General features: G+C 34.2%; 2 protein-coding genes across 3 annotated transcripts; both read right to left on the reverse strand.

The window, feature by feature from the left end:
• Window positions 1-16391: 16391 nt before the first annotated feature.
• On the reverse strand, window positions 16392-39339 carry LOC123563718 (uncharacterized). 2 transcript variants are annotated; one of them, XM_053520219.1, is made up of 5 exons: window positions 39215-39339; window positions 21623-22248; window positions 20140-20294; window positions 18524-18767; window positions 16392-17865 (listed from the first exon to the last, which is right to left on the reverse strand). In XM_053520219.1, exons 3-5 carry the CDS (start codon window positions 20155-20157, stop codon window positions 16397-16399), a joined length of 1731 nt encoding a protein of 576 aa, XP_053376194.1. In that variant the 5' UTR covers window positions 20158-20294; window positions 21623-22248; window positions 39215-39339; the 3' UTR covers window positions 16392-16396. The 2 variants fall into 2 exon arrangements, with proteins under 2 accessions (XP_053376194.1, XP_053376189.1); XM_053520214.1 differs by lacking the exon at window positions 39215-39339 and adding an exon at window positions 31887-32885.
• LOC128550137 (uncharacterized protein CXorf38 homolog) lies at window positions 20913-22174 on the reverse strand. The gene is made up of 2 exons (XM_053528567.1): window positions 21623-22174; window positions 20913-20948 (listed from the first exon to the last, which is right to left on the reverse strand). The coding sequence occupies exons 1-2, from the start codon at window positions 22172-22174 to the stop codon at window positions 20913-20915; spliced, it is 588 nt and encodes a 195-aa protein (XP_053384542.1).
• Window positions 39340-72089: the final 32750 nt, after the last annotated feature.

A 72089-nucleotide genomic window follows, 5' to 3' on the forward strand; every position in this document is an offset into this window, starting at 1 on the left:
CTAATATGATAATTATTACACGCCGTTCACGTCGTCAACGTTTGTTCAAATGGGTGCACTTGGCCCCTTTTAGGGGCCACTAGAGCTAAAAATAGAACTACCTTTAAACGGCTTCTTCTCTTCTTCTCATGAACCACTTGATGGATCTTCATCAAATTTGGTCTGTAGCATTGTTATATGGTCCTCTCCCAAGTTTGTTCGAATGGGAGCACTTGGCCCCTTTTAGAGGCCGCTAGAGCTAAAAATACCAAAACCTTTAAACGACTTCTTCTCATGAACCGTTTAATGGATCTTCATCAAACTTGGTCTGTAGCATTACTATAAGGTTTTCTCACAATTTTGTTCAAATGGGGGCACTTGGCCCCTTTTAGTGGCCGCTAGAGCTAAAAATAGAAATACGTTTAAACGACTTCTTATCATGAACCGCTTGACTGATATTCGTAAAATGTGGTCTGCAGCATCATTATATAGTTCTCTCCAAAACTTGTTCAAATGGGACATTCGGCATCTCTCAGGGGCCGCTAGAGCTAAAAATAGAAATACCTTTAAACAACTTTTTTTTTCATGAACCGTTCGATGGATTTTCATCATCAAACTTGGTCTGTAGCACCATTATAAGGTCCTATCTCAAGTTTGTTCAAATGGGGGCACTTGATCCCTTTTATTTATTTTTTGTTTGTTTTTGTTTTGGGTTTAATGCCGTTTTTCAACAGTATTTCAGTCATGTAACGGCGGGCAGTTAACCTAACCAGTGTTCCTGGATTATGTACCAGCTAGTACAAACCTGTTCTCCGCAAGTAACTGCCAACTTCCCCACATGAATCAGAAGTGGAGGACGAATGATTTCAGACACAATGTCTTTTATCAAATTGTCACGGAGAACATATGCCCCGCCCGAGGATCGAACTCACGACCCCGCGATCCGTAGACCGACGCTCTACCTATTGAGCTAAGCGGGCGGGTTTTGTCCCCTTTTAGGTGAGGAAAAGTTAGGTGTTAGGGCTAAAGCTAGAAATACCTTGAACCGACTTCTTTTCATGAACCGCTCGATGGATCTTCATCAAACGTGGTCTGAACCATTATTATATGGTCCTCTCCAAATTTTGTTCAGATAGGGGCACATGGTCCCTTTAAGGGGCAATCGAAAGCGACGGTTTACAGTAATGACGCCTAGTGTGAGGTAAAATTAGCGCTATAAATTGTGGTAAATTAAAAGGCAAAATCCATACGTAACGAGAGACAGATAAGATACCATTCCAATATCGGTGCTACCTAATAGACTTAAAAGGAAAACGTACATGCATACCACGGAGAAATGATAACTGTATTACATTGTTTAAATCATTTGACTGGAGAAAAGGCTGTTTCTACAAACAGTCACGAGACCCGGCGTGTTGCGGATTTTTTTTTTGTATTTACTTATTTTAATTTTCCATGATTAAACAAAAACCAAAAAAAAATGCCTGTGTCGATCATATTTGGGGCTTTCATTAGCAAAAAGAAAAAATGAACAAGAATAAAAACATCGTTAGGGATGGATTTACAACATTCGAAATATTCTATATGGAATCACCGGGTGTTGTATTCAACAGTTAATAGTAAAAATTACCGTGCAGTACCTGTCAGCTACATTTTCATATTAAAATGTATATACATATATTTCAAATATTTTGCTTACTTTTGTCGCAAGATTTACCGTTTTCATGTTTCAAGAAAATAGAACGGAATGATTCTGTGGCTGGTAAATAAGAGTTATCGCCAACAGGTGAATTCCATATAAGTATTGGTATCTAAAGACACGATACGTAAATACACCAATGCTCGCGTAAAATATAAAAAAAGAAAGCCTAAAGAAACAAAAACGCATATACTCTAATAAGGACCCGACGAAACAAGACCAAACAAAGTATCATAGCAGCTAACTCTCAATGGGCTTTAAGAACTGCCTCAGGAAGTTTTCCACCTGTTCCATCAGACACAATAAAAAAGAAAGCGTTGCGTCCAACTGCAAAAGTGCTAAATACCAACTACGCAGTGAATGTCAAATTACATATGTCATAAAAACTAGTAAGGATTACAGGGGCATACTATATCTAACAGATTATATTCTCGAAACATAGGTAATGTGTTCAATTAATGTAAAGTGATAAGTAGATAAGATTAAAAAAAAACATAATTACTACAATTAATCAATATATATGCCTTCTGTAATAAATCGTTATCCACCCATTAATTGTACAACAACAACTTCTACATAGATTATTGAATGGTTTACGTTACTGCAACATATTTTAAAGCGTTGATTATATCGACGTTGAATGGAATGCATAGTTTAAACGTTTAAGATAAGTTATAATACTTCTGAATACTCTATTATTTATATTTCGGAAGCTTTTTTTAGTTTGACATCAGTTAGGGTATGTCCCTTTAAGTGTGTATGGTAAAATAAGGCATTTTTCGCCATATGTTATTCTTAAAAATTCTATTTGTTTAACATTGCACGTTCATTGAATGCATCTGTTCCGAGAATATAATCTGTAAGATATAGGGTATGCCCCTTTAAATAAACAAAACAAGGACAAACTTGAATAGCCGATTTCTAAATATACTTTCAAGCACAGAATCAGGCTATTTCTCCTATTTTCCAGTTTGAAACATGCTTACATTGTTACCATCAAACGCGGTGTTTCTTTATAAAATAAGTTAGATGTTACTAAATACGTCTAATGATGATTTTGTTCTTGCTTATCGTTTTTTGTAGCACCGACGCAGACATTGGTGTTAAAATTTATTATTAACAGTCACAAAGAGAACACACAAAAATCCTCAAAGGGGACATTAGTCAAAACCGGTTTTAACAATGTTTGTTGTGTGTTGCGTATTTCATTGCATCTCATGAATAGACACAGTAAAACTTAGCCTGCTAGTATTTTGTTTGTTTGTATTCTATGTTTCTAATTCCAAAGGATCTTCTTAAAGATTTTATATTTTGATATGAACGGTCGTCTCATTTCTATAAAAGGTGAGCACATTTTGTTTGGCGCATATAAGCCAGAAAACCCAGAAAAGCGAAAAAGAAAACGCGATAAAACACCTAATAAGCAAAGAAAATCTTTGGTGCAAGGGAAGAGGTTTTCTTGATTTTGAAGCACGTTCTGAATACTCAATGGTATCCCTTTGTATTTAATCAGTTAAATAATAGATGCATTTCTACTATATTTTGTAATATGGGAGTAATGTGTGCCTCAAACTGACAGTATTAATTAACAACTTGTTGAACCCCTCTAGAATAAATAGGCATTTAAGTCTCACAACCCCTATTAAAATCAAAGAACGTTCGACACATTTTCCATATTTCCAACACATGTCACATACATTGTTTCTGTATTCAAATATAATTTAAGTACGTTTTCGAATTAATCAACCCTACGGTAGCAAAATAATGCAAAACAATGTCTGCCATCCATGAAGTTTTAGGAGAAAAACAGCTCAAAGGCACTTACTATCGTGTATCCTTTATTTGATCATTGAGTCTTTGATGCTCGACAAATATGATATAATACTAAAACAGAATCATTGATAAATCATTATTGCTTCAATTCTAGTGCCTCTAAATAAATCGCTTTCCTCGTCCAAAGTTTAATTGAAATTATTATAGCCGGTTTTACAAAGCACATTTATTCCGACATAATTAATATAATACATAATAAAATACTACCACAACAAACATAATCTATCGAGACATAACCGAAAATTGAATAAAAAATATCTCAAAGTCGCAGAAAAGGTTACATCCGGCATATATAGCAAAGAAGTAAAAGCAAGAAAATATTATGATTTTTTTCTGATCTAAGACATAGACAAAGATAGTTTGTGAATATAAAGTTTAGTAAATTTCTTCACTTAAACAGATTAGAATTATCAAAAATGAATTTACAAACATTATAAGTCTTCCTTATATACACGTACATCAGCTTTATTGACATAGGGACTACAATGGAGGAACTTACCTTACAGTGGAACGTTTATGTTATTTAATGTAAGCTTAACGTTAAGGTAGTTCTGACGTTTGAGTCATTTTTGTAGAATTTGATTAAACCCTGATTTTTCAAAACTTCATGATACATTCGGAAAATTCAGCAAATAAAAAAGATATAGAGTCGTGTGCTTGATTTTTTCCTAGACTGATTTGAAAAATTTGGACCTTACGCCATTTTTCATAATGGGGGTCTATGGGAAAATCACAACTTTCATATCATTTTCGGGAATAGAAATTTTTCTACAATGTAGATTTTAATAAAACAAAACTTCTCACAGTTGTAAATAAACATATGTTCTATAATATGGTTAAATAAAATGTATAGGTATATTTGCTTGTTTTTGAGATATTTGACCATGATTAAAGTAAATCGCACGTTTCAAACTAATTTTAAGACATTATTTTGACTTATTTAACGTGTTAGATGTTTTAATATCACAGTTTAACTTTAGAAAGATAGTATTAGTGCCATTGTAAAAAAATACGTACAGGTTTCCATTAATTCATAAAATGATTTTCATTTCCGTACGCCGAATCCAGGCTTTATTCTACGTTTTCCGGATAAAGGACGTTACAACATCACATTCGGTTTATCAAACGTGCAGAACTACCTTAATGTAATCATTTCATAAAGTTACGAAAAATTACCTTTGTACTAAGCATAAATCATTAAAGGCAGACATGGCAATAGAACAGCTGCATCGAAGTACCTTTTATTCAAGTTCTACTGAAATCTGATTAACTATAACGTTTTCACGATTCTAAAATATAGTAATAGAGAATATTTAGCTAACTGTTTGTACCAAACGCTTCACAGCTAGATTGCATTTTTGAAATTTAATAAATACTGATTTCTAATTAAGATTCTATAAATGGCGTGCTGTTGATATAGAAGCTGATCCAGATTGCTGGAACCTGTACCCTTTTATATGAGAGGCAATGCTAGGAGGGATGCTTTAATGCTGAGGACTAATCTAATTCTGTGACGCAAAGTACACGCTGTCTGTGTTATGAGGCTCACTTAATAAACCTGAATTAACTACAGCTGTTCTGCTATTCGAACTTTTAAATGGTAAAGGCAGATGCAAAGTATTGATTCATCTCCGGAAAACCAAATTATGTCTCGGACAAATAGCGTTCCATGCGAGTTCAATGCAATTAAATTGATTGATGAGGGCGCAACAGAATAATCGTAAACTTTGCTATTTTCGAATGAAATTTACTTAAGAATCAATCAGTTAACAAATTAAAAATTCAAGGAAACTGGATCATATATGATGAGTTCAGGTTCATAAAATGAATGGTATCTGGATACCAGGTAGTTCAAACATTAAATTTCCAGCTACTAGACAAGCGATTTGATTTTACATTATCGGACGTAATACGATGTTGCTAGTATACATATAAACAACAGTACAACGCGATTGCAAACGTTCATTTATCATATAATCGTGGTCTGTATGTTTACATTTCGCTCGCATGCTTTGAACATTTTAACCAATTTTCAGCCATCCATTACTATATCAGCACAGAAAGGTGTCCACAGAAATACGACGAGGCCATTTAAACCGTCTCATTTGATAGAATGTTCTAAATCTATACAGGCACTCAACCTGAATTCTTACAATTCTACCATTTTGAATATTCGATCTAGCATTCCCTAGTGTATTTGACAGTTGACTTTATCCAATTAAATTGACAAATCTTCAGCACGTTGACATGATTCACATTGCACTGACAGCTTTACTGCTGTTTTCTGCACAGAAACCATGGGCTTGAAAAATACTGTGAATACAGTTATTGAGCATCGGATAAAAAACTGGATTTGAATCCCATTTGCTGGACTTCAGTGACAAGAAGCATTTATACTTACAAACAAAATATTATAAATCGAAATTATGTATTTATTTTATTAAACTTAATACTGTATATAACTATTATGGCATAAGTGACAGTGCTATGCATTAAAAATTTCAAAAGGACGGTTTCTCATTCGGCCTTTATGTATAAAGATCATGGACGTTGAATAGGCTCTTTGCATACAAAAGTTTTTTTTTTCGTTTCCTTCGCCTCATGGCTTGGGTTGTAGGCTCTTTATTGCTAAGGATCTATAAAAGAACAAGTGAATGAAGTACTGCCATGCAATAAAACGACTCTACTTGAAAATGCACTTATTTTCACTATTGCCGTATAACATGATGATCTGATATCTGTCAATGATGTATATACAATATTGTACTATAAAAATCAAACACAACACTTGGATTAAAATTTGCAAATACAAAAAACTACAGATGTTGATTGTTTCATAACATCTATAAATATAAAAAAGAACTTAATTTCAATTTTGATAACATCTTATTTTGAAATTGATGGAATACTATGAGAAAAATGTAAGAAATCAATATAAAAGGGAAGTTATTCAGACGAAAATATACTAACATTTTTTAATTGGGTCAATATGACACATGAGCTTAAAATATTTTACAGACTGGACAGGAAAGGATCAACGTTGAGTTTTGACCTTCGGGTGTGCACTAGGGGGTCTGGATATTGCACACGACACTGTCTCATTATGTGGAACATATGTGTCTGGTTATATCAAAATCCCTTAAGTGATGACAGAGTTATGGACCAGAAAGGAAACAAACTATTGACCTTTGACCTCTGACAGTGACATTGACATTTGAGTTAAGGAGTAAAGGGTTGCGTTTGTGCTAAGTAATATTAAAATTACTATCGACCTTCGACCTCCAAGTGTGATCTTGACCTTTTAGTTAGAGCATTGGGTTTGCGCATGAGACATCGACTTAACATGGGAAACATTTATGCCAAGTACTATTGTAATCCCTTGATCGATGATAGAGTTCTTGACCAGACATGAAACAGACTCTGATCATGCCATGTTAACATTTGACTGCCAAGTATGACATTGACCTTTGCGCTAGGGGTCTGAAATTTGTGCAAAACATATCGCCTTATTAGGAGTACATTTGTGCCAAGTAATATTAAAATCTCTTCATGGATGGCAGAGTTTTGGACCGAACAGAAAAAATCCCTGTTGACATTTGACCTCCAAGATTGACCTTGACCTGTAAGCTAGTGGTCTGGGTCTTGTGCATTACACGTCATCTCATCTTGGGTAGCATTTGTGCTAAGTAATATTAAAATCCCTTGATGTATGACAGAGTTATGGACCGGACATGAAATTGCGGACGAACGGAATGACGGACAGACGGACGGAAAAGCGCAATCCTAAAGTCCACGGAACTGATTTTCAACCAGTAGGGGACTAATGAAAATCTTGTTAGCTCCCAGAATTATTCATCTACGTGCGAAGCCAGAGTTTTTTTATGACATATATAGATATCTATATAACATTCATACAAATCACATAAACAACACGTCGAATATATGTTCGTTAAATGATCAGTAAACTAAACAAGAGGGCCATGATGGCCCTATATCGCTCACCTGTTATCATTGCACTTGAGGACAAGAAGGTCCTCAGAAAAAATATCTAAGTCCAAAGGACAGGAACAACAAAGGGAAGAAATTTAACCAAAAAGAAAAAAAATCTTACAAGGTATAGATATGTTAAAATACATCTAAAATTGGAGGTCCCATCCTACCATCCATGTTGTACCACAGAAAACTGGTCTCGTGTTTTCCCTACGGCCAATAATAAAAAAGTTACTAAAAATAAGCTATTTATAGTAACGTAAAAGGGAAGTAATTAAAAAAAAATATTGTAAGTGGACAAAAGAAGGATCTACCAAATAAATCTGTTGACATAAATGAAATTTCAGATCAGTATCTTCATTAGTTATGGAGATATAACAATTTTAATTTGAAATAAAGGGAGGTAATTTGAAATAAAATCAGTCCATAGTTATCTACCCTGATTGTCTCAGTCCAACTAATAACAATAATGAAATTTCAAATAAGTCCTGTAAGTACTTACTGATATAAATCCATTTTGATTACAATCAGGGGAGGTAATCAGATATAAAATAACTCTGGAACCTATGATTGGATCTGATTTGTCATGGAATCCCAGATTTATTGTTGTTGAAGATATTTTGGAAGTTTGTATCAAATAAAACCATAAATGAAGTCTCTATATGGCTGCAAAAGCCAAAATAGCCAAATTTGGACTTTTAAGGGGCTATAACTCTGGAACCCATGATGGAATCTGGCCAGTTGAAGAAAGGAAGCAAGATCTTGTGGTGATACAAGTTGTGTGCAAGTTTGGTTAAAATCAAATCATAAATGAAGCTGCTATTGTGCAGACAAGGTCAAAATAGCTAATTTTGGCCCTTTCAGGGGCCATAACTCTGGAACCCATTATGGGATCTGGCGGGTTCAAGAAAGACACCAAGATCTTATGGTGACACAAGTTTTGTGCAAGTTTGATTCAATTCAAATCATAAATGAAGCTGCTATTGTGCAGACAAGGTCAAAATAGCTAATTCTGGCCCTTTCAGGGGCCATCACTCTGGAACCCATAAAGGAATCTGGCCAGTTCAAAAAAGAAACCAAGATCTTATGGTGATACAAGTTATGTGCAAATTTGGTTAAAATCAAATCATAAATGAAGCTGCTATTGTGCAGACAAGGTCAAAATAGCTAATTTTGGCCCTTTCAGGGGCCATAACTCTGGAACCCATAATGGGATCTGGCTGGTTCAAGAAAGGAACAAAGATCTTATGGTGACACAAGTTTTGTGTAAGTTTGATTAAATTCAAATCATAAATGAAGCTGCTATTGTGCAGACAAGGTCAAAATAGCTAATTTTGGCCCTTTCAGGGGCCATAACTCTGGAACCCATAATGGGATCTAGCCAGTTCAAGAAAGGAACCAAGATCTCATGGTGATACAAGTTGTGTGCAAGTTTGGTTAAAATAAAATCATAAATGAAACCACTATCGCGCAGTCACGAAATTGTTGACGCACGCACGGACGCACGGACTGACGACGGACGAAGGGTGATCACAAAAGCTCACCTTGTCACTATGTGACAGGTGAGCTAAAAACGAAAAATGATAATTCACAAAGCCTATAGACTAACGCATTAATGAGCCTCTAAGTCCCTTAACAAATAGTTTTGATATAAACAAACATAAATCATACAACATATTGTCTATTTTAGCTTTTTCTTGAATGCTTTGAAATACCTAAAAAGTTATATTTTCAGTTTGTTTCAGTTTTTTAATTCCGAAATACATCTGAATTTGTTTTCCTATGAATTGTACTCAAGGCCTAGAATATTCATGTTGAAATGGACTGGAAGACATACATTTAATAACAAGATCTAAATGAAAGTACGCATTAAGTGATTAGGGGATGCGCTTTCTTGTTGGACGTATTTATGCTAATTTACTTTAAAATACTTAAGAGTACTCGACATGTTTCTTTCCTCTAGGTGAACAATAAACAGTTCAAACAGACTTAACGCTAAGACATAATTTCCGTAAATAAACAGTTGCAAGAATCTACTAAATTACACTCATGAACAAAAATACTAAGTAGTTTTCTGAAAGCTGAATAGATACAAAACTGAACAAATCAATTATACATGTGTCTAGCATTAAGATATGATCTCTGTAAATGAACGTTATAAAAATGTTCTAGATTTTACCAAAGTGCAAAAATACAGAGTACAAAATCAAAGGAAGTTGTCTTGAGTTTGTATTGGTTGATTGTGGGAAGATTGATGTAAATAGTTTTGTGAAATATTGTGAAATACTTGCATTTTGTTGGTATTTTTTCAATTTATTTGTGCATTTTTTTTTCAGAATAACGTTGAAATTTTCAACTGATTTCTCTTCACACACAATGATTGGCCAATTATCACTTGTAGCTTTTCATGTCAAACACCAATACAATAGACGTGAACTACTTGATATTGGAAAGTATGCCCGGGGGAAATTTCGGCCAGATATTCCTCTTTTAACAACAATAAAACAGTTAGGTATTTTAAAATACAGAGGTTCAAGAGGAGGTAAACATAAAGTTAAATCAATATGGGATGTCAATAAAGGGGTCCATTTGTATAATTTACAAGTACTGCCTGAAGAAATCATAATTATAGTTCGACCACGAAATGAAATCTGTATAAACAGTTCAAATTGTATGGATAGCCAAAACCTTGAAATTCAGCAGCAAAATACCAAAAATGTTACCAAAATTAGATGTGAATCCATTACAACAGGAAGAAGTGAGAAGAAAATTCGTGTATGCAGTTTCAATCCAAGATCTGTCAAAAATAAGACAGTTTCTCTGTGTGATCACATAGTTTCAAATGATTTTGATTTGGTAGCACTCACTGAGACTTGGCTCGGAACTACCATGGATAAAACGTGTATTGGCGAACTTGTACCGAATGGATATTCAATTAAAAGTGTGGCACGGTGCAGCGGCAGCCGTGGAGGGGGTGTGGCTCTCATACATAAGTCTGCATTTACTCTTCGTGTTGTTGCATCTAGTCGTGACAAAGATTTTAAACAATTTGAATACATGGATTGTAATTTGAGCATCAATGGATTTTCTGCACGAGTGGCAGTGATATATAGACCACCACCAACAAAACAAAACGGTTTAAAGACTAGTGTGTTTCTAGAGGAAGAATGGCTTACTTTCCTAGGCAGGTATGCTACAATTGATAAATACATCATCATTGTGGGAGACATGAATTTCCATCTTGATATTCCGTCAGACCGAGATGCTGTCAGATTTAAAAGTGTACTTCAGTCATGTGGTATGCATCAACATGTGAACGGACCAACCCATGCCCGCGGTCATACATTAGATGTTGTAATAACCAGGAACGACAGCAAAATAATATCATATGTCGAGGTCATCGATCCAGGTCTTTGTGACAATACTGGTAATATGTCACAGGATCACCATGCAATTTCACTTCAACGCCAGTGCCGCAAAACCAGCTCCGATACGGAAGCAAGTTTCTTTCGGAAACTACGCTCTATTGACGTAAGTTCTTTCAAACAAGACATCTCAGCGTCCCTTGCACTAAATACGCTTCCAGAAGGCGCAGACGTGGATCAGCTAGTAAATGCATATTCAAAAGGATTATCCTTACTGATAGATAAACACGCTCCTTTACGCACAAAAACTATCGTTCTTCGACCTAGCTGTCCGTGGTTTACAGACGAACTTCATGAGGCTAAACACTTAAAACGCAAGCTTGAGCGGAAGTGGCGTAAATCCAAACTAACATCGACCATCAACTTTATAGGGACCAATGTGCTACCATGAATAAACTCCTAATTCAGGCCCGAACCGACTACTTCTCTGATAAGGTGAAGTCGTGTGGCACTGACCACAAAAGTTTGGCCAAGATAACCAAAAATCTACTAGGAGACAGCCAAGATGCTTCCCGTCCCTCTAACACATCACCAAAGGAACTTGCGCAGAAGTTTAGTGACTTTTTCATCGAGAAAATTGAGAACATTAGGAATGATATTATTTCGCATAGCCAAACTGATCGTGATTCAGTAGACTTGCATTGTCCAGAACACCAAGAAGTAGCAAACTGTCTTATTGATTTGGCTCCTACAACGATAGAAGAGGTAGAACAAATTATACAAAAATCTCCAAACAAATCCTGCGAACTTGACCCTTTACCAACATGGCTTCTGAAGAAATGTCTCGATGAGCTCTTGCCGCTGATAACAAACATCATAAATACATCAATGGAATTAGGTTATGTACCAAAAGAGTTTAAAAGTGCTAGGATAAGACCCTGCTTAAGAAACCAGGTCTTGAACCAAACATTCTCAAAAACTACAGGCCTGTATCTAACCTCCCTTTCATTTCAAAAATCTTAGAAAAGGTAGTAGATGCGCGTCTTGAGCGGCACTTGAGTGAAAATGAGCTACATGAGGGACTGCAGTCTGCTTACAGAAAGTTTCATTCAACTGAGTCGGCTTTGATAAAGGTACAGAATGACATCCTCACATCTCTCGATCAAAATTCTGTAACAGTCCTCGTGCTACTCGATCTTTCTGCGGCTTTCGACACGATTGATCACCAACACTGTTACACCGGCTCGAACATCATTTTGGAGTCACACACAAAGCACTTGCATGGATGTCATCATATCTTAGTGACCGCTATCAAACTGTATGCGTTGATGGTGAGTTGTCGACGCCTACGTTGATGAAATACAGTGTGCCCCAGGGATCAGTGCTTGGTCCAAAGAACTATATCATGTACACTAAACCCGTGGGTGCCATATGCAGACGTCATGGACTTCTTCATCATTTCTACGCTGATGACTCTCAATTATACCTATCTTTTAAGCCGATAGAGGCTGTGGCCAGAAGTGAAGCTTTGCGCCGCATTGAGAGCTGTCTGACTGAAATTGTCTCGTGGATGAATTCCAACATGCTGAAGCTCAATGCTGACAAAACATGAGGTAATGCTATTGACATCAAAGCGTAACTCCAAGTACATTGATGACGTTTCTGTGAAGGTCGGTGATTCTGTGATAAAATCCACGAAATGTGTTAGGAATCTTGGAGCAGTATTTGACAGCGGTATGGATATGGAACAACAAGTCAACTCGGTGTGCCGGGCTGGATATGCACAACTTCGCAGAAATAGGTCACATCAGACGGTATCTTACCAGTGATGCCACAAAACCCTTATAAACAGCCTGGTTACTTCACGGTTAGACTACTGTAATGCCTTGTTAAGTGGTATACCAAACAGCACACTTAACAAGTTGCAACATGTCCAGAACACTGCAGCTCGCGTAATCACTAAGACGCCCCGTCGCAATCATATAACACCGGTTCTGAAGGAGCTTCACTGGTTGCCAGTGAAATACAGGGTGCAGTACAAGGTTCTGACCCACACCTTTAAGGCGTTACACAATCAGTCCCCTGCCTATATTAGGGATATGCTAGAAGTGTATAAACCGGTCAGGACCCTAAGATCGCAAGACACGCTGTCACTGGTTATGCCAAAATCTAATACCATGATGTATGGCAATCGCAGCTTTTCGTGCACTGCTCCAAAGCTTTGGAACTCTCTTCCTGTCAAAATCAGGGAAGCTGACACGCTAGCTGCTTTCAAAAGCCTGCTCAAAACCCACTTTTTTGTACAATATTTTGTTAACTGACCGATACATTTATTTTTTTTATCTTGTTTTTTTTTAAATTATACTTGTTTTCATTCATGATTTTTGTTAATGTGGAATGCATTATCTTTGTATACGTATTTGTTTGTATTTTTGCAATTTATTCTGTAAAGCACTTTTGAACGTGTACAAGTGCATGAAAAGAGTGCTATATAAATGTGGTATAATAATAATAATAATAATAAAAGATACAAAATTTGACTTGCCTACGAAAGAATAACAAAATCTTGCCAGCTCCCATTATTATTTTGTTTACGAACGATACCAGAGTTTTTTTGGCTTTTTCGGGGTAGCTGATGTGCTTATAAAGGATTCGGAAATGGTTTATTTCTGTGAAATTATCCAATGAACAAGAGTGCCAGACTGTCACAGAATACGCCCGTCAAAATATTCAGTTACGTATCATAAAGGTAAAAATGTTGATGCTGTATGCTAAAATCGCAGTTTTTCAAGTAATCCAAGAGTGCCTGAGGCGATTTGGCTGGTTTTATAATTTGACCGAGATATTATGCCCACAAATATTGTCAGCAAGTTTGGTGAAGATCGAATAAAAACTGTTCGACTTAGAGAGCGGACATGCTTTTGGACGCCGACCCACCCGCCCGCCACGGGTGTTCACATAATACGCCCCGCTCATTCAGAGACTGGAGTAAAAAAATCTTTTTACAACTTCAACTGACCAATGAAAAATACAGACACAAAAATCAGTTCGTCCCGGACACTAAGACAGGATTTGACATGTTAGCAAATCAACCAGTTATACACGGAAAATGGTGTCTAACTACATCTTTGATGACACAGTCTTATCCCTATTAGTCATGTAAATATTATGCTGTCAAATGTGTTTGACGTCTAAGTAAGATATTTCTGGTCAACGGTTCTTATAAGTAATTTGGAAGTAATGTATCATGAAAGTTACATAGCGCTAGACATATTGAGACAAGAGATTTTCAATGTGCAAATACCGTTATTCCATTATATATCTATTTAAATCAACATTAAAATGTCACATGTCTTGACATGTCAAATTGCTTCAACTCGACTGTTCCCAAATAGTTGTTAAAAATCAGAAAAAATAAAGAATTACATAAAAATATACTAAAAATGTACAGAACAGAAGCATTGGATTTACGTACATTGCAATATAATTCTTCGAAATTCGCCCTGCAGTTTCTGGGGAAAAGTCGTTTATAAAATGTGGTTAGACGGACCTACAAACAGACGAAGGTAGAAAGGCGATCGATATGGCGCTTCCTGGAGGTACAAAATATGTGTATTGTATTCAATTATTTTAGCACAACTTCGTAAAAATGAATGCAGCATCCAATGTTGGATAATTATGAAGAAAATATAGCAGTACTGGATCCTTCACTACTTAAGAAATCAAAACAGAAACATGGACTTAGTTCAAGCGGTGTAAACAAATTAACTTATCATTCATGTACTGGTTTGGAATCAATTTCCGGTCATGTATAATTACTGCTACGGTACTTTTCGGCATTGTCCGTGCAATAATTCAGTCATGCTCATTAAGATGTGTGATGTTCACAGCATATACCGTTTAGGCTTATGACATGAATTAGTTTGAATTTCTGTGAACAAGTTATTAACAACAATACAGGGCTGTCAAAATTTGTATGAATTTACTCTCAATATGCATTGTTTTAAAAACTAAAGACTGGAAAAGCGTAAAAAATATTAATCGTTTTATTTCAATATCCCACCGATACATCCTCAAAAACTTAAATTTTGTCCGGCCACTAGTTTACCGCCTGGAGAATATAAACGTTTTTCATGGCCCAATATGAGCCCCCAGGAAAGCCTTATTCTGTGTGAAAAGGTAGTAGTGGTAGTATTTTCATTATAAGAGGAGCTGGATTTTCAAGTTTGGGAAACATAAAAAAGCAATTAACAAAAATATATTTTTCGGAAACTGATTCCTAACCAGAATATGCTATACCCATGATTAGCCTCTTTAAGTTCTTTTAAACATTATATGTCTAACTTTTAGAGTTGAAAGCTAGCCTGCCGCTGCCAGTGAACGTAACTTCAAATGTTTCTTTTGCTCGAACATATTCTGCAGCGTCTTCCATATGTATTTCTGTCGTACAGTCATCTACTACATGTGTGATTTTGCATGCCTGTATATGGACAATCGCCTCTTTATTCGGTAAGCTGTCCACAAACCTACAGAATGACTGGAATGTCAATGTGGCCTGATAAATATTAACCATTTTCAAGGGTTGTTTATTTTCAGTATTCATTTGCAAAATACGATCTCCGAAGTCAACATCAACAAAAGTGATTCTTTCCAAACAATGAAGCGTCGGCAGTGTATCTAAAATGATGTCAATCGAAATGGGTGTCCTGAATTCCAGTATATTTATTTCTGTCAGTTTTGGAGCATTTCGGATATCTTCGATTACAGACTTTACAATTTGCCCTTTAGTATTGTCTTGAATCACCAATAGTTGCAAGCTTTCATTATTCAACTTTGTTTCATGAGACCCATGTTCATACAATTTCTGCAACCTTAAATACTTGAGATTTGAATGGTTAGATAAATTCAGAACGCCGCCACTGCATTCATTTCCATGCTCACAGCATTTGATTTCACACAGAAAAAGCTGAGTTAAAGCTACTGTGTTCGATATAAAACTAAACACTTCAACAATGTTTTCATGCTCTAGAATTACATCAGACAATGCTAAGGAGGTAAGATTTGTAAACCGCCCGGTGGAGACATTAAATCTACCTTTACAATTTGCTAGAGATAAGCTGACAAAAGTAGAACTTGATGTAGGTATGTAATTTTCGTATTGCTCTATGTCAACTCTGCAAGTCTCTAAATATGTATCTTCATTAACGACCAGTTTTTCCAGCATGTCTAACGATGTCAACTCACTGATATATACATCTGTACTGATAGATTTGATACAACGCTTGTTGTTCTCTAGAAGCCTTTTCAATTCTGTGGTGTATTCATCTCCGATAAAAACATCCGATAGTGGCAATGCAGGTTTGTACCCTTGACAATCGCCTTCCTCCAGACACTGCATCAAAAGCGTTTGTAAACATCTAAGAGCACCTTCGCCATTCCAACCCTGTTCCAACATTTCACCAGCAAGAGTATTATATGGTTTTCTAATAACTAGAAACTGAAACTGGTAGTGTGCTGATTGTCTGTATGATTAATTTCCATCTTTATCGGCAGACACCATGTTACAAACATCATCCGAAATGGCCTCCATTACTTTAACATTCATACCCGAAAGGAAAACAAACATCTGTTCATATCTAAGGAATTCAGCTAGTGAATTACATTTAGAAAATATACATTTTTCGATACGTTCAATGTCTTTGTTCATTGATATATACAGTGCCGCAAAGAACTCCTGGTAGCTCTTGTGGAGAAACGTCAGCTTAATCAATCGGTCGTGTTGCGGTCCAATGACTTTGTTCTTCGACAAGATTCCTACAAACAGTAAAAAGTCAATTTCGATATCGGACAGGTTATAGTTCTTGCCAAAGTTTCTTTTAAAGACAAGTGATGATTCCCCATCAGGTGTACTAAAGAGCATGTCAAAAGCCAGATGACCAATCTTATAAAGAAGGTCGCAAAACTCTGTTAACAAAGTTAACCTTGAAATAGTATTCGGTGCTTCCTGTTCAAACGTTTTTGTATTTATTTGCTTGACTGATTCACTATTTCGGCTAGCTACTGCTTGGCTTCCTTCTCTTTCAATAGCTCTTGACAAAAGCATCTCTACAGTATCAGCATATATCTCACATCTGGAAAAATGTGTACTTAGATCAGTCTTCTGAAACCACAGACTTATTAACTGTATCTTTATGACTGGTATTTCTGAAACACCTGTAACCTGTTTCTTCTTCTCGATAGCCTCTTGAAACTCCCTTGGTGTTCTATCTTTCAAGTACTTTTTGTTAAGATGATCAACAACAAATGCAATCAATTTATCTGACGCTCTCTTGTCTAGTCCTTTCAATTCAATTTGTTGATCTATTTGTCTTGTAATCAATCTGTTCGACTCTAGCTTCCATGGTCTAGATGTGGTTAAATAAATGCAGCTGTCACGTGTTTTTCTGTGTGGAATTTTCTTATCAATTGGACAAAATGTGGCTGATTTTGGATGAGACCATTCATCTAAGCCATCGAGAATAATCAGACATTTTTCGTCTTCGAGGATCTGGTCAATTAACTCTGCTTTATCAGTAGACAGGAGCTGTTGCTGTATCATAGTTTCTACATGACACATTTCTGTATCTCTAAGGGATACAAAGAAAACATAATTAAACAACTTCATTGTATTAATATCCTCCTCTGAGAAATTTTCATCTGTTTTTCCTGCCGATTGTGCATGGCACCAACAGAGAACCATCTTTTGACAAATGGCTGTTTTTCCAGTACCAGCATTTCCGGTGATGTAGATCTTTTTGCAAAGTTGGCCATCTTTGTGAAATATATCATTATACGATTTTACAGTCTTATATTGCTTTCGAACTTTATGGTATTCTACTTGCTGCATCATAGGCTGCACATAAAAGTGCAGCAGAGGGGCATCCTCTTCTTCGAACAGAGCAGAGATCGGCAGCGTTGAACATTCAAGCTGATATGACTTTATGAGTCTTCTACATATATCTGCCAAAGGAAACGACACTACAAATTAGAGAACTATAAAACAATAACTTATTATAGCAGCAACATATCTTATTGTTTAAGCAACTCTGTATGATAAAGGATGTTTAACTTACTATTATTTAGCTTTCTGGATCATGCCGGTGTGACAGATGTATAAAGAATTATTATTGAAGTAGCATCAGGAATGAGGTAGCGATAGTAATTAATCTAAGTTGAAATAACATGTTTCACAATGGACCTAAAATAAATTAGAATAAATCAAATACAAAGCTAGGCGAAAAAGGTGGAAAATGTCAGTGATTCCACCGAATGTCAGACGTTTCTTAAGTACATGATTTATGCTCCCCACTGATCTTCACCTTTCACCTACTTACACCAAATTGGATCTATCTAAGAACAAGAAGCCCATGAAGTTTGAAGATGATGAGTTGAACAGTTCTCTAATTACGGAATGCCGAACTTATCAAGACCAGTGACTTAATTATTAAACTCATTTATGCTATCAGAAAGACTGATCCTGAGCTCTTTTTTTATCAAAGATGGTTGCGGCCTTATGGGGGCCAATATAGGTTTTGAAAGCCAGCTTTCGATTAGTCACTCTCACAAATTACCAGTTGATGAAATTGAGAATACCATTTTGATAATATATCGTAAATACCTTTTCGTTTCCTTTTTTGTTTCTGATCTTCATATTTGTCAAAAGAGCTCTGCAGCTGCCAAATTACTGACTGTACATCTGAACTCGTATTTGCTTCTATGACTTTAATTGCAATCTTTAACATTTCCACTTTTTCTTTCTCTTGCTCTGTCTGTGGTGTCACCTTTTCAGAAGTAAATGCAGTTTTTATAACTGCAAATTTATCATCCTTTGAAGTGAAGATTGACCATTTGGCTGTCCTCAGCTGTAGAAAATACATTTTTTTCATATTCATTCTAGATATTTTTGTATATTATAAAAAGAGAGACCGATGTTTTCCCTAAATCGTTCTGTAACCCTATGCATTTGAACTATGGTCCGTGGACATGATTGTTTGATAAGTAAACTCTAGTTATAGCGGTTATAGCGAACTCCCCTGGACAAACAAATATTTTCGTAATAGCCGTTATGAACATAGAGCGACCAATATCGAACATTATTTGTAAAACAGACTAATTCTTATGATTAGCTGATTTAACGTGCATTAAAATTTACCAATCTTTTTTGTATCTACATAACAAAGTAAAATTTTTGCAATTTATTTCATTCCTCCTATTTGATTGTTTATTTTATCATTATCCTGAATATTTGAAATATTAAAATCATACGCCGCCTGAGCTTAGCCTACATTCCGATTTTAAACAGGCAAATTTCTATAACAATATTATAATACCACGTCAAAAATTGGTGAAATATAATAATATCTAATTGTACTTAAATGTATCAAATTATTCATTAAGTTGTAGCGAATAAAATCCTAAAGAGATCAAATAATTACACCAAATTAAATCCTGCGAGTATGACACCGGTACAAAGTCATACGCTATACAAGTATTTAATATAACAACCAATTCACATTGAGACGTGGTCTTTCTGTATAATTAACATATTTTTCAACGGCCTAATAGGTAACTAAATTACATGTCTTAACTTTCAAATGACCTTCAACAACATTCTTAAACATGATCAAATTAATATTTAAGAATGTACTGGGCTTTTTGTGACGTTGAGATATATCAACAGTCACGCTATGTTTTTACACAGTGTATTATGATTCAAAGATTTCTGATACAATGTCTACCCAGTCTTTATGTAAAAGCCCTGTATAAAACTTCTGAAAATGAATTTATGGAGTTCGCTACAGCCCATGTTATTCCAATATACTTTTAATATTGGGACATGCAAATGTATGGTATGATAATAGGAAAAAAGGCATTATTCATAGTAAAACAATGTGCATACAGCGGCGGTGTCGGTAAAATGAAAAGGTGATTTCGAATATGTGACGTGTGATTGTTATTTATTTTTTATTTAGTATATAAAAATGTTTGATTTGATTAATGACACCCACTTAGCACTTACTCGTATACCGTAGTAAAGACATGTGGTCTTTTATTTAGAAAAAGAAAACATGAAATGACCAAGACGGCTGTGTCCATTTTTTTCTTCGAAAAAAAAGAAGAAAAAAAGACTCCCCATGAAAGAACCAAAGTGATGTGCGTTTGTTATTTGTTTAATTCATACTCTCCGCACACTTTATCAGCATTTAGATGCAAAGCTGTTTTATTAAGATTTACCTCTGACAACTTTTGCATTGCATCTTGGGCGTCTTGGTACTGTGCAATCTCTTTTTCTTGAAGAACTTTTGTCAACACGTCGAGACTGGTTTGAAATTCATCGTCGTCGCTTCAAACAATGCTGAATGTCTGACAAATTTAGAAACAGCTCGAGCCTATAGAAAGATACAAATGAAACTGACTATCGTGCGTAGAAATTATGTTTGCCATTAATGAAAGTGTCAGATTTCAATTACCTATATTTATTATTCTAACGTCATCAATAACCTGCTAACTAGAAAACCTATGAAAAGATTATTAATAAACTGATGAAAATGACATTTAACCTTTGGTAATATGTGTGTGTGTGTGCGTGTGTGTGTGTGTGTGTGTGTGTGGTGGGGGAGGGGCGGGGGGCAAAAATATACGTTTCATTTGCGTCTATTTGAGTCTATTGCAAGGGACAGTATTTACGTTTTAACTAACTGGGGAGGGGTGAGGGAATTAAGTAAAAAACGTATACTGTTAAGTACTTAAATTAAGACTAACCGAAGATTTGTGATACAGAATGTGATACGTTTATCATCAAGAGTGAAAATGCATTCGTGTACTAAAATATTATAAAAAGTTATTTCTAAACTTGTCTGGTTGAGTAAATAGAATCCTGACAAGGCCGTTTTTTTCAGGCTAATTAGTGTCCGGTGCTTGAAAATATAGTATATGTACACGATATTCCGAAAACAATTTTTCGTAACTAATTTGCTCAAGCTGTACAAAGATCTTTTGTTTGTTAACTAAGACTTTCCATTTACATACATCATATTCAATGGCTGGAATGTCAATAATTATTTTATTATATCAATGCTCCTTTTTAGGCGAAATAGTAGAAATATTTGATAGACAAAAAAGCATTTAATTAAAAATGTAACTTAATATATTTGATAAATATATTAAGAAAACGGTCATAAGTAGATCTAATTCTTTTTCGTATCTGAATCCTGCCTTTCATTGAGGATGCTTTTCATATAGAGACAAATCTCATTGTTCTTTTGTTATTGTCGTCTGTTTTGATATTTTTTAATAACATACGTCAGTGCACGTTATCAAGAAGCACTAAACATTATTACAGCAAACATTGAACGTCAACTGAAAATAAGTTGGCGAACAGTAAAAATTCGGATGGTAAAAAGGAAGTGATTGTTTTTTCTTTAACTAATATTTTACACAGTTATACCGAACCAAGCAATGTTCTATATTTATGAACCCCACTGTGCTATTCTTAGACATTATATTTCGTCGGGGAAACCTGTTGACTAATCCGGTTTTCCCTATTACACTTAACTACAGTGAAAGAAGCAGAATAACAGAGTCCCATGCCAATCACACTTAAGGACATTCTACAGTAATATAAAGGGTGAAATAAAATAAGAAAAGTACTGCTTTCTTAAATATGAATGTACTAAAACATGAAAAACGAACTAAATCATCTTAGATATATCATTACCTTACGGAATATATTTTCACTATCTGTAAGCTTTGCAGAAAGTTTCTGCGCGAAGTTTTCGTTATTCAATATGATGTTAACAATTCCATTAAAGTCGGTTTCATCTGCTGACATCTGTGTGCTATATCCTTCCCTCGGCATGTAGCACTTGGCAATTTGCCAAGGATCACTGCACCATAGCTTAGCGTCAGTATTCATCCATGAGGTTCCATGATATCTGTGTGCTTTGATTATTTTCTCCTTCACTTTCGTACATAGTCCTCTTTCTGGACATTCTCTATGAAACGAGGTGCACGATCTACGCCTGCACTTTTCGAATACCTTATCACAGATGATAGCGTTTGTAGTACATGCTGAACATTTGGAGTCTGTGTCTATACCTAATAATGTCAAAATGCCGCTGTACATTGTCTGTTGGAAAGCAGTGATTTCATCAATTACAAACGGTTGAATTCCATTTCTTGTGTGCATGAGAGCTAGGCCAGATTTTATCCAGTTGTGAAATTTTGTTTCCGAGATTTTTGACTCACTACTGTCTTTACGTTCTGCCATTATTTTGGAAGTGTGTGATTAATCCATGCCGTAAAATCTCTTAGCTTTTTAGCCATCCGTAGTACAGCCCACGTCTACAAAGTAAAGAAATGAAGATTTTTTTTTAATAAAGATTTACAACAATATTAAACATACATTTACGCCCTATGTTTACTAAGGGAAAACGATAAAAGAGGTCATGTAACTCCAATGGAATTTTACTACTGGAAATTTTGAAAAATTATATTTTTATATTCTTTTACAAAGGACAAGTACACTTATCCAAAAAAACAAATCTCACAACGAAAGAATGTTATTGCCAATGTTTCTTTTCTATTTAATTTACAATCCGCACAGCACTTGGGAAGTGTGAGTGTGGAAACCTTCTGTGATCGAAATGCCGTTGAGATGCTGCTTTCCTGTGCTAATAGGGTAAAAATTGCGAAAACGAGGGTTATTCAAAATAATTATACGTAACTTTCTGTCATAAAATCAAAATTAGAAATATTAAATTTGTATCAGTTTGAAAAATAATGTATCTGTTTAAAATGCACCATTTCTTAAAATTTAGTGAGCTTTGTTCACGATATTTCTCATAACCAATTTAATCATGATTACACTAAACAAATATACTTCATACTCCAACTTATTAAAAACGGGTACTATTAATATTTTATATTCAGTTAGGTTGAGTTGCTTTTTTGTAATCGACCGAAACTAATTTTATATGAACTAAACCTACACGTCCAGTTAGTGTTACCCAGATATCTTTTTCGTTGTTTTGCACTTTATCGACCAGTATCCCTAATATTTTGACATACTGTGGTAAACTTGACTAGTTTATAGTATTTCATATTTTTCAGTACGAGATATCAGCGCAACTATGAATGTCTATTTTATTTAAAATGCATTAAACTGATGCATGTAAATAGTAAGCATCTTTAGCTAAACTGATACATAATGCTACCAAACTACATGTATATAATTTTAAAATCTTCAAATTCTCCAGCCGAATTCAATAATTCAGAAGTTCGAGATGTCATTTTGCCTAGTCATGCAATATCCATATTGTAAAATGATCATTCAATGGAGTAAAACTTATATTAGTACGTGGTCGTATTGTAGTACATGGTAAGAGGGAGACAAGAGACTTATACTATATAAATATCGTATGACAGCGTATGTGACATTGATATTATCAAATTGATATTATCAATCCGAGGGCAGAATGTCACCCAAAGCGAAAGCCGAGTGGTGACATTCTGTTTCGAGGGTTGACAATATCAATGTCACACACGCTGCCATATGGTATTTATTTTATTATACCGAACAAAACTAAGTACATAATTTTAAAAAGTTTAAAAATGTTTTTAATTCATTTAATTCAACAGTTTCACATTTTCAACATCTTCATCAACACGTTTAACAAGTTGAACAAAATATCACATTGAATAGTGACGTCACAAATATGTGTACAACGGAGGCAATCATTTCATGATTTGGCTAGAAAACTGAAGCAAGTTTTTTGCCCTTATATGACATTCAAAATATCAGCGCGGTCACATGACCTGACAGTCAATTTCGCTTGGTCACGTGTGAAAAAGGTTTAAAATGTTTTTGATAGTCGAAAATATCTCTTTCTCGGGTATTGGGATTTTATCATTGTAGACAAAAGTAAGGTATAATAATGATAAATATTCATTTTATTCATATTATTTATAAGAGTAATATTCAGACTGTTGATAAAAGTCATATTCTTACATGGCTAGATATGGTAGCTTTATATATTCTGCGGTAAACAACGGTTGACGCGCGGACAGGTAAGACAGCAATATAATGTCAATTACAGATATTTCATCATCGGATGTATTCTGACTTTGAATTTATCAATAATTTATGTTAATGACCACAACAACCTATTGACCTACCATGGCACCGCCCCTCGTCTCCGCACTATGAATTTAATAAAATTCTTTCATACAATACAGTTATAATATTACAGTGACAATTTGGCCTTATTTGACATAGTGTTTTTTCACAATTATATCTGATTTTTTAAAGTTGTTAGAATTATTTTCTGTATATTTCATTTTGTAAAAGACAGTTAAATTAGATAATCTAGTATTTTACACTGTTGAAACAAAGCGAGGTCTAAACTTAACTCACAGTAGGCTACATAGTGCTCAAAGCAGAAATAACAAATACCTTGTCTAACCCTCATACATGACACTATAAATTGGGAAAGACAATGCTATATGGGTAGGAGATCATGAAGCGAGGAAAGACAAGGATATTCCGGTAGTAAAAACCAGCTACACGCTCACATTGTGACGTCCTAACGTCATAATTATGATGTCATTAACTACATGCGCGATTTTATTATTTACTATATCTTGGAAATGTTTGCAATGGAAGACAATGAAAATAATCTTACATGCCTGCCTGGGTCAGACAGGTGTTTTCTCAACCCCCAGGACAGCATGACTAAGAAACCTAGCTAGCGCTCAGTTTCCATTTCCCAATGTACCTCGCGTTGGGAATCTCCTGTCCGGTAAGATCCTTATGAAAAGCCAGATAGCTCGCATGCTGTTATTGATGACTAAGACTCGTGCATTGATTATATCTATATAGTTTTGTTAAATTCAACAAAAATCAAATGCTGTATGACAGTTCGATACCTCAGTGCAAAAAGTAGATAACTCCATTTGACTTAAAGAAGGACATTGACTTTTTGCGCAATGGTGATGAGTTGCTCTTGTTCCTTATAACGGTACGCTACAAATGATAAAAGTACACCTAAACTTACCTGACTTAATTCCTCTTTAGGGACGTTCATTTCCCGCGCTTTTTTAAAATACGCTTTTATAAGAATGCTACAAAAATGTATTTCGTTTCGCTTTATTTATTTCATAATGTGTTAAAAAAGGAAGCTCTATGCAAGCAAAATAATCTACCACTCGCAAATCCAGATGGGAATATCCGGCTCTCGGGTAACTATTTTCGGGGTAACTAAGCAAGTTACCATCGAAAAGGATATTCCCATCTGCATCTTCAACCAGTAACATTTTATTGTAATCTGTAATTGTAATGTAGCCGTGTTCCATCATGAATTTTATTATGCTGCTAATGTTTCCCAATATTGTGGGATTTATTCATTTGTTGAAATAAATATTGAAGTTACTCTGCCCGCCCGCATAGCTCAGTAGGTAGAGCGTTGGTCTACGGATCGCGGGGTCGTGAGTTTGATCCTCGGGCGGGGCGTATGTTCTCAGTGACTATTAAACGACATTGTGTCTGAAATTATTAGTCTTCCATCTGATTCATGTGGGGAAGTTGGCAGTTACTTGCGGAGAACAGGTTTGTACTGGTACAGAATCCAGGAACACTGAGTATAGTAAAGGCCATTTATGAAAAAAGGGGAAAAAACTGGCAAAGAATTTATTTTTGGTGAAAGCATTATACAATATGTATGTAACAGCATACTAAAAGTATAGAATGTTATCATGGTGCAAAATGCATTTTTTGGGGTAAAAAGTTTAAAAATATAATTGAAATTGTGAATTTCTGGAATCGGCCCACAATGATGTCAATATTTTTATTAAGAAAGCAAAATTTTGCATGGTAGTAGACAATCATAACAGAAAAATATTAAGCTCATGACTATTTTAAAAAAATCCAATATGGCCGCCAAAATCCAAGATGGCCGCCATTAAAATCTCATTTCACAAGAAAACCGTTTAAGTATGTCACAAAGTTCAGATAGTGTGAAAAATGACCAGCATCATAGAAGATACACACATTTTATTTCAAAACACACAAACTTCAGTCTTAAACAAATTCAAGATGGCTTCTCAATTCCAAGATGGCCGCCACAGGGTCATTTAGACAATACAGACCCCGAATAAGAAAATGCCCCTAAAAATGGTTTGACTGAAAATATTTTTCTTGCATCAAACAAGACCCCCATTTTTCTGATTTTTATTCAGCACTGACAATATTCATCAAGAGAATGTAACATAAAGACACTTAAAGTAGGTCCTAATGTGAGCTACAGCCATTGGAAATATGACAATTTTATATAGAATAACGAAGAACAGCTATTTAATGTGCTGTAACATACAAGGGTACATTGGTAAAAATTGAAATCTTGCAAGATCAGGATGGGAAAGGTCTACTTTGATTAGAAATTGATAGAAGATGGCAAATTTATTGAGTTTTGCATAAAATATTGATAAACACAAAAAGACCACATTTTCAATGTATTTGTGTGTATGCACAGTACTTTTTCTCAAAACTGCATTTTGGTATCCTAACGATTGCTAATTTGTAGTTGTTAGAGGTACAGTTGGACATATTTTACAGTTTAAATGTGTAATTTGCCCTGATATTGTAGCAGATCACAGTAGAAAATGACAAAACAGGGCAAAAGTAGGCTAGAGTTATAACTGAATTGCCATAAAACCTTAGAAATTGTTGGTATAAACTAAAACCTTGTATTTAGGTTGTTTGTACATTTCAAATGAAACTGGCACAATCTTAGAGAAAAAAGTTTTTCTTATAGGCATACAGACACTTAATAGGAAAATGGTCAATAAATCGTAGTCGCACAATGGCGGATTCACATAGTCCTCATTTTTTTTGCTCTTTAGAGCTATTTTCCTTATGTTCTTTGCAATATTTGCTGAAATCAAATGATAGATCTATGCCTGACATGTAGGTAGCATTTTCATAATAAAATAATAACACTACAGAATGTGTCATGTTGACAGATCATACACTACCACTATAGGGATCTCATTGTTTAGCTAATTTTGCAGTTTGTGTGTTTGACTAAAAATATTTTTTCTGCATCAAGCCTGACCCCTGCTTTCCTTTTCATTTTATTCAGTACTGACAATATTCTGCAAGAAAATATAAGTTACAGACATTTAGAATAGGTCCTGATGTGCGCTACAGTCATTGGGAATATGTGAATTTTATAAAGAATAAAAAAAGAAAAGCTATTAAGTGTGTCATAACCTTTAACAAAAACATTAATTGAATACATTTTACTAAAGTATGATTCGCAATAGCATAGAAATCTAGATCATAACAACACTTCCACATAGCATATGTAAATATCAGGATACGAGTTATATGACACAGGAAAATGCTTACGCCTTTAGTATCTAGAACAGTGTAATGTGTCCAATCGCTATGGTGACTGTCCTATGTTAAAACGTAGAGCTGGTGAGACCATATACAGTACCGTATAAATATTTTTTTCTCTGGCTACCTCGCCTAAATGATTCATGAAGGTAATGGCTTCAGGGATCAGGCGAATCACTCAATGTTTCAAACTAACAACCTTCAACTAATGATAATCAGCTCAAACGCCTATAGGCTGGGAATACTGTGTTTGACTTTTTTGACGTTCCTGTCAGCCAATGTCTTTGAATCGACAACATACAAGTGTCCTTTCGCATAGATGTTCAGCCGGTGTTCTCTTACACGAAGCTGCAACTCAATATGATTGCCCTAACTCCTGGATGCTCAGCCCTTATATGCTATAAAATACAGCATTAAAATGACCCCCAATGTCTTGACTGTACTCCGCCGATAACGTTGAACCTCGTTCTCTTACTGATTCAGAAGATTACCAAACCAAACGTCTCTGTCTCAGATTTCTGATGACCAGCCTGTATTTGCTATTGTCTGTCCCGTAAAGGTTTAATTTCTATGTGCTGGTCTTTACACTCAAAACCCAGTTACAATACTGCAACTCTTTTTTAGTCTCAAATGTCCTTTTTTATATAATTTATCTGCCCTAACAGTATAGCTGCAACAGCTCTTTTTCAAGGTACTAGGATAAATTATAAGTTGAATCATTGATGTGGGGATACAGAATGACTTCAATTACATTGTAATTCATCTACTTATCTATACCCTAGCAGAGGTGTGCTTTGACTGGTGCTATTAATGGAACTTGTTTCTGACTGGTCCAAATTTGAACATATTTTACATTGAATACACGAGTACTTGATCTAACAAATAGTTGGTTCTCGTTTACTATACGATTGTATTTAACATATTGTGTGATGCTGAGATCCAGCTATGACTGTTATTAACCCAAGTCGTTCATAAGGTTATAATACATTAAATAGCTGTTCATCTTTATACTATATATAATTGACATATTTCCAATGGCTGTAGCACACATCAGGATCAATTTAGAATGTCTGTAACTTAATTACATTTTCTTGATGAATATTATCAGTGCTGAAAAAAAAATCAAAAGAAAAGCGGGGGTTATGTTTGATGCAAGAAATAAATTTTCGGTCAAACATAAAACACAAAATCAGCTGAAAATGAGACCTCAGATTGTAGTGGTGGTGTATGATATAAGTTTCCATGACAAATTCTGTCATGTTATTATTTCATTGTGAAAATGCTACCTACATGTAAAGCATAGATCTTTCATGTCATTTCAGAAAAATATTTGCAAAATATAAGGAAAATAGCTCTACAGAACAAAAAAAAACAGGAAGAAAAAGGCTGAGGACTATTTGAATCTACCATATTTTTCGTGCCATTTTCCTGTTTAATGAAAACGAAAATTAACTGTAAACACCTTTTAATGTAATTTTGCCTCAAAACCATGATTATCATATGGGAAATGATATTACTAAGAAAGAAAAGTACCCATACTCATATATTTTGTTAATAAATAGGGAAGTTATCGCTGCTTTACGACAACTTCTACTGCCGAATGACTTGGCAATTTTATCTGTATACTTCACTGTTTCCTCGTATTGAATCTGCCGGCAGTATGTTTTCCATCTTAGGTAAACTACATACTGTTACTAACAATAACCAGCTTATTATATGTATAAGCAATGATATGAGACAAGTTGACATAAAATCGGCGACAACATGGCTGTCAAGGCTCCACAAAGGCCACGAGTGTGATCGGAGTTCGAAGGAAAGGTTTCCCTCGTGAGGGTCTGGAGGGCGATGATCCTTAAAAGCCGGAAACGCCCTCACATAGAAAATTTAGACTTTTAACACACAATAGATCTGGTTTTGAATAGTCTCCCTCCATGTTTACTTTTTGTGATGTTTATTCATGCGGTAGAAATAACATGTTGCACCGGTGAATGTAAAAGCTGTATTATACGGTATAAAAACACTGTGTCAACGTCACCTTGCATGTTTGATTCAATAATTTTCTACGAAAAAAACAATTGATTGCTTTATTTCTTTAACATGCGTGTGACCTTGAATAGTAGGTGTGTGAGCTTGATCTAAGGCCGAAATGTGTGTGGCACACGCGCAATGCGTGTGTCTTGACAGGTATGCTACAATTCTGGTTTAAATGTCGTTTTTATGGCGGCCATATTGGATTTAGGACGCCATTTTGTTTTCTTCTAAATTTCTAATTAGTTTACATTTTGCACAATACAGTAATCTAATGTAGTGCCAAAGTTGTACCTCGTAAGATGCATAAATCAGTTGTTATTAGCCGATTCCAGAAATCCGCAGTTTCATTAACATTTTAAACATTTTAAGCCCAAAAATAGACATTTTGCATCATGATACTTTTCCATACTTTTTATATGTTGTTGCATACATCTTGTATAATACTTACACAAAAAATCAATTCTTTGCGAGTTTTTTCCTTTATTTGGCATTTTGGCCATAAATGGCCTTTACTAGTAGGTTAATCTCGCCGTTACATGACTGAAATACCATTGAAAAACGGCGTTAAACTCTACAAGGAATGAAAAAATTATTAAAATATTATTTCCTGAAAAAGAGTTATTTGAGCTGAAAAAAATGATCCCGGATGAAATATTTGGAAAAAATGGAGACAACTGCGCAAAGACTTTATGACAGGCTTAGGTGACTATTGACCTAGAACCTCATGCAAACTATGCACTTTTTACCTCTAATCATGAAAAAAGCATGCATACTTGCCACATGGATTAGCAACCACAAAACCATTACCAACTTTTAGTAACATCTCTGAACCGATAAAGCGGGACAGGTCTACCTATCATAAAAATCAATAAAACCAATAATCCAATATCAGCGCTACCGGACGGATTCGTTGATTTCCGTACTAATTGTTGTTGTTGTAGTAACACGGGGTGGGTGGGGGCGGGAAGGGGGAATCGATAATTAACAGTTTTGGTCATTAACTGATGCATTTACAGGGGGGTGGTTTGCTAAACGATATACTTGAATCATGTTTTAATAATATTAAAGTGAAATCGGAACAAGTCGAAAATTTATATAATACTTTATTAATTGTCAAATAAAAGTAATATTTAAGAATATGAATATGTTACCTAAAATATTTAGAAACCGTTAAACTTAAATTTACTTTCTTTTTAATACATGAAACATCATGCTAACATATATCTATGTACAGAAAAGAAATATTTACGCACATGAAACTGTCTGTAAATAAAATAAATATTCAAAAATATGAATATGTTATCTAAAATATTTAGAAAGCGTATATACTTCCTCTATACGCGCTTTCTTTCACATATTATGAACATTAGAATATGAGCTTTTGTTTCTAAAATATTTTCAAAATTCTAAATCACTAACGCTTTTCGATTTTCATCGTAAAAGGTAGTAAAAACAGCAAATTCTCATGTATTTCCGTAACATAAAGTATGTCAGTAATTAAGTATTGAAGCCTTCATAAGAAATATAGCTTTTTTTTTCAAGTGTCTAAAAAGTATATTTTTGTTGTCGAACGATCTGGAGGCCAGTCGCTTTAAAGAAAAAGAAGTATAGAAATAAGACTTATACTTTTAAAAGAAAATACTTAACCATTACCATGCTGGACACGATTGGTTCTTCCTTTGCGATCAGTGTAGATTATGATCAGCCTGCACATCCGTGCAGACTGATCATGATATGCACTGTCTGCCATTCAGCCAGTAACTTTTTGGTATGCACCCCGTTTCATAATTAATAGTACTCTCCAAATTGAAAGATAGACAAGTTAATTATTATAATTTAGCATGGTAAGGATTAAGTTTCTTATATCGTGCTTAAATAGAAATATCATATTTGCGTGACTTGAATAAGTGCTGCTGACAAATACTAATACCATAGTAAACTTTAACTATAAATATATTGTTAAAGGAAAACATTAAATAACAATAACTTCAGCAAAATCTCAATTTTAGAAAAGCAGACTTAACTAAGTAATAACTGAAGTTTTTTCGTGAAATTTGGGCCAGGATCTTTACTCAGTAAATATTTACGGAACAACTCTATTAATGATGTGAATTCTAAATTTGTACTGATTTTTGCTACTGTCATACGATTCATGAAATAAGGGTAAAAATCATAAAAAAGATCCTGAAAGGGAAAAGACTATATAAAGACAGAAGAAAGTGAAATATATATAATATTACAAAGCAAAAACCATAAAACCATAAAAATACCTATCACTTGTAGTAAGTGGGGTAAGACTTATTTTTTATGACCCGGTTTGAAAAAAACACTGACCGGATATTGTTTACCCCTAGGCAATATTGTAATACACAATAAAAGTCAAAGGGTAATTTTAAAATATTTGTTACAATTAAATTATTTTATGCTTAATGTGATTGTGTGCAATCTTGGGACTAAAACAAATAATTATAGATAACGCAATTTTTTAAACGAATGATTAGAGAATGTACCAAAAATATGCATTAATTTAAGAATACAGAATATTATTACATACTCGTTTCTATTCCCCGTTAAGTTACACTGTAACCGGAAACGTCAATATTTTTCCATACACTGACGCCTGAATTTCATATCGGGTGCGTGACGTAATTCAGTGTTTGTTCTTGCACTATTTTTTTTCTATTAAGTCCAGTATTGTCAATCCTATTCAGGCTATTGAACAAATGTATGATATTTGCATTATATTTATACGTGTAGATGTGTATGTAATAAAAAGGTTATTATCTTTGCATCAGGAAATATGCACTCGTTCTTCAGCGGAAGAATATTGCGCTCCTTCCGCTGAGAACTCGTGCATATTTCCCGATACAAAGCTAGTAACCTATAAATATATACAAAGGAGGTTCGGAAAGAAGCAGAATTATCAGTTCATCAAGGCTATCTTTCAAATTAAAGTTTGGTCATATTATGAATAATAGAAAATGATTTTTTTTGTTTCAAAATTATTACAAAATCCCATATGAAGAAAAAAAGATGACCGCGTCGGGTATCGGACCCGGACCGCCGCGGCAATAAAAAAGTTTCCAGATCGTTCGGCAAAAAAATAATATAGGTATCTGGAAATTAATCATCGCTATATTCCTTAAGGATGCTTTGAAACTCAATTACTGACAGACTATATTTTACGGAAACACACGAAAATTAGCTGTTTTAAGTATTTTTTTGCAATGAAAATTAAAAGCATTTGTATATTTAATGCGAACTGAACACTAAATCCTCCATAGCGTTATTTTAAACGACATACAAACTAAGAATTTGTTGAATAAACTAACTTGGAAACTTGGATCTAGGTTTCGGCGTTTCTGAGTTCAACAATAAATTTGTTTTAATTTGTCGAATTACAATCTCAGTTCTTTTTTTGTCAATGTGAAGTTGCCTACAATTCATAGGCTTTGAGCTATAACAATTTATACCGACAAAGTCAGGCTAACAGACGACAATATTTTCCGTAACAGCTTCCGAATACTTACGGATAACGGCGGAAAAAGCCGGAATTTTGAAGAAATGTTCACTGTACACACTAAAATGCAAAAAGGATCAAACAAACCATTATTAAATTTAAAACAAATTACACATAACGAAAACTGAATAATTTTTCTACATTTTTAGGGGTATCGATTTTTTGATTATTTGCGGAAAATATCTCATTTTAGGTTATAACACACTAAATAGCCACCACTATATATTCTATATAAAATGACAAGTTTTCACAATGCTGCAATACACACCTAGACCCATTTTAAATTTCTTTAACTTACATTTTTTTGTAGAGCAACATTTATACTGTAAAAATATCCAAAGAAAAGTAGGGGTCATGTTTGATGCAAGAAAAATATTTCTGGTCAAACGGACACACCGTAATTTTTACACTGAAATGACAATCACAATTTAGGGTAGGGGTGTATGAATAAATTTCACATGTTAAATCAGATTGGAGTCTTTTTTCAACATGCAAATGCTACCAGTATGTCAAGTATAGGCATGCAATATGATTTCAACCAATATATAGCAATGATTTCAAGGAAAAATCCTTCTTACAGCAAAAAAAACTGAGAACTATTTGAATCCGCCATTATGCGACTACCATTTTTTCATAGGTGCTCAGGCTATTTAGTGTCTGTATGCCTATAGGTTATAACACACTAAATAGCCACCACTATATATTCTATATAAAATGACAAGTTTTCACAATGCTGCAATACACACCTAGACCCATTTTAAATTTCTTTAACTTACATTTTTTTGTAGAGCAACATTTATACTGTAAAAATATCCAAAGAAAAGTAGGGGTCATGTTTGATGCAAGAAAAATATTTCTGGTCAAACGGACACACCGTAATTTTTACACTGAAATGACAATCACAATTTAGGGTAGGGGTGTATGAATAAATTTCACATGTTAAATCAGTTTGGAGTCTTTTTTCAACATGCAAATGCTACCAGTATGTCAAGTATAGGCATGCAATATGATTTCAACCAATATATAGCAATGATTTCAAGGAAAAATCCTTCTTACAGCAAAAAAAACTGAGAACTATTTGAATCCGCCATTATGCGACTACCATTTTTTCATAGGTGCTCAGGCTATTTAGTGTCTGTATGCCTTTATCTGTTATATTTGAAAAAGTCAGTTGTTTTACCCGTTTCCTACAGAGTCTATATGAACTGAGGTGGGTCTATTTAAAATCAAAAAGGACCAACCAAATATTAAAAATTTTTTTTTTAAAAAAATATTCATAATATCCGGAATAAATTAAACTTTAATTTGTGGGGTATCGAATTTTTGATTTCCAAATAGAACTTTTTCTATTGAAGTTTAAGTAATTTTTTCCTTTTTTGTTTATATAGGCAAATTTATCGATTTCCCGATAGATCGATGTTACTAAAAGTTGGTAATGCTGGGGAAAGTAGGACATTTTTCATGGTGAAATTTGTCAACAAACAGACGATTTTTTTTAAAAAGTCAAAACCCACAGAATTTCACAAGGTGAAATATGTTGAAAAGGCTACTGCTGGAAAGAGAACAATCTCAACTACCCATACATATGCGTCAAAGTATGGGAAAAATATCTAAGAATCGAAAATATTCAATGTAGATGAAATGTAAAATACATATTATCAAGATAGGTTACTTCTTGCACTGCTTTAACTGGCAGATAATTAAAACGGCATCAATTACATATAGATGGTTAACTTAGTAGTTCTTTGTACTGCATATACAATTGTGCATTAAGATTAAAGGAACGGTAAGTACACTTCTATGTAACATTATATTCACTATATAGAACGGATTGTGTTCCCAGTTGTAAAGAAGCTTAAGTGGAAGCTCTCTACAGTATTATGTTTTACCACTTCACCGTAACTATTTAATTGTGGATTTAATATATCCGCTTATTTGAAAAGTGAACTTTGTTATGTATTTAAAGTGACAACTGCTTTTTTTTTAATGTAAACATTTATAATTTCCAACGTCAGTATAGTGAATGCGTGGTGAAATTATATCCGCGAATATCATACGTGAAATTTACGACCAGGTGACTGATTCAGTGATGCTTAGAAGTGAGGACACCTCAGCATAAATTGAGGTCTATAGTTTAAAGTTTTTCATTGCATTACAATACGAAAAGAAAAATAATATGTTAGCGCACGAGTCCTGACTATTGGGGGATTTATCATTTTACATAAACCGACGAAAAGAAAATATTCTCAAGTATGCAAGCAAAGGAAACTTTGGCGTACTACTGATTATTACATTATAGTGCAACTCAAACCTCATTTTTTACTTTATAATTCTTTTGAAAAAACATTATATACATAATCAGCTATTCTTTAACAACGTTACTTTGTCACCGCCCCATGATGAATAGGTCGGAAGATGCGAACGGTTGGGTAGAAGATTAGATGTAATGTACACTCTCATTAGCGAGCGAATATGCATACTTTGGGCAAAATTTGGGATAACTAATGCGTGAGTCATTCAGCGTTCCATACAGCATAAGCTTTAAGCAATGGTTTGATTATGTTTGCATCCATCACAGCAACTTGACAGTCTAATGTATCCCTGCATTCGTCCTTACTGTTTTAAAAGTGTTTGTCAGTTGCCATGTACAGTTTTCATAACGAAAAAGAAGTACAATAACAATTCGTGTTATCGCGTGTCTCTACGAGTCTACGCTTGCAACTGATTCGGGGTGCTCGATTTCTATTACAGACAACCAATCAGGGATTTTTATAACAAACGGCAAACGAAAGTGACTCGAAAAATTTTCAGTATATGACAAAAGCAAGGACGCTGAATTAATTCTTTATAACCGTAATTTTACCGATCATGAGAGTTTTCATCCCCCTAATACATTAGAAATAAATCGTACTACGAGACAAAGCCTACAAATCGTTTCAAAAATTCGTGATTTATTTTTCTAAAAATATAAGCAACATTTTTTGCAAAAAAATCACTATTTCATTCAGTCCACGACATCCTGAGAGAACGCCTATTCCAACTTGAAAAATCTACATGTGTATTTCTACCAATTGTCTGATGAAACACTGAATATATCTTAGTGTCTAAAATTTTTGGTGAGCCGGTCGTTATCCGAGTGACGTCATTAAACCGCCGTTAGTTTTTCATTATTGGCGTTTAAGGTAGCAAGGTACACTTAGATGCGAAAATGTTGGGCACGGACGGTCTTACATGTAGCGAGTCGCAATATTGCACTTCCCCTATGAGCAAAATTTGGGTGGCTATTTTATAAATTGCGTGCATGTTTTGTGCTTTTAATTAATGGCAAGATCAGGATTCTCATACAAGAATAAAGAAAGTTATCAAAGCGAAAGGTTGACATCATCCATGAAAAATAGCATGCCAAAATCATCAATTTTGCACCTTTTGAACAGTCTAAAATGATCCCGCTGCAAGATTACTGTCCAATTTTATTGCATTTCTTAATTTAATAGTCCTTACTGAACGTCAGGACATAAACGGAATGGGGGCCCATCCAGCTCGTTTTTTCGGAAAATAACGAAAATGTTCCTGAGTATCAATCAACCAGCACAGAACCCTTCCGTGAATTGAATTTTTCCGCGAAATGGTGTCTCATTGATCATACAAAGCTACCAGCAGTTAGTTTTCCAACTGACATCAGAATTTTACATGTATCGGCTGTATAAATTTTCTAAAGAATTAATAATCATTATCTCTCACCTTAATTTACAGACATCCAAAATCATGATGTTCTCTTTATAACAAATATTGACGGGGGCCAAAATTCGAAAGTGTACCCTGCTACCTTAATGATTTTTTCATTTTGGCCAGAGTGTCTTTTAATGATCTGAACTTTTTTACATGTCTCTTTCGCCATTCATAGTGATAATAATTTTGATTCAATGATTGCATGGAAAGAAGATCTGTAATGCTAGGTGACTTTTTAAACTTCCGACACTTCAACCTCACCATTGAAAGACACTTGTTACCAAAATTCTCACAAGGCTCGGCCTCGCTTTCGAGGATAATAGAACCGTTACAGTCAAGTTTTATTCAACAATTTTCACATTTTAAACTGTATTTTCCGTATTGCAATGATATAAGAATATAATTAGTAAAGATATAAATTCTCAATGCACCACCGATAGTGCTCTACTTCTGGTCCCCCCTCCGACCTCCCTAGTATTGACGAACTTACTGGGTCATATATGCTATCTGTGTGGGTTAATTACTAATAAAGATATTGTCTGTACTTAGCAAGACTTGATATATCTACTAAATATGTACAAACATATAAATCTATGCGGGTAGTATATTACTTTTACTTATTATGTGTCATCACCTATATTATATTCTTTCCGTCGGTACGTTTTAAATGACAAAAGATTAAATATCGATAAGAATAACTTTGAAAACAGCATTAAATTACGGTTTTTACATTGTAATCTAATTAAGCGATTTCATAAGATAAAGAAGCTACAACTTAATGAACATGTTGGCACGGACGTCTTACATGTAGCGAGTCGCAATTATGCACTTCCCCTATGAGCAAAATTTGGTGGCTATTTATAAATTGCGTGCATGTTTTTGTGCTTTTAATTAATGGCAAGATCAGGATTCTCATACAAGAATAAAGAAAGTTATCAAAGCGAAAGGTTGACATCATCCGTGAAAAATAGCGTGCCAAAATCATCAATTTTGCACCTTTTGAACAGTCTAAAATGATCCCGCTGCAAGATTACTGTCCAATTTTATTGCATTTCTTAATTTAATAGTCCTTACTGAACGTCAGGACATAACGGAATGGGGGCCCATCCAGCTCGTTTTTTCGGAAAATAACGAAAATGTTCCTGAGTATCAATCAACCAGCACAGAACCCTTCCGTGAATTGAATTTTTCTGCGAAATGGTGTCTCATTGATCATACAAAGCTACCAGCAGTTAGTTTTCCAACTGACATCAGAATTTTACATGTATCGGCTGTATAAATTTTCTAAAGAATTAATAATCATTATCTCTCACCTTAATTTACAGACATCCAAAATCATGATGTTCTCTTTATAACAAATATTGACGGGGGCCAAAATTCGAAAGTGTACCCTGCTACCTTATTAATGGCATTTTTTTCCATTTTCTGGCCGATGCTTGATCTTTTAAATGCAAATAATATTTTTTTTCAAACAACTGGAAATCTTTCTTTCGTTATGTTGAGTGATGAATAATTTTTAGCAATTGAATGAAGTTCTGTATTCACTCCGGAAAGAAGTACTTCCTGTGAGCACCAGTCCGCTAGGGTGCGCTTTTTTAAAACTTCCGACGAAACTTTTCAAATCCATCACCAAGTGTGAAAGTAAACTTGCGTTACCGTAAAGCTCGATTCTCGAGCAGGCCCTTCGGGCCTGCTCTTCGAGCTCGCTATAATAGCTACCCTTTATAAGTTTCAAGTTTTATTCAACAAATTTTCACTTTTTTAATACATGTATCGTGTATTCCGTAGTGACTCGACAATGATATATAATAAATAATTAAGTTTAAAGATAGCTGATTATTCCTCATAATGCCACCGACTCCGAGTCAGCTGCTCTCTCTCTCTCTCTCTCTCTCTCTCTCTCCCTTACAGTTTAAGTCTATAATTACAATGAGGTCATACTGAGCTATACATGTTGGCTTCATTTCTAATAAGATATTTGTCTGTAGCTTAGCAACGGATCTTACGATAATATTCATAAATAAATACATGTACAACACGAGTATCTAAATCCTATAATAGCAGAGACTAGATCATTACTTGTTACCTATATGACGTGTCAATATTATTATTATATATACATTTCCTGCTGTTCTTTTAAATAAGACAAATAATTAAATATCATAAGAATACACTTTCAAAAAAGCATTAAATTACCGGTGTTTACACTTGTATCAGTAAATTAAAGACGTATTTCAAAAGATAAAAGAAAAGCAAAACAATTAATGAAAGGCATGGCTGTTTTTATTGAACAGCATGATTTTACTTGTCAATAAATTCAAACTGGAATTAAAATATAAGTAAATATACACATTTGCGTTTGCTTTATTATAACAGCTGTAATTTCTTTGCTTGCGATGCCTATCAACAAAATGTATGTTACGCTTTGATCGTTTAGTCATTTGTCCTCAATCATAAAGTAGAACTCGATCGATAGGAGAGAAAACTATTTTACTACGTATAACGCTAAACTAAAATATCTAAAACTTATGATTTTCTACTGTTAAAGCGCGATGATTAATTGGTTAATGTGATCAGCGATTTGTTCTTTAAATTTAGTTTATATAATACACATATATATAAAAAATGTTCACCTTTATTGATTATGTTTTATCCCTCCTGTCCTGTTACATTTTGTTATTTATTTTTGTTTGTGTATGTGTTTAAAATTAAATAATATTTGAATCCCATTAAAACACAAATATGGCGACCATTGTTAGGCATAAATAATGTAATGCTATTTTTCCGGCTTACTGAATCATTGGAAGGGAAATAATCCATATAGGCATAACAGCATAATCTGTTTCCGTAGTATAGTCGAAAAGTAGATCCTAATATTTTCATGTTTAGCGCATTTGCGCGTAAGTCTGGGATAAACCGGATAATATTTTACTCGTAGAATATACTTTTTACATCAAATACGATTTCATTTGTGCTGATATTCATAATATCTTCGAGATGTTTACATAAAAACGAAAGTAAGATGTTTACAGTGCGGAAATGCGGCAGTATGAGGATACCTGACTAAAATGGACTATACTTTAACATTTTAAGCAAATGCATGGATGTCTTGTGAAACAAAGATCTGTGACTGAGGTCATTATTATACAAATATGGACCCGAAGTAACTGAATTTTATATGATAGGCAATAAACAGTAACTCTGTCCTTTAAAAGATCATAGATAAGGCTAGATTTCTCGGAAGCACGGAACACGCAACACAAACACAGCATCACAGCTAACCATTTATAATAATCTTCTTCCTGGTACAAATATTATGACTTTCATTGAACTTTTGCACATAAAGGACTATAGATTTTTGTTCATACATTCCTTGGAAACGAAAGATGCAATAATAACATTTTTTGTACAGGACCACATTCTAGTTTTCGTTTTTAAGCTGAAAGGACTTTTACAACATTTTTAGGGGGAAAAAGTTGTGTAAAGTTGGCTATGAGATCGACAATCGTAGATCGACATGCAATTTTCAGAATTGTTTAGCTCGTATATCGAGTTTCAAAAGTAGAATCGGGACTGCAATCGTAGATCGACATTCGAAAGAGTTCAGCTTGTATACGTTCACACCGCAGATCAACATTCGAAAAGAACAGGTCGTACATCAACATTCAAAAACGTTCAGATCGCAGACCAGCATTCAAAACTGTTCAGGTCGTAGATCAACATTCAAAAACGTTCAGATCGCAGACCAGCATTCAAAACTGTTCAGGTCGTAGATCAACATTCAAAAACGTTCAGATCGCAGACCAGCATTCAAAACTGTTCAGGTCGTAGATCAACATTCAAAAACGTTCAGATCGCAGACCAGCATTCAAAACTGTTCAGGTCGTACATCAACTTTCAATATTGTTCAGGTCGTAGATAAACATTTGAAAATTTTCAGATTACAGCTCAACATTATAAAAGTTCAGAACGTAGATTAACATTATATTTTTCGAATTTATCAACATTCTATGAAGACCACTGTCTGCAATCGTTGATCAACAGTTGGTATTTTTAATAACAGATTTTGAATGCTGATCCATACTTCCAAGTACATATGTTCCCACACCGGGATTTTTTTTAATGATTTTGATCTCCGCATCAAAAATATCGAAACTATTTTTATTATCAAATTTTAAACTGAAACCATGATTATCGGATAGGAAATAATCTAACTAAGGAAACGAGCCTCACATAAATACTGTTTTAGCCAGTCAATAAATTTGAGCAGAAGTATAATACTTATGACGAAAATCCTACATTTTATCATACAGGATGTATCTGTAACAAAGCGATGCGCAAAACTGAATTCAACGCATGAACAGGACTGCAAATATTAACTGCATGATTCTCACGTTCAGTGCGTGACCATCACGGGTTAATAATTCTTATGACAAATCACATACGGCGTTTGTCTTTTCTTTTTTGTTTTCAGTTTTTTTCTTTTATTTTTTGTTGTTGTTATTGGTTTCTTTTTTAAGAGATCTAAACCAAAAGAAAAAAAATAGATATGGGCTAGAAAACAACATATTAGTTTATTCATAATTTATTTAAGGTCGATTGTGAAAGAAGTTCTACAACTTATATTAATCATGTGTTTCGTGCAGTTTTGCTTGAAATACATTGTATATAACATTTTCAGGTCGTTTTCATTAATCGACGCAATTATGAAGAGTAAATCAAACGCTTGTTTAAGTTAGTCGTCTGATTGGTTTAGGCAAACAGACACCAAATAAGAAAATGGCGCGAATAAATGGTAGCTGCATAATGGTGGATTCAAATAGTCCACAATTTGTTTAGCTCTGTTTATTTTATAGAAATAATGATCTGACAGAATTTGTCATGGAAACTAAGATCATACACCACCACTACAATTTGGGGTCTCATTTTAGCTGATTTTGCGGTTTGTGTGCTTGACTGAAAATATTTTTCTTACATCAAACATCACCCCCACTTTTCTTTTGATTTTTATTCATCACTGACAATATTCTTCCAGAAAATGTAAGTAACAAACATTTTAAATGGGTCCTCAGTGTGTGCTGCTGGCATTGGAAATATGTTAATTTGATTCATAGTAGTTGTTATAAGCTAAGTCCAGGAGAGTCCGGACGACAGACTCTGATGATATGTTTTAGTTACACATGCAGTGGCAGGAGAGACTATTAGTTACGTGCCGGGTTTTGGAACGTTAAAGGGTGGAATTTTAATAGAAACTCTGATAATTTTAATCTTAGATCCGAATGTGTTTTAGATAATAATTTTGACATTTTAGGCATAGCCGAATCTCATTTAATTCAAACTGATGTAATTCATTTAGATGGTTATAACTGGATTGGTTTTAAAACATATTCATAAAAATGCACGTAATGGCTCCGGTGGAGTTGGATTTTTTATCAAGAAATCTCTGTATGAAATATTTGACATTACTATAGCTGAAAATTCATTTGAGGGTATCTTGTGGCTGAAATTGTCGCATAAATATGATAATTTGAATATATTTACTTGTGTATGCTTTCTACCGCCACAAAACTCGTCACGTTATTTTGATGTAAATGGTTTTTTATTATAAATTGCTGACTGATGTTTATACTTTTCAACCTCAAGGTGAAATGTTCATATGTGGGGATTTAAATAGTCGAATAGGCGATCTGGATGATCACGTTGTTGGTATCGATACTTTATCTAGTAGAGATGTAAAAGATTTTACTGTGAATGCATATAGTGAACTTCTTATTGAGTTTTTAGTAAACTCTAATTTTTGTGTATTAAATGGTAGAAACGTTGTAAAAGGGGCATCTGTAGTGGATTATTGTTTGGTACAGTATAATAGTATACACTGTTTTTCAGACTTTTGCGTGAGTCTTACATCAGATGTTATTAATAAGTGTGGCAATATTAAAAGTCTTGCTCCGTCGTCCATACCTGATCATTCACTTTTATCTTGGAATATTGTGTGTAAAATGTCAGGTAATAATTAAGGAACTCAGACACAATAGATGTTTTCAAAAAGAAGTTGAAAACTCATTATTTTGGAAATTACTTTGCACTCTTTTAGAGACTGTGACTGAAATTTTTAAGAAATTGAAGTAACGTGAACTGGATGATTTTATTGTGTAAATACATTCGAATATGAACTATATTATAACAAATACAAAATACAATTGTTTGTAATAACGTCTGGACATGTCGCAATAACCCACTTATTCTTACTTAATAACAAACAGCTGTCTTACTGTATCTTAATATTCTAATATTTTATTAATCTTATCTGATGTCTGATCTTTTTTTAATGCTTACTAAATAGTTTATTCACAATGGTATTTATGCTAATTTATGTTATATGTCATTAAATATCTTAATTTTTGTCGTATTTTTATGTATTTGTAAAACGCCATTGAATATGTTTTGCGTAAAAATAGGCGTTTAATCAAATAAAACAGTTTCAGTTTTTTTTCAATTCTGAACATATTGAAGTTTCTCATGAAGTATATGATAAATTTGATATAAGTTATTTTAGTAATGATTTTATGTACAATGATGCTATATTGCTGGATGTTAATAATACTATTGATACTTTAGAACGTGGTATGCGAACGCAAAACGATGTAAATTCTGCTTTTGATAAATGGTGTGATATTGTTAAAAAATGCTATGTATAGTAATATTCCATACAAACGTATAAAAATTGGACATGTTAACTGTTCTAGAAAGCATCGTCCAGGTAAACCCTGGTGGACCACTCAGCTATTAGAGCTTTGGTCTAATTTGTCTGTAGCAGAAAAGCGCTGGCTTCATTGTAATAATAGAGCCGATAGAATTACTTTTAAAACACAATATGTTCAATTACGTAAAATGTTTGATGCTGAAGTTCAGAAAGCCAAGCGTCGTCATTGGTACACTATTCAGCAGGATATATTGGCTGAGTGTAATGTTGATAAAACAAGCTTTTGGAAAAGTATTGGTAAAATTGGTATTGCACATGCTAATAAGAAATCTGTACCTAATGAGGTTGTACTTGATAACGGCACTGTGTCATCTGATACTTTAGATATTTTAAATAAATTGAAAACAGAATTTAGTTCACTATTAAACAATCCAGTTTTAGTTAGTCCTGGGGAACACCACAATTTTGTAAATGTTGATGATGATAGTCTTGCTTTTAATAGTGATATTTCTGTTTTTGAAGTAAAAAAGGCTGTTGATGATGGTAAACACGGTAAAGCATGTGGTATTGATGGAATACCAACTGAAACATTGCAAAACGACACCGCAGTTTTATTTTTACATGCTCTGTTTAATGTTTGTTTTAAAAATGGTAGTATCCCTACTGCTAAGGGACAAAGTGTTATCAACCCAATACCTAAGTCAGCTAGTCTGGATCCTAGAAGTCCTTTGTCTTACAGGGGAATTACTCTGTCATGTTCAGTATATAAATTGTATTGTTACATCTTAAACAAACGACTTAGTAGTTGGGCTGAAAATAATAACGTTATTGTCGACAAGCAGAATGGATTTAGAAAGAATAGAAGTACAATCGATCATTTGTCAACTTTAACCAACATCATTGATACAAGGAAAAAACTTAAACAGTCTACATTTTCAGCTTTTATTGATTTTAAAAAGGCTTATGATTATATAAATAGAGATTTACTATGGAAGAAACTATTTGATATTGGTATTAAAGGTAAAATGTTATCTGCTGTACAATCATTGTATACTTCTGTATATTCATGTGTTAGAGTAAACTCTAAACATACCGACTGGTTCAATCTTAAGTCGGGATTACGTCAGGGTTGTATATTATCTCCCCTTTTATTTAACATGCATATAAACGATCTAGCAATTTATTTAAAGTCTTTAAATGTTGGTGTTGAGTATGGATCTGAGAAAATATGCTTACTATTGTATGCAGACGATATTGTTTTGTTAGCAAAAAATGAATCAGATTTACAACTTTTGATTAATGCACTTCATGATTGGTGCAACACCAATGATATGTATATAAATTGCAGTAAAAGTAAAATTGTGCATTTTCGACCATTGTCTGTTAACAGAACTACTTGTATTTTTATATGTGGTGATGATATACTACAGGTTGTTGATAGACATATGTATTTGGGTTTATTATTACATGAAAACTTGGATTATAATATAACTGCAAAAGTGGTAGCCCAAAGTGCAAGTCGTGCCCTTGGTCTGTTAATCGCTAAATGTAAATCAGTTGGCGGCCTGCCTTATAGTGTGTATACTCATTTGTATGATTCTACAGTTTGGCCAATAGTCAGTTATGGTTCTGCAATCTGGGGATACCGTTCATACTCCTGTATTAACGCGGTTCAGTACCGTGCGATGCGGTTCTTTTTAGGTGTCGGTAGATACACGCCGAACATAGCGGTATCGGGCGAAATGGGTTGGGTATCCCCAGATGTAAGACATTGGAAGTCCATTTCTATCCATTTGGCCAGAATGTCCAAGATGCATGAGAGTAGGATAAATAAGCGGGTTGCACTTTGGTCTGCGTCTAGGGAAAATAGGTCATGTAAAAATTGGTTCTTTTATGTAAAGTCTATGCTGACTAGTTGTGGTGTTCCCCAGTATTGTGATATCAGTATTGTTATTCCTAAACAAACAGTTGTCAACTTAGTCAGGCAAAAATTAAAAGTCAATCATTGTTCAGACTGGCTTGAATCTTTGAATAGTGCTACAGGTTCTTCCGGTCGAGGTGGAAATAAATTGCGTACTTATCGGTTATTTAAAAGCGGATATCGTGCAGAAAGGTATTGTAAACTTATTATGTCTCCACGACATCGCGCAGCGTTTAGTAAATTTCGTTGTGGCGTCGCTCCTATACGCATTGAAACTGGGCGTTACGAAGGATTAGGCGTACAGGAACGAAAATGTCCTTTCTGTAGCAATATTGAAGATGAGAGCCATGTTCTTCTTGATTGCTTTTTGAATGATGACTTGCGTCAATCATTATTTGCAAAGGCAAATTCTGTTGATGCTTCTTTCAGTACGATGTCTAAAGCTGATCAATTGAAATTTTTGTTCACCAAAGAAGAAATGATACGTTATAGTGCCAAAACCTGTTTTAATATTTTTGCAAACGTCGTCTTTTATTTTACTTGTAAATAATGTCACAATAATGTTTTATGAATAATGAACGTAACGTTTTATTATAAGTGTAGTTAATCAATGCTAATCTGTTCACCCCTGATTGATCAGGGATGATACGTGGTATTTTAAAATGTTTCTTATCAAGCGCATTAGGGCCCCGATTTACATTCTTCAGTGTCTTAACTACTTAATTTTTATGGCAGTTCTTATTGTTTGATTAGCGTTGGTTATCTATCTTTTATCGTGTAAATACAGATATGATAAAATTTGCATTTTGGTGCACTAAGTAATGTATGTGTAAATATATTTCTTATAGTGTAATTTGTAATGTATCTTAATCTATAGTCTCTTGTCATTCTAGACATAGAATTGCCAATCATGTGTATTGTGTGTTTAATATGTGTTGTGTATTTTATGACACTATATTGGAAGAGACTTTAATAAAGTAAAAAACCTGCTCAGTTATTGACTGAACGACTCCAATGCTGATTCAAAGGACATTTTTTCAAGCGCAATTTTGTAGTTTGAAATCACGTGTTCTATGTACACGGACACATAGCTATTTACGGACATCCGCAAGTGCGAATGGACACGTACATTGACACGGATTACTGATCGCGGATACATGTGAAAGTGTAAATTCCAGTGTAGTATATTTACGCCATTTTTACTGTAAATCTACTTAGTGGTTTATAGTAGAAACTACACTGATGTGCAACCAATCTCCACAGTTAGACCACTCTCTAAAATAAAAGGTGATATATTTTGTTATTTATATTTAATCAGGATATGCCGATCGTAAGGTCACCTAAAATAATATGGCCACCAACCTGTTCGCCTTAATGATGTTTAAACTCTACATGAGATCAAAAGCGATTACGTGGATGTTTTCACGGTGATCAAAAAGTAGAATTCTAAAAATTAAACCTGCTTTAGAAGATAGTGTAGTATAGTCTGGCCAGCTGTGCCTCTCCTGGCATTCTTTCAAGCACAGTTCGGGGTCGGCCTTCCACATGGCATCCTGGTGGCTTGCTCCTACCAAAGCATCCGGTTCCAACTTTGGGAGATGGTCGGACCAAAACGATCCGGTGATTGGAAGGCAACAACAAACAACTCGGTCGAGAATGCCCTCTGCTTACGTAGTTTATTTTCAACCACATTAAAGTAATCATGGAACATGAAGAAGTAGTATCAACCTCCGTGCCCGAATATTGTCAAACAACAAGCAAATCACTTGACAATGGTACATAGTTGTGCCCCTTGGCAAGATGGCCGTACATTTTCAAAATAAGTGACACTGATATTTGTTTTGTGAAAATGGGGAATGATTTACAAACTTGGCGTGCTGCGATAGGTGGACGTATGCAGCCAAATAAGCAAAGATTCACATTGTATGAAATAAAAGTGTCTAAACATATGTGTAGAAAGGATTGCTTTGGATTGTATTTGTGTCGATAATCTTGATCCTTGATGGAGATATTGAGACTAACCCTGAGCCTACAAGGCGTGGTGTCGGGAATATTCAAGCTGCTAGAGACAATATTGGGACTCGTTCCCGCCAGCGAACATTGTCTTCGTTTTCGTATTCTATGTCTCAGCCGTCAACAGGCCATCGGACATCACTCGGTGATTCATATGCCACAGGATAGGGGGCCTACGGACTTACAAGATTCACAAATGATGGATTTCCTTAAGAAAATGAAAACGGATATAGCAAACCAATGTAATAGTGTGTCAAAGAACATATCACAGATAAATACAAAAATTGACTCGTTATATGATTCTATGCAATGCCTACGTGATTGAAAATGGAAAAATTTTAAAACTGAAAACCAGGCTATTAGATCTGAGCTGAACTATTTGAGAGGTCAAATTGACAACCTAGAGAGTCATTCTCGTCGGAAAAATCTACGTATAGGAGGTATTCCCGGGCCCGTGAGTGAGGACTGGTCAGTCTGTGAGTCTGAGATTAGGAAATTTATCAGGGACGATCTTGATTTACCGGAAATGGAGTCTGTTGAAATAGAGAGAGCGCACAAAGTCAAATCAAAGGATCCATTCAAATGCACGATTATTGTCAAATTCAGTAGATTTAAAGATCGGGAATGCACTTTGAATAAAGCTAACGGAATACTAACTCGAGATTCGGACAAATATGTAAAACCTGACTATACAGACCGTGTAGTTCGACACAGACGTGTATTGGGTACCCACATGTTGGAAGAACGTGATAAAGACAAGTATGCTGTGATACGGTACAATAAGCTTATTGCGGATGATCAAATCTATAAATACGATGATGTAAAACAGGCTATCGTGTGTATCGGCAAGCGACGACAGATTAGACGACCACGTGCTCAAGCACATGGCAAAAGTGTAAACAACATTGGGAAAATCGAACGATTGGACGAGACCGATCAGGTGAACAGTGACGTAGGAGGAACGTGGTCTACCGCGCAAGAACATGGTTGGAGCGCGAACGATGAAATGGGCGTGGACGGATAGGAAGTCGGCCAAGGCGTTCCAAACAATGACTGTTTTTTACCAAACTTGGAATATTCAAGGACTTAGTAAATACGTTGAGGGTTGTACTTTAAAATCTTTTTTGGAGGGCTTTGACATTATATGTTTATGCGAGACTTGGTCAAGATTTACACGTGAATTCGATCATTTTATGAGTAATTATGTGCATTTTGTCCGGAAGCTTAATAAGAACTCAATTCGTAATGGTGTTGGAGTATCCGTATTTATTAAAGAATCATTGTTTCAACGTATCAGTATTACTAGAATTAAGAAAAAATTCAAAGATTGTATCGTGATGCTATTTAAATTTTCTTTGATAAGCGACTGTAAAGATCTTATTATGTACTTTTCATACGTATCACCAGAAGGGTCATCATTGTATAATGATAATGAAATAAATGGAATTATTTTAATACAAGATAATATTGATAATATACGATTAAGCTTTCCTGATGCTATGTTTTTCTGGGCTGCGGATTTGTATGCTAGGATTAAAGATCTTTTAGATTATATACCAGCAGATAACCTTTTTATGTAAATGGTGATACAGAATATAATAGTAGCTTCTTTGATATCCCATGGCAAAGTAAAGACAATCGGTGTAATAATTTTGGTCGAACACTTATAAATTTTTGCTGTACCCACGACATGCATGTTTTAAATGGTCGCTTTAATAGTTCTCAAGGTAATTTTACTTGTTTATCTGGGGATGGAGCTAGCGTGGTAGACTATATAATAGCATGTGAAGTGAAGATCTTTTTAATCATGTTTCATATTTCGATGTCTTGGAAAGGGATGAATCGGACCATTTTCCCGTAGCCTGTAGATTACACTTTAGTATATACAGTCAAAAAAAAACCACAGACATTGGTCTCAGAGAGTACATCTGGAATGATATTTCCGAAATTTAAATGGGATCCTAATAAGAGCCAGACTTTTTTCACTGTTTTTAATAACCTTTATGAACAGCACAGAGGCAGCATCACATATGTGAGTGTATTCTAAATCTAGCAATACTGCATTTTCAATAACTCAACCAAAATGGTGGGATGAAGAAATATTAAAACTCAGTAAATATAGACCTCTGCTTCAGTTTAGAGCAACAAATTGTAATCAAGACCTTGAATGTTATAAAGAGAGGAAAAGTATTTTTAAAAATGCCGTAAATCAGAAAAAGTATGCTTTTCAAAGTAGGGAACGCATTAAACTCGTTGAATGTTGTAATAACATCAATCAGTTATGGAAAGTACTGAAGAAATCTAGACCCAAACATAGCGTAAATAGTTTAACTGTTTCAACAAATGAATGGTTTACATACATTTGTACTTTAGTAGCCTGTTATTTGATGAGTCTGCAGAAGCCATTGTTATTAATGATGACTGTCCCGGCGACCAATTTCTAAACTCTGAAATTATCTTAGAGGAAACTAAAATCTCCATTTTAAAATTAGCAAACGGCAAAAGCCCAGGTAATGACGGATTGAATGCTGAATTTTATAAGTATACAGATGATATAATAGCCCATGTACTATGCGTCCTATTTGATAAGATATTCATAAGTGGGAGTTTCCCCACTTCATGGGGTCAAAGTATGATTTGTCCAATATATAAGTCAGGAGCCCTTAATGATCCGAGCAATTATAGAGGTATATCTATAACTACCACAATGTACAATTTTTTGTTTCTAATATAATGAACTCACGTTTATATTCGTGGGCTGAAAACAATAAAAAAATTGATGAAGCCCAAGCAGGTTTTAGATGTGGTTATTCTGCCATTGATAACGTGTTTTGTTTACAAGCCATGGCTCAGAAATACTTGTCTAGATCTGGTGGTCGTTTTTACTGCCTATATGTTGACTTCAAGAAAGCTTTTGATAAGATTAACCATAAAAAGTTATTTGAAAGTTTACAATCTAAAGGTGTAAACGGTAATTTTCTCAGGATCCTTGCTCAAATGTATCAAAATTTACAATCTTCTTTTAAGACATCAACGGGGAGAGTAACGGATTATTTTCCGTGTAACATTGGTTCAAGACAAGGGGACATAAGTAGTCCTGTGATTTTTTCCTTATTCATTGACCAGTTATCCTCCTTACAGCGTGAAAAAAAATCAAGTATTTTTATCGACAATTCAATACCTGATATATTATGTATGATGTTTGCAGACGACATTGCAAATTGTGCAGAAACTGTATTTAAGTTACAACAACAACTAGAACAATTTTGTAATTTAACAGGGATGGAAGTTAACCTCAGTAAAACTGAAATAATTGTATTTCGAATTGGTGGACCCTTAAGAATTAATGAAAGATGTTTTTTCCGTGGCCAGTTAGTTAGAGTTACGACTGTTTATAAGTATATGGGCATCTTATTTACGCCGACCCTATCTTGGACAGCAGCTAAAGAAAAGGTAGCGTCACAGGCACAAAAGTCAATACATGCTATGTATAACTATCATAGGCCATTTGGATATTTTAATATTAAACAGTTGTTTCAGTTATTTGATGCTATGGTAAAACCAGTACTCTGCTATACTCTGCTATGGATCTCAGATTTGGGGATATAAATATTCGCCAGAAATAGAATAATATAGTTGTTTTGGGAGAATGTGGCAGACTACCAATGTGTATAACCTATTATTCAAACTGTGTTAAGTATTGGTGTAAACTAATACAGATGGATAACTCTAGATACCCTAAACGGTGTTATTATCTGCTAAAATCTTTAGATAACGTAGGCAGAATTACCTGGGCTACTCAGGTCAAACACTTGTTATTTTTGTATGGATTTGGTTATGTTTGGGTTTCACATGATGTTGGAGATATTGACTACTTCGTTAGTATTTTTCGTCGAAGACTCATAGATTGTCATACACAAAACTGGAAAGAGTCTATCGATGAATCAAGCAGATGTCACCATTATAAACATTTTAAAACTTTATTAAATACAGAACGTTACCTTACAATAAATTTGCCATTTAAATACAGGCTAGCAATGTCAAAATTTCGTTGTTCAAGCCATAAGCTACATGTTGAAACTGGTAGGCACAATAATACCCTTTTTGAATGTCGTATCTGCCAATTTTGTTATAATAGAAGCAACACTAGTATTGTTGAATGTGAATATCTTGCGTTTTTTCAATGTGAGAAATTTAGTGAGATCCGTAATCAGTATCTTCTAAATTGGTATTCATCTGACAGAAGTATACAAAGTTTTTATAACAAACAGCATTGTATCTTGAGAAGCTTTTGAATAATGTTTCACCTGTTTAAGTATGATATTCAGCAGCCTATAGAACTATTATATTAAGATATGTTTGCTAGTCGACTGTGTGCTGAATCTATGATTATGTATCTCAACTTAATCAGTGTATATGTATATATTTTGTGGGATCACAACTATTTGATTTGAACCACTTACTATATATTATGTTGTGTATTTTGGGCCGTAGGCCTTTGTTACATTTAATAAACTTTTGCCTTGACTTGACTGGACTTGGTAAAACCATGTAATCCGAAAATGGTCACATGTTTGGCAACGCTTGGTAAATCAAATGTTTGACATAATCTACAGGAAAATTGACATTTATGTCACAACCTTTAAGAGCATAATGAAAGCATTCAATGTATCTATATTTTGCAATATGCTTTTCGTCAAATGTTCTGACTGTACTCAACATACAGTCAAATAATTTCATTGTTTATGCTTTAGCAGGTGCATGTCACAACACCAGAAAATAAGTAATTTTCGCATTACTGCATTTTGTTGTTGTTTTCTTTGCTCGTTTTACAAGCAACATTATATGATTTGATTTAACCATATTTTATTGCTCATATAGACATGCAAGTAGATACATAGAATTACAAAAATACAAAAGTAAATGGGTTGGGCAACAAGTTCTAACAACATTACATTAAGTCCTTACCAGCAGTTTTTTGTTTGTTTTTTTTTTTTCGTTTTTCTGATTTAACCATATTTTATTGCTCATATATACATGCAAGTAGATACATAGAATTACAAAAATACAAAAGCAAATGGGTTGGGCAACAAGTTCTAACAACATTACAACATTATATGATATTTAACTAAGGTACAAACTTTGTACAACAAAATTGAAAACAAAATGAAAAATATAACTAACTCGGCTGAAAGTCAGCCCAATTTATATGCGATGGACCGATAAGGGGAAGTAACACTGTGTTGTTGGAATTTTCTAGCAGTATATGCTGCTTAAAGAATATAAATTGTAAAGCTTTAACCCCAACAAGATCAGCCACAACATGATCACTATGTATTCAAGCTGTTCCGTAAATGTATTTTAGGTGGCACATCAGTAATATTTGTACAATCAACCATTGTGTACCATGTCAGCTGCCGTACATTTTACGTTGCATTCAGCATAGTAACCACATGTTGTATGAGTTGGTATGGCGTTCTTACGCTGTGTCTCTACACCCTATCCATTGGCAAAACAACAACAAAAACGCAAAAATCCACTTGTCTCATATGACGGCATGTCTTTTGTTAAGTAACGCTGCCAATAGAGCGTTGTGATATTTGAAATATTCCACCTATGGGGTAAACATGTTGGGCGGGAACTAGAATGCGTAACTAATGTTTTATCAAAGAAAACTTATTTCGTCTTCAGATTTTAACTACAAGTATTACTTTTTCACTTTTGTACTTGATTGTCTTCCTCAATAAATTTGGTAAAAATAATGATGTATTGGAAACGTTCACATTTTAAAACTATAATATTTAACTGTTTGACACAATACACTGATTACTTTTGAATTTGCATGGCACTGAGCCTCTTTTCTATGTATCTGTAATACACCAAGGATATATTTTTCATTAAAATATGTGAAAAGATCCTGGAAACACCAAAAACAACCAAGCAATATAATAGCAGCACTGCTTGATTGAGCCTCTTCAGGAGAGCTAATGAGATGTGGAACACCCCTTACACCCCCAACACCGGCTAAGGCGGAATTTTGTTATAGTGAATGCGTCCATGATACCAAAATCCGCAAGCTAAGCTCAATAGGGACAGCGCAGATCTACGGATCGCGGGGTCGTGAGTTCGATCCCCGGACGAGGCGGGTTTTAATAAAAGACATTGTGTATGAAATTATTTGTCCCCCGCCTCTGATTCATGTGGGGAAATTGGCAGTTACTTTGGAAGAACATGTTTGTAATGGTACAGAATCCAGAATCACTGGTTAGGTTAACTGTTCGCCGATATATAAATAAAATACTGTTGAAAATCGGCGTAAAACCAAAAACAAGTCAAAAGTTTTTTCGCCGCCAGAAATGTATATTCAGATCAGTCATAATGAATGTCCTTTTAATGATCTCAAAAATAATTGGGGTCATCTGCAGGTCATGGCAATCTAAATATATTAAATTATATCCTAAAAAATCTAATATCTATAGTTTATGCAAACTAACCACGCTTTCCTAACCAGAATCCGAACAGAAGTAATATAAGCAAATTTCCATTTACTCATCTCTATCAAAGGTTATCAGCTCACTGAACAGCTGATTATCTGTTTACATGTTATGTACGTGGATATTGATGACGTCATACACAATCTGTTTTTACAATTTAATATTAAGAAAAAGCATAATTCCACAAAGCTCCGATAACCTTGGTAATCCTACATCACCACTGAATTATAAACTTCTTGTATCTTAGTCAAATGTACCATATGAAAGGCGAAAATTGTAGAAAATTGTAGAAATAAAAATGTAAACAAAAGGATCGTGTGAATTAGGTCACGGTCATGAGATGGTTGTAACTTACGGTGTGTTACGAAGATGGTCGAAACGTGTCACGCGACCCACGTTCTTTTTTTTTTTTTACGTGCAGTCATTCATAAATTTTCTTTTTTTAACATACGTAAAAACAAGCACCCTTGTGGAATCTACATGCCGGATAATAGCTGAACTGCTATAAGTTTTATATCTTAGGAAAAGACATTTTAAACATATAAAAGAAAAATATTTGAAACGTTAAAAAAACCCGATAAGCTCATCATGCAATTCCATATGTGACTGGTGTCATTATTTGATAAGAACCCGAGGGTGCTTCGTATATGGATGCTTCTGACCAAATACGAGTGTATATGTTTCCTACTGGAAACTATGCTTTTTTCGTTTTTTTTTATCTAAAATATCTTAAGTATGGCAGAAATTCAAAAAGTACGGGAGCCTCCATAACTGAATGGTTGAGATCGTTGAACAAAGGATCACTTGCCCCTCATTGGTATTGGTTCATAATCCCTTAAGAGATGTAGAATTCTTTCATGTGTGTGAACCATCCAGCTGGCTTACGGAAAGATATTGGTTCAACCCAAATACGATATTCACCTGTGCATGAAATAATGTTTTGAGGAGTAACTAGGATCGTATTTCACAATAAGAAGCTCGCGATATGGCCTATATTATGTCGGTATAGTTTGAAGCCCGATTGAGTCACTGTGACGGCCCTAAATCTGACCACAGAGATCACAGATACCTAGTGTGACAGACAAACACTAGTTAATGCAATTTATAAAATACCTTAGGATTATAGCTTGCACTTTTCGACAAGAATATTTTTGAAATCCTCCCTCTTTAGACTATGCTTTAAATGGACCAAATTCAAAGATAACAAACAACTTCCTTGTGAATCAGATTATTTCTGTAGAGTGTCATTCAGTTATGCCAATACGTTTGCGTAGAAAAATATCCCGTCAATTGAAACAGACTAGTTGCCACGGCAATAACAATTGTTGAAATAATGCCGTGTTATTTCCACTTCGCTTACTTCTAGCAAGTTATCATAAATTCACCATGGGATTACAAAGCCGTCTTTTATAAATTGTGGATAGATAAAATTACGATGGTAGAAAGGCGTGACAATAGCGCACCCTAGTATTCCTTGCATTTGAACTAATAAGTACACTGCAATTCATTTTAAAGCTCGAATAAACGATACACTGAAGATTATAACTCGGAAAAAATCATAGAAATACTTTAATCCTCACTGAACAAATTCATTTCTACTATGAAGGCGCCTGTAACACATATAGTATGTCTCAGAAAATTCATTTCGGCTTCAGGTTACTGTCACAAATTGACATACGGGCCTTATTTTATCTGTAGTGTAAATGCGGTTTTGCATCATCTTTTTGTAAATTTTTGAGTTATTGAGGTTAAATGTCAGATTTCACGCATGAAATACCTCTCTTGTTTTTCTGTATTTCATAACTTAAATTTCCATGTAATTTCATTAATTCTGTTCAGTAATATAAAAAAGTGATATTTTATAAACTTCAGTAATTTATGTTTTATCCCAAACACTTAATGGGCCTCAAATTGTCAATTTAAATTTCGCGCAAAGTAGTTAGATTTCCCGGCTATATCGTGAATCCGTGAAAATGACAATAGTCATAGCTCCACGGCTTAGCCGTGATCCCATTTAAATTTAGTATTTGGCGGGACATTATCCCTTTTAAAAAGACTGGACTAGATATGCCTTGCGCACACCCCCTTCCGACATTATAGGCGATCTATGTCTGAAATTTTTTTCTTGCTAGAATTTTTTGCTCGATCGAGGTAAGAAATTTTTTTCGTTAGATTTTTGTTATGATTTTTGCATTACGATTTTTATTTGGTAAATTTTTGTTCATTCTACAGAAATTTTGTAACATTTTCTTTTCGGCATATGATTTTGGCTTGTTTCGGTATGTCAGGATAATTTATTAAATTTTTTAGATTTTGTAAATTTTTAGAAAGAGGAGTCTAAATGTTTCATTTATATAAGATGTAAAATTTTTTACTGAAATTTGTAACATGATATTTATAAAATATTTGTTTCAAAAACTAATGTCAAACATTTCGTTATTATGGAACGCCATTACTGCTTGTATTGTATGTATTAAAATTTATTATGGCAAGTCTAGTTTCCATGTATTTATTATTGTAATATGAAATTGTGTGACGTCTATTGCATACACATACAATGTCCGTTTTAGTGTATGGCATTAGATATTATATGGATGCCAAACTTATCATATAACGTTTGATTTACATTGAAATTTTTTTAATTTGTAGTTGTAAATAATAGCGCAGTTTTTATGTCGTTCTATAAAGTTTAAACATTAACTTTTCATATCATTTCTTTGCACGGGAAATATAACTTTTATTCTTGCATTAGTTTCTATTCTTATTTCGAATATGGTTTTAGATATCTCTAGATAAAAAGTGCAGCAAATCAATCTACAAATATAGATAAGAGATTATTATATTACGTGTAAACATTTAAGTTTCAGCTTATCAAAAGGCATATGCTTATTTAATTGCGAACTGCATTTACCATTCACATCATTTCCAGCAGCATCGGTGCTCATTAAAGTACTTACATGATACATATGCCTTACTCTTTTGCCGGAAATGGGCATTTTAATATCAAAATACAATTTGATAAAAACTGCCCTTTGCAATGATAGTCATTTAAATAGACATCATTACTGGGCGGAATAGATAACCCAGTCCAATAATAATAAAACAACTTTTGTCTCGGTATATATTCTGGCATCCCTTAGATGTGTAAATGCGGTAAGTAGTATAAGGGTCGGTTTGGCGCCACGACTGCGCATGCGTGAGAATGATGTCATGCGCTGCGGCCATTTTGAATCTATGTTTAGAATGACATCATCTTTCTATTTTAAGAATGACTTTACAATGTTGTAAATAGAAGTCAATTTTAAGACTGAAAATAACTTTATGTTCTATTAATAGAAATGTTCCCCGGAAGTATACAGAGCTGACTTATATACCTATCTAGGGCGTGTTCGCGCTAATTGAGGGTCAGGTGCTCAGCCCTAGACGGGGAGATAACACGAAAACAAAAACTATACATTGATAATGTATAATTAAAAATCATATAGATTTATCTATAGCCTAAATTAATAAATACATTGTATGGTAAACAAGGAACTTATTAAAAATAAGCAAAATATCTATCACATCTTTTAATTTAAAACATTAAACCACAACCTTTGCTATAAAAAAAGTGGGAGGAGCCAAATTTCAAATGGTGGCTGTTTTTTTTGCAACAATTTTCATCAGAGAGAGATTTTTCAGGAATTTACCAGAAATAAGTTGTATTTATTTTTTTTAAAAATATGCAGTTGTGGGCACATGTTTTCTGTTCACAAAAATGCATTCCTTCCACAAATAACCCATTGAATAAATTAGATGTAGCAGTTACAAAATTGAAATATCAAGGTATTTTATTGAAAATTTGAATCTGAAACGACCTTTGACCCAAGTCATGTGATGTAAACAATCACAAGATGTATATAACCCACATGTGTGTATGGATATTTTGTTCCTAGCAGAGTTTCATGTACAAGATATATAGTGTTTACTTTAGATTATGGTTAGTTTTGAATGCATACACATCTGCATGCTTTTTTATTATGCTTCTTTGATTTAGATATTATGGTAATTGAGTTAATAATTCCACTAACCTGAGCACTAGGTCCATCATAGTTATAATTCCAAATGATATGTTATCCATTTGTAATAATTCTTAGGTGAATATTTCTTTTTATGATACATTGTTTTGAAATGATTGTAACTTTTTAGTATACATACATCATTACATAATACAGAATTTTAGTTTCTTTTGTCATTTTATTTTTAAAATATAGATGAATTTTGGGTATCTAGTTCCATTTATGGCCCATGTATGGCTGACCTGGAAGGTTTGGGTACAAGCCCTGCACTTGATTAATTACACATGCTGGCATAATCTCCTTAATGTCCACACATCAGTCTTTGTTCTTGTCCTGTTTAATGCCCTTTGCTTTTTCTGAATATACTGAGGGAAGTACCAAGCCCCTGCATTGGATAGCATATTCCAGTAGTTTTGGTACCTTTTTTTCTGTAACCCACTATTTCTTTCATGTGGATTTGCACCATTACCAAGCCAGGACTGTCGTTGTAGAGTAACGCATGGATTCAGGAAACAATGTTGACACGCTTGTCCAATGTCAATATCCACAAGGTTAGCCTCTCTGTCATCCATATTATCATCACTGTCATCATCATCATTGTCCCCACCGCCTGTCGCTCCCTCAGTTACTGGACATGGCATTTCTACATTTTCAACAACAAGCAAGTTTTCACTATTATTAAAATCATTTTCCTCATCATCCTGTGCCCACTCTGATTTTACTAATGAATTCTCAAAATCCCACTCATTAAATTCAAAAAAATGAACCAATGTATCAAACTGTTCCCTTGAAACTTTCTCGTTTTTCAGCCATTTTGTCTAAAATCTCACACAAAAATTTTGCTGGGAAATTTCACAATGTCAACATATCTGGAACGGATGATTCCATTATTTTTGTGTACAGTTTCTGTTTGCTTATATATGATATATTTTGTACTAAAATAATGCTATATGCTCAGAACTGTATAATTAAATTATAGTTATGCTATGTACTTTAATGGGGCAGAATAGTTTACTCTTTAATTTTTGAAATAATAAAGTCAACATAACAGGTAATCCTGCAACCCCTCAAAAATTGTTTCTAGTGTCTATGGAACTTGACCCAAATTAGTTTATGATCCACTGACCATTACAGTTATCTGTTTCATCAAGATCAGGGATTTATTTTATGACCCAGCATGAAGCATTCTCATCAGTTATCTATATATCAACATGTAGATTGCATTTTGTGAAGACTGCACATGTATTTAGTCTAATAAATGTAATTTGCATTCGTGAAAATTCCCATTAAGTAAATTAATATTCATTAAGAACACAATTAAAATCTGTAAAAAATGATTTCTAAAAGATGCCTCTTTACCAATTTTGCCAGTTAAATAAAGATTTTGCAAAATTTACAATAAACAGAATAGGCTGGTAAAGGCTGATAGACCTTGGTAAACTAAGAAATAACATAAAATTTATATTTAAAGTACATGATATATTATTTCAACATCAAACTTATTTTTTCGCTGTTTATAACAAGTTTAAAAGGGTATATATAAGGTTTAGTATGGTATTAAAGTGTTTATATTCACCATTGATTACCATGTGTGATGATGTAAGAAAGTACTTATTAACTGATACCAATTAACACATCGCACTACAGATGTCCAATTGTCCATATACCATACCAATGGTCACTTTTTATTTGACTTGCATAAATACAGATAGATTAGCATTATAATATATATATATATATATATATATATATATATATATATATATATATATATATATATATATATATATAATGATGAATATACAAGTAGCATATCAGTTTATGAATATGATTTATTATTTTTTATTATAATCAAGTCCTCTAATTTTATTAAAGATTTTACTTATTAAAAAGGTAATATTTCAATGTATACAGATGTTACAAAAATGTGTTATGATTTAATTAAGTTTATGAATATCAACATTGTTCTTGCATTTGTTATCAATTGTTGATTAATATGACTAATATAAGGTTAACATTTTAACTAAAAATGTAAATACACATATAAATTATTTATGAAATACATGAAATACTAGTACTTGGTGTTCTCTATGCCGGTGACCATTAGTCGTTACTGGAGGCAAACATTATAAGATCCCTGTTGGAATCGTATCGTCTGCTACAAACCACACCTACAAATTGTGTGTGTAGCATCTACCGGCGATTCCCCTTTAAGCTTTTTTAAGATTGGCGTCCACTGACAAAATGACTCTAATTATAAATGTATTATCCCTAAATGCGCATGCTCGGACTTATTTTTACAATGACTTCATAAGCTTTATTTAGATAAGGTCATGAGTGTATAAAACGTGATCATGGTCACAATGTCTAGCGTGTGTTGATTTAAGGCCGGATAGACGGATAATAAGAAATAAACATGTCAAAGTTAATCCCTTTAAAGTCGCCACAATGTCTGGCGTGCATTTATTTAAGAGCGGATGCGTTAACAAAAACCTATTCAACTGTCAAAGTTAATCCCTTTAAAGTCGCCACAAGGTCTAGCGTCCGTTTACTTATGGACGGATGCATTAACAAAGGTCTATTGATCTGTCCAAGTTAATCCGTGTACTGAGTACAGCAAGGGTCTGGATCACATATAAACCGAATTGCCTCTTTAATACCATCAATAATATGATGTTAAAGAACATTCTGATAGTATTCTAAAAAATTGGCAACATTTTCAATGACCATTTAGTTCTCTTCAAGCGCATTTGTTTGACATCAAGTTCGTGAAAACAGGTCTAACAAGATAGGAGAAATTACATTATGAAAATTTTGCTTGCGAAATTTGAATTTACCGCCCAAAAACAGTTTGTAGTGACGTCATTTTAATCTTTAAACGCAAATATCTCGAGAACGGATCAAGCTTGAGGTATATATCTATACATTTTCTGAACCAACCCGACGAGACCTTTCAAATGGTACTTGTTTCAAGAGTTTATTGGAAAGTTTAAGAAAAAGATTTAAACTCGCTGTTGCGTCGTAACTCGAAAACGGTTGAAAATCGAATCGAGTATAGAGGGTGTAAATGAAAGATTTTTATGAATTCTATCACATGACATTAACATCTCAGAATTGATGAATAGAAAGTGTGTCACGAAATGGGGAAAACTGATTGTTCAATGTTAACTGTATTTCTGTTCATTGAAAATAATGACGATTTCCTAGAATGGTCATAATAGGCTTTCTAGAACCTATCTGTACTTTAGACAGCCTCCTAAAGGACTACGAAAGCTTTATAACACAAAATACTCGTTTCTATAAGTTTCTCCTAAAAGTCAAAGAATTGACCGAAATTTAATCCGCTATTTCAGTTTTGTAAGTATTAGTGTTAACATTGGCCAGCTTCCTTGCATACATTATCTTAAGCTGATCTCAAGTCAAAAAAAAATTAATACTTAATGTCCGTTGGTCCTTAAAAGGTTGAATCTCATGTAATGTCTCGTAAAATCCTGCACAGACTTGCTCTAGGTATCAAGAGTGGCGCACACGTGTCATTTCAGCGCGTGATATTGAGGAGAAGGCAATATCTTATCTTACAATTTCATTGAAAAATAGTATTTCAGTTATTCTCGTGTCGTTTTAATGCTTTTTATTTTAATGATTGGTCAAGTCATAGACAGTACGTAATTATATTATTGTTGTACATTTTTGTTTTCAAATGGTTCTTTCTTTTACACAAAAAAGAGGTTAAAGTGTTCTATTTTACGATTTGACTTCCGGTTTAAGTTTACTGCCTTATAGTATTTATGGAGACCTTTGGTTAGATACCCTACATACCTAGCTTAAGTTCAGTTATGAAGGAGTTAGCCGGGTTTTAACGCTTGAGTGATTTTGGCTCATTATTCCGTGCCTTTTGGAAATACGATTATCAAAGTATATCCGAATTTTCTTGACGGGACCTTTCCTACGATACCTCACTTGACCAGGTTTGAGTCTGGGAACGCGCAGAAAATGTGAATTTTACGCGTGATTGATCTCACTTCCGGTTTGAGTGTACCAACTTATAGCACACGTCGAGACCTTCGGTTAGATACCCAACACGCCTAGGTTACCTTTAATAATAAAGGCGTGAAGCCGGGTGTTTCCGGATGAATGATTCCGGTTTTATCCTCAATACCTGGAAAACGGATAGCGATAGACCCAAAAATAGTACAAAATTTTCCGAACCTACTCGAAAAGATCTTTCTAACGGTACCGGTCCCGAGCCTGTAGATGACTTTGAAATTTAATGACTTCATTTCCGGTTGGTACCTAGGTTATGGTAAAGTGTACCCTGTAACATTTCCAAAAATGTCAGATACCCAAAATGTAAAACTGGACCCTATAAAATGTTGCCAATTTTTTAGAAAACTATCAGAATGTTCTTTAACATCATATTATTGATGGTATTAAAGAGGAACTTCGGTCTATATGTGACCCAGACCTGATGTCGCCTCCCTTCCAGTACTCAATACACGGATTAACTTGGACAGATCAATAGGCCTTTGTTAATGCATCCGTCCATAAGTAAACAGACGCTGGACCTTGTGGCGACTTTAAAGGGATTAACTTTGACAGTTGAATAGGTTTTTGTTAACGCATCCGCTCTTAAATAAATACACGCCAGACATTGTAGCGACTTTAAAGGGATTAACTTTGACATGTTTACTTCTTATTATCCGTCTATCCGGCCTTAAATCAACACACGCTAGACATTGTGACCATGATCACGTTTGATACACTCATGATCTTATCTAAATAAAGCTTATGAAGTCATTGTAAAACTAGGTCCGAGCATGCGCATTTAAGGATAATACATTTATGATTAGAGTCATTTTGTCAGTGGACGCCAAGGAGGAAACATCGTAAGCAAGAAAGTAGTCTTTTATTTTCAGTTAAGGTTACTTCTAACGTAGCTATCTTTAAAAAAAAGCTTAATGTTTTAAATTAAAAGATGTGATACATATTTTGCTTATTATTAGTAAGTTCTTTGTTTACCATACAATGTATTTATTAATTTAGGTTATAGATAAATATATATGATTTTTAATTAAACATTATCAACGTATAGTTTTTGTTTTCGTGTTATCTCCCCGTCTAGGGATGGGCACCTGACCCTCAATGTGCGCGAACACACCCTAGATAGGTATATAAGTCAGCTCTGTATACTTCCGGGAAACATTTCTATTAATAGAACATAAAATTATTTTCAGACATAAAATTGATTTCTATTTATAACATTGTGAAGTCATTCTTAAATTAGAAAGATGGTGTCATTCTAAACATAGATTCAAAATGGCCGCAGCGCATGACATCATTCTCACGCATGCGCAGTCGTGGCGCCAAACCGACCCCTATACTACTACGGTAGAACAGTAATTTCTAGATTTGTTAATACAATAACCTAATTAACAAGCATGTAGCCTTTGTTGTATTATTTTTTGCAAAAGTGTCTAAGTGCAAATATTCAAAAAGGTTTGGACAATGCGTAGTCATATACATGTGTACATGTATTTGGTCATTTCGGATCAAAGAGGCAATTAATATAATTGGGATATTATAACAGTAGCTTGGTCTGTGATGTTGTATTCGGCTCGGGTAGATTTTTGCCAGATCGGATCTCACCAGGCGCGCAAGTGATCCGACCGACCTTGCAAAATCCACGAGAGCCGAATATAAAATCCCAGATCTAGCTACTGTTATAATAACCCTTTTATTATATACCTCTTCGTTTTTATCTGTTGTTTTGTTATTGAAATTCAAATGCTTCAATGCGCTATTTACAGAACTGTGCCAGGTCACGAATATTAATGAAAGTAGTCCGGCAGCATACGATACGGAACGTACAATTTCATTGTGAAATACAAGCCGATATTTTTACAGAAGGTATACTAGTATAACAAATACGTATATACAAGTCCGTTTAAGCCGATGATATGGATGTGATGAATTTCCACATTCCACTACCTCTCAGAAAGAGACTGAATCAAACCGACTCGTCTGCTATCATTTACTTGGCTGCAACTTCTTCCCATATGCTGACTTTCCCACCGACCGTCCCTGAGCGGTGCCCACTTTGTTTGTCCGTTTTGCCTTACTTGTAATTTTTCTGCATTAGTGTGTGCGTGTGTGCATGCGTGCGTGCGTGTGCTTACACTGCAGTGGTCTAGGTAGGCTGCATTGTTTGGAACGTGACTTTCCCTGTTGAATAGTCAGCCTTGTCCCCCCCCCCCCCCCACAACATTCATCCCCCGTTTCTACCCATCTCCATTTTTATATATAATATAAATGTACTTATGTACTTGTTGTTGGATATTTGAAGTAACCCATCTACAAAATACCTTTCAAGTACAGTTTCTATTTGTGGCGGGCCTACTTTATAGCTCTTGCTGTAATTGCTGTGCAGATCTGTCCTTATCTTTTACTATTGATGTTCATTAACTAACTATAACATCAATAGTATCTTTATACATGAATTCATTAGCGGTTATTAATAAAACCCGGCCCGGCCCGGCCCGGCCCAAACCACGGAAATAGCCGATTCCGATTGTACGGAAACCACCGGAAACTTACGGACGGGAGGCTAATATAATTACGAATGATATCGTGTCGAAATACATATTTAGAATTTAGTAAAAAAAACACTGAACGTTATGATGCCCGCGAGGAACTTTTTTGATGAATGGGTTAAGACTGCGTGTTCTTTCTGGTTGCAAAAACGTCTTAATATAATTTGTAAACTTGTACACAGGAAGTCGTTATACACAGCGTTGTTTTGACGAGCCTTCTAATTAGTTCCCGAAATTTTGTATCGTTATCATTATATACTATTTTATAATCACGTTTTGTCCAAAAAGTTGTTATATTTCGAAGAAAAGAATTCCTCTCGGGCTCAAAGAGTTTTTGTTCACCTGTGCATTTCCCACAAGCCTAAATAATTCTTTGTGTCCGTAACTGCCTAAAAATAGGTAGTAAATAGGCAGGTTTTTTTTATACTTTTTTGTTCAATGAGACTTTACGGAAATTATTTTTATGTCAAAAAAAAATGAATACGAATAATTTCTAATATCACTGACATATTTCATATTTTAAAGAATAGAATGAGCAGTTTTTTTTAAACTTTTTATTAAAAATTAAAAATCTCAAAGACCATAAAACATTTAGGGTTATGTAAAAAATTTAGGATAGGTCGGGATACCGATTACATACGAAGAATGCAGCGTTGAATATTGAAAAGTTTTACACACGGTACCCCATATTTTTAAAATATTCCTGTATATATATATATAGAAACAAATACTGAGATAGGTTTGTTCACGCAGTATTCTGAGTATCTCTTGAACTTAGTCGACTGAATTGACGTACGATGAAAGTCACGCATTGAATATATTGTGGTACATTAGTTTGTGGCATATTTGCACTTTCGATAATCGATTTCATATTCGGCAGGTTGCTATGATGTTTTAACATCTTTTTTATTTCTTATTTTTTTCAAGTTTGCAATTAATCTCTGAATAAACTGACTTACTTAAGTTATATTCAAATTAGTTCAAAACTATATAGAGTAGAATCGAGATACAAATTTTACCTTTTTTCATTTTTGTACAGATGTCTCGTAATCCGGAGGACGCGGGGTCGAATCCTGTCAGCGGATTTTGACCGTGACTCCCAACAGTCCCTTCTTTCGGTGCGAGTACTGGTTAGTTTCCAGGAAGCAGTCATCGAGTGTATTTCACATTAGTTGGTGAACCAAAACTCGACGCGAAGAAGGGAACAAAATTACCATTTCACTGCACTCAATATATAGACCAATTCACACTGTTTCGTGAAAAAAGACCAAGTAAAAACTTGTTAAGGTTCGTTTGGATATTTACCAATGCTCTACACTTTCAGATTATGCATTTAGATACTTCAAGATTAAACTTCAATGGTTAGACATATCTTGCAAAACTTTGCAATTTATTTAGGTTGATTTGGTATATTATTGTATACAGAATGCCCTTTCAGTCAGTTTGCTAGTGCTCGGCATTTTTGATACATAACAACAGAAGAATCATTTGAGCCTGCTAACCATAATTTACAAATAAGTCTGGAAAAAGAAAAAGAAAACTTTGAATGGATGTTGTTTCTTCAAATCTCACAAATTTCTTCATTAAGATTTTTTTTGTAAATTTATCAATATCACAGTGTACTGCAGACGATTTACTCTAACATTGCTTACTTTACAATGGTCACGTGACTACACCGGAAGTGAACTGTACTTGGATCTATATTGAGCAGCTTTAATTAATGCTGTCGCATTCTGAGACCCTACGTTTTGTGAGTTTTTCATTGGTAGAACCAAACCTATTGTAATTATGCAAATTAAACTGTTGCTCTTTTTTTATATACAGAGTAATTGTACGATAGTTTGCAGTTTTTACGAAGGATCTGAGTGTAATTCTCCAGCTAAAATGGTTTGTTAAACTGCTCCTGTGTGGCCAAATCCATAAAGCATCTCAGAAGTTTTAACCTTACATATTTTTTCAACTTTACGGTAAAAAAAGTGTAATGAGCGGGATTTTCCAAAAACAAGTTACATCCTTCATAACTTGTTTAAATAAGAGTAAAAGATATTACATTGTATTGAAAAGGTAAAATTCGTACTTCTTACGCAAATCGCGTCGAGAAATCACATTTTAGCTCAACCCTAAATATATATAATTGTGACGTTTCTGTTTTTACGGAGATTAATTTATTTTTTGGGTTGTCCATTATATCCAAAAAGTAATTATGTTTCATTTGGTATAACAGGCCCATTGAAACCTATATGTTTTCAAACGGAATGACTAAGTAGTGTGTTCTTTTTTTCACAAATACAATTATGATAAAAAAAAATTGAATTGTAATATGAGCGAAAAATAAACAGGGGTCTCCTTCGTTTTCGCGGTATTGTCTTAATTTTCTCCTACCCTATTTTCACGCGCAGCTATTGCACACTCGATTTATATACAAATGCTTGTATCTAAGGGAAAAATAAGTTAATCACCAAAAAAAGTTTACAACAGCATAAATTTCATTTTAATTTTATTCTTATTTTGTTAGCCATTTTCGATTTCTTTCCGATCTTTATTGTTACGCGTGTATACCTGAATACATGTTACACACAAAAGCGGCGTAATGAAAAACTTAATCTAGTACTTCTTATTAAACATTTTACTGATCGTTCGCCACTCAGTATGTATCTTTTATTTTCTGAAAATGTTCCTGAAATGTTTTTGAATGAAATAAAATTATAAAATGACTACCAGGTTCATTTTCATGCTGCGGTGCTAGGAAAATTTTGACTGTGCATATCAAAGTCCCGACCAACTTAAAAGTCAGAATTAGCCGGGAAGAATTATTTCCTATTGTGGCCTTTTAGGATTTTAAGCCCATTTCGTCAACATTTTATTATACATTTACATTTTAAATACTAAACTCTTTCTCTACAGTAACTTACAATTGTCGCATTGAAAAATATTAGTCACGGATAGAGTTATTTCGAGGGATCACCCTCTCAGGAATACATTATTTTTTTTATTATACCGAAAAATTAATGAAATGATTTATTTAACATTAAAAAAGTTATTACTTACCAAATAATGAAGACAGAATTAAGGAGGCTTTACTAGTAAGCACTTAGAAATTGTCGCGACTTTGCTGTATAAAAATACTTTTTGATAAGTATAGTCTTGAGGTTACATATCGCTGTATTTATGGGCATACTTCAACAAAATCAGCAGCAGTAACATTCGAAAAACGGCGATAACTACGCAACATATAATGAGAGCACTCATTTTCTTAGTAGTTAGTTAATTTCCAATCTGATGGTGATAGTTTCAGTTTAATATTTTATGAAAAATTGTTTTCAAAATGTCGCATGTAGAACAAATCATTCAAAAACAGAAAAGAAAAATAGGCCGGGTTCACACATGTATGAACACAAGATAAAGTAATTTAATCCTATGTATAAATAAGCGCATCGTCTTTTAATCAGTACAAAAGTAACGATCTCTCATAGGGAGACATGAAAATGTAATATCACATGCGCAGAAAAACAAAATAGCGTTGTTGCGCATGTGATATGAAATTATTGTTTTTATCATTAAATCTATATTTATTGCCCTTTCCATTGTTCTAAATGTAGTCACATGTTCAACGATAAAAAGTCGTATTTTCTCGAAGGCGGAGCCAAACACACGTATTGACCTCCAGCTGTGACGTCCACACGTTATTACGTTAAAACAATGCGACGTCGTATACAATTAACCACGAAAGATGACCAAAGGCTGCAGACATTTGCATCTAATGTTTATACTTATGAGTAGGCTGGATTTAATAATAAAACAATTGTCGCCTTTTATGTGTGGTCGATATGTGGATTTATCGACCTGTTTAAGCGATATCAAGTCGATAAATTCGCCCGAGGTTGATATTGCTTTTATCAGGCCGATAAATCCACATATGAGCCACGCCATGAGAAAACCACATTGTCTATTACGATAAGAGAAACCGTTAGCAAACAGCATGGGTCCTGACCAGACTGCACGGATGTTGGTTTTCTCATGACGCGGCTCATATCGACCTCACCAAAAGTCACTTATTGTATAATTTCACATGCGTAGAAATTGAAAATAACGATTTTGCGCACGAGATATAAAAACGCTTGTAAATATGATATATTATTCAAGTTAAACTAATGAGAAAATTGCATTGGACATTTTGTGGGGTATAATAATTTAACATCTGAATTGCACACATTTGTAATCCATGCTTTAAAGTGTTCATTTTAAAAACAAAAAAGTTACAATTGTGTGAATAGTTGTATAAGCATAGGCTGAAATAGCTCGTAGTCCGACCAGACCGTTTTTTTTTTAATTCTGTGCTAAAAAGCTATGCTAGTATTATTTCAAATATAAAAGAAAGAGAAATCAAAAATTAAATAATCTAAAAACAAAAATAACGTTAGCAGTAAATTGTTAAAACACGAAAGTTCATTGCTATCACTACCCTTCCATTTATCCATATTAGGTATTTACCGTTTTTCTTGTTTTGTTTTAAACAGACTGAGCGGGCATGTTTCGGGGTGGGGGGGGGGGGGGGGGGGGGGGGTCCGGGTTTGAAACTTTGCGACCGATCTTTCATATTTTATACTCCAGTTCATTCATTTCTACAACTTACTGTAACTCCGGGTATCATCTCCATACATATCACCCGGTTTTGTTTAAAGCTAAATCATATGATTTATCATTTAAGCAACATTTTATGGTATTTTTTTTCAGTTTTTTTGTATTTAAGGAACAAAGACCTATTACATAGAGTTATACCTCTTCTGGAAATGTTTACTTTGATTTTGTAATTGCCTCCCTTTAATATGAAAAAATGTAGAAAGTGGACTATTTTTTTAGCTTTTGATATAATTTATAGTTTTATATTCAAATTTGAATACTTCAACAACCTGAAATAAGTGGCAAGTATGAAAACAGCGCATACCTTCGAAGTTGCGCAACGAGATAGCAAAAGGAGTATAATAATAATTTCATAAACTTACATTTCTAGTTAATTTTCGCAAAATGTGTACTTATCAATGCAAATCTTTGACAACCTTAATATAAGAGTGTTTATATTCATATGTTCCCTAAGGCAAGATATTTTTATTAAATTGATACTTAATATGCTAAAACGCTATCTTGGTCGGGCAACCAAATTTTATAAAATACTTCCAGTGCAAGGTATAGACCCTTCGCCGTACTACACAACCCTAGTGTCACAATCGTTAGGTGTGAAATAACGACGTACCATTAACTAGCCTGTCTAGTTCTGTTGAAAGTATCCTGCAAACTGCTATCTCGTGTCTGTCCGGTACACAAAATGACACATCGACTGCCGAACGTATTACTTCTTTGATTGAGTGTGATTCAAATATCTTGTTATTTTAGGTCTTTGCTTATGTCAAGTGCAATACTTCATCAAACATACGTATCATCAATATTAAATACTTTGCTTCTACTTTTGTAATAATGAAATTAAATACACATAAATTTGCCTTGATTAAGATGACGGTATCACCATTCGTAATTATATTAGCCTTCCGTTCGTAAGTTTCCGGTGGTTTCCGTACAATCGGAATCGGCTATTTCCGTGGTTTGGGCCGGGCCGGGCCGGGTTTTATTAATAACCTTGATTAGCTGGTTGTAAAGAAACTAGATTTAAATTGATACCGAAGTAAAGCAATAAGCAAAAGAAAAAGATTTGACGTCTGTTGAAAAAATATTACTTCTGAAATTTAAGAGAGTGCTTAATCATAGAGGTTGGAATTTTATTTAGTCTATGGAGTAATCTACACACTGCTCGATAATTCATAAAACAAATGCCCATTTAAATAGATGAATTTCTTAAGACTCTTTCAGATGTACGGCATGACACTTGGTGTCTTGCTGACTGACAAAAGTAGAAAATTAAGAAAATGCAGTTTTAATACGTATCTGAAAACAAATACATTCCGCAAATTTCTTTTAATTGTGTTACGATCAAAATATAGTGGCTGCCATTTAATATAAATTATTTAACTGTCCATAATTTTATCATTTTTGAGCCGGGTTTTTGACAATTCTTTCATTTCCTTAAATGAAATAAGGTTTATTAGATAACACGAACACGAAGACGAGTTTCCTTTTCCCTTCAAATTATCTTTTGTGGAATTTGTCTTCTTTCACAAAAATCAGCCAATAAAAAGATATTCTATAAGTTAAAATAAATACTGGCTAGCTTCATTACAATAAATGTAAATACCGTGATAAAACGCAATTAAAGAAAAGTGATTACCTGGTAGCTTATGGTATATCTTGACTTTTTCGTCTAACTAACTAACTGCAAGCTTTATTAAAATCCTATTTTATCAAATTTGATTATAATATCCGTTATACTTGGCGTATGTCATATTGTACATTGTTCAGTTTATTTATTATGTTATTCAGATCATTAAACCTTTTATAGTAAACAGTTTGATACTTCAATACATAAGGTCTGATACCTATTATATTAACTTCAATTGGTTTCGTATGAACCGACATGTATTTTGTACAAACACGGTAACAATATACACAGAACCTTGCATTATATTACGAAGATAACAAGTCTTATATAGCAAACTAATTTATACAATTAGGTGATTAAATGTGCATTGTATTTCGTCAACTGTCTTTGTATTTTTGTAAACGGTACATTTTTCAAACACGTGAAATATTAAAATCATATGCCACTTTAAAAAGGCAAGCTTGTTTAATAAATCATAATGCAATGTCGATAAATTGTTGGTTTAGAAAGTCGACAAACTTACATTTTCACGCTTAAAAGCTTTTTAAATACGCCATTTTATAATTATACTTAAATGCATAGAGAATTATAAATTATCCCAATGTCGCAAGGTTGTAGCAACTAAAATCCAATGTAGGACTAGTTCTAAACATCAAATAATTTTACACAAATTAAATCCTAATTTTATTGAGATATATCAACAATCACACTGTGTTTATTTTTAAATAATTTGCTACATGATTCTTATTGTTAGTACAATATCTACTCAAAACTGATGTAAAATATTTGATAAAAAATCTGAAAATGACTTTTTGGTGTTTTGCTGTAACCTGTGTTATTTCAATCGGACATGGAAATGTGCTCCTTATACCCGATAATTCGCTATAACTATAACGGCAAAGTTTCTTGTTCAGCAGGAGTGCCAATCTCAGCACTGAACACCAGTCGGGATATCAGCGGCGGCTGGGACTCGATTCCGGATCGCTAGCGTTGTAGTTTAACCTGCTAATCACTTAGCTTTACCCTTCTTGCGAAAACGGCTTATGCATTAATGAAATAGACTAAGTGCCGAGGTCTTATCTGAGAACACGTATCTTCATATTGCCAGGAATGAAATAAGTAAGCCTGGAACGAACATGGCCTGTCAGCATCAAAGGTCATAGGTCAAATTTCGGTAATATTTCGAAACTATTTTTGACAATTCATATGATAACGAGATGAAATGGTTACTTATACTTAAGCCAAGTCCAACGATACTTGGACACATCACATCCTTGGGTCTAGCCATCTCAGTCGAGACCAGCACACAACCATTTATAGCAGGCTTAGTCCCTTCTAAGCTTGAATAGCATCATGTTGACTTCTACACAACAAAGCCAGTACATATATGGTAAGAGTAGGTAGCAGGCACGTAAGACTTGAACATAAGTTAACGCGTATTGTAGTGTCTTTATACTGAAA

This window comes from Mercenaria mercenaria, chromosome 1 (assembly GCF_021730395.1).
Source record: "Mercenaria mercenaria strain notata chromosome 1, MADL_Memer_1, whole genome shotgun sequence".
In the NCBI taxonomy this organism is placed as follows: domain Eukaryota; kingdom Metazoa; phylum Mollusca; class Bivalvia; order Venerida; family Veneridae; genus Mercenaria; species Mercenaria mercenaria.

What these genes read in the sequence shown, in the direction of transcription:
- LOC123563718 (XM_053520219.1), bottom strand. An exon ending in ACAAAAAAGGAAACGAAAAG is followed by an intron (nt 17,866 to 18,523) that starts GTATTTACGATA and finishes TTCCTTTGGCAG; the next exon opens with ATATATGTAGAAGACTCATA.
- LOC128550137 (XM_053528567.1), bottom strand. Translation starts at nt 22,174, where the DNA reads ATGGCAGAACGTAAAGACAGTAGTGAGTCAAAAATCTCGGAAACAAAA. An exon ending in GTGAAAATATATTCCGTAAG is followed by an intron (nt 20,949 to 21,622) that starts GTAATGATATAT and finishes TTGACATTCCAG; the next exon opens with CCATTGAATATGATGTATGT.